The sequence below is a fragment of the Somniosus microcephalus genome, unplaced genomic scaffold (genome assembly GCF_052327205.1).
Source record: "Somniosus microcephalus isolate GS21.2 unplaced genomic scaffold, FLI_Smic_1.0 unresolved_chr4, whole genome shotgun sequence".
In the NCBI taxonomy this organism is placed as follows: Eukaryota; Metazoa; Chordata; class Chondrichthyes; order Squaliformes; family Somniosidae; genus Somniosus; species Somniosus microcephalus.
Window position 1 is genome coordinate 12,610,475 of NW_028225182.1, and position 72,089 is coordinate 12,682,563.

General features: G+C 41.6%; 13 non-coding genes across 13 annotated transcripts; 1 reads left to right on the forward strand and 12 right to left on the reverse strand.

The window, feature by feature from the left end:
• Positions 1-13,841: 13,841 nt before the first annotated feature.
• Positions 13,842-13,915, reverse strand: trnav-aac (transfer RNA valine (anticodon AAC)). The gene has a single exon. It is a non-coding gene; the product is annotated as a tRNA-Val (tRNA).
• A 4,028-nt stretch (positions 13,916-17,943) lies between these two features.
• Positions 17,944-18,016, reverse strand: trnav-aac (transfer RNA valine (anticodon AAC)). Its single transcript has one exon. It is a non-coding gene; the product is annotated as a tRNA-Val (tRNA).
• A 4,027-nt stretch (positions 18,017-22,043) lies between these two features.
• On the reverse strand, positions 22,044-22,116 carry trnav-aac (transfer RNA valine (anticodon AAC)). Its single transcript has one exon. It is a non-coding gene; the product is annotated as a tRNA-Val (tRNA).
• Positions 22,117-24,093: 1,977 nt separating this feature from the next.
• On the reverse strand, positions 24,094-24,166 carry trnav-aac (transfer RNA valine (anticodon AAC)). Its single transcript has one exon. It is a non-coding gene; the product is annotated as a tRNA-Val (tRNA).
• Positions 24,167-26,135: 1,969 nt separating this feature from the next.
• On the reverse strand, positions 26,136-26,208 carry trnav-aac (transfer RNA valine (anticodon AAC)). Its single transcript has one exon. It is a non-coding gene; the product is annotated as a tRNA-Val (tRNA).
• Positions 26,209-28,184: 1,976 nt separating this feature from the next.
• On the reverse strand, positions 28,185-28,257 carry trnav-gac (transfer RNA valine (anticodon GAC)). Its single transcript has one exon. It is a non-coding gene; the product is annotated as a tRNA-Val (tRNA).
• Positions 28,258-30,234: 1,977 nt separating this feature from the next.
• On the reverse strand, positions 30,235-30,307 carry trnav-aac (transfer RNA valine (anticodon AAC)). Its single transcript has one exon. It is a non-coding gene; the product is annotated as a tRNA-Val (tRNA).
• Positions 30,308-32,284: 1,977 nt separating this feature from the next.
• Positions 32,285-32,357, reverse strand: trnav-aac (transfer RNA valine (anticodon AAC)). Its single transcript has one exon. It is a non-coding gene; the product is annotated as a tRNA-Val (tRNA).
• A 1,977-nt stretch (positions 32,358-34,334) lies between these two features.
• Positions 34,335-34,407, reverse strand: trnav-aac (transfer RNA valine (anticodon AAC)). Its single transcript has one exon. It is a non-coding gene; the product is annotated as a tRNA-Val (tRNA).
• A 4,024-nt stretch (positions 34,408-38,431) lies between these two features.
• trnav-aac (transfer RNA valine (anticodon AAC)) lies at positions 38,432-38,504 on the reverse strand. The gene has a single exon. It is a non-coding gene; the product is annotated as a tRNA-Val (tRNA).
• A 1,975-nt stretch (positions 38,505-40,479) lies between these two features.
• On the reverse strand, positions 40,480-40,552 carry trnav-aac (transfer RNA valine (anticodon AAC)). Its single transcript has one exon. It is a non-coding gene; the product is annotated as a tRNA-Val (tRNA).
• Positions 40,553-42,530: 1,978 nt separating this feature from the next.
• On the reverse strand, positions 42,531-42,603 carry trnav-aac (transfer RNA valine (anticodon AAC)). The gene has a single exon. It is a non-coding gene; the product is annotated as a tRNA-Val (tRNA).
• A 7,668-nt stretch (positions 42,604-50,271) lies between these two features.
• trnak-cuu (transfer RNA lysine (anticodon CUU)) lies at positions 50,272-50,344 on the forward strand. Its single transcript has one exon. It is a non-coding gene; the product is annotated as a tRNA-Lys (tRNA).
• Positions 50,345-72,089: the final 21,745 nt, after the last annotated feature.

Genomic DNA, 72,089 nt, shown 5'->3' on the forward strand with positions numbered 1-72,089 from the left:
TTAGTTTGAAGTGCTGTATTAGTTTGAGGTGCTGTATTAGTTTAAGGTGCTGTATTAGTTTGAGACGCTGTATTAGTTGGAGGGGCTGTATTAGTTTGAGGTGCTGTATTATTTTGAGGTGCTGTATTAGATTGAGGTGATCTTTTAGTTTGAGGTGCTGTATTAGTTTGAGGGTATGTATTAGTTTGCATTGCTGTACTACTTTGAGGCACTGTATTAGTTTGAGGGTCTGTATTAGTTTGAGGTGCCATATTAGTTTGAGGCGCTGTATTAGTTTGAGGCACTGTATTAGTTTGAGGTGCTGTATTAGTTTGAGGGGCTGTATTAGTTTGAGGTGCTGTATTAGTTTGAGGTGCTGTATTAGTTTTACATGCTGTATTGATTTACCTGGGATGGCAGGAATGACGTATGAGGAGAGAATGGGTCGGTTGGGCTTATAGTCGCTGGAGTTTAGAAGAATGAGAGGGGATTTCATTGAAACTTAAAAAATTCTAACATGAATAGACAGGCTAGATGCAGTAAGGATGTTCCCGATGGTGGGAGACCCCAGAACCAGGGGTCACAGTCTAAGGATAAGGGGTAAGCCATTTAGGACTGAGATGCGGAGGAATTTCTTCACCCAGAGAGTGGTGAACCTGTGGAATTCTCTACCAGAGAAGGCAGTTGAGGCCAATTTGTTAAATATATTCAAGAAGGAGTTAGATATATTTCTTAAGGCTAAAGGGATCAAGGGATATGGGGAGAAGGCAGGGACAGGGTACTCAATTTGGATGATCAGCCATGATCTCATTGAATGAAGGAACAGGATCGAGGGGCCGAATGGCTTACTCCTGCTCCTATCCTCTATCTTACTATGACTTGAGGTGCTACATTAGTTTGATGCACTGTATTAGTTTAAGGGGCTGTGTTAGTTTCAGGTGCTGTATTAGTTTGAGCTGCTGTATTAGTTTGAGGTGTTGTATTAGTTTGAGCCGCTGTATTAATTTGAGGCGCTGTATTAGTTTGAGGTGTTGTATTAGTTTCAGGTGTTGTATTAGTTTGAGGTGCTGTATTACTTTGAGGCGCTGTATTAGTTTGAGGTGCTGTATTAGATTGAGGTGCTGTATTAGTTTGAGGTGCTCTATTAGTTTGAGATGCTCTATTAGTTTGAGGCGCTGTATTAGTTTGAGGTGCTGTATTAGTTTGAGGTTTTGTATTCGTTTGATGTAGTGTACTATTTTGAGGTGCTGTATTAGTTTGAGGTGCTTTATTAGTTTGAGGGGCTGTATTAGTTTGAGTTGCTGTATTCGTTTGAGGTTTTGTATTCGTTTGATGTAGTGTACTATTTTGAGGTGTATGATTTTGAGCTGTTGCATTAGTTTGAGCCGCGATATTATTTTGAGGGGCTGCATTATTTTGAGGTGTTGTATTATTTTGACACAGTGTATTAGCTTGAGGTGTTGTATTATTATGACACAGTGTATTAGTTTGAGAATTTGTATTAGTTGGAGGTAGTGTATTATTTTGAGGTGTGCTAGTTTGAGGTGGTGTAATAATTTGATGTGCCATATTAGTTTGACCTGTATTTGTTTGAGGTGCTCGATTAGTTTGAGGTGCTGCATTAGTTTGAGGAGCTGAATTGGTTTGAGTTGCTGTATTAGTTTGAGGTGCTATATTTTTTTGAGGTGTATTAATTTGAGATAATGTATCAGTTCGAGAATTTGTATTAGGTGAGGTGATGCATCCATTTGAACAGCTGTAATATTTTGAGGGGCCGCGAAGAAGAGGCGAGGAAAGGATGTAAAAGTGACGTTTGGAACAGATACTTTAGAATCCGATACAGGTTTGATTAGCTTGTATATCGAGATCGGAACTATAACGTATTTGAGTTCTCCGGTTAAAATTCGCAAGAATTTGTCTAAATGCTGTTGTTAATTATATGTCTAATTATTGCAGGATTAATAACTCTGACATTTAATGTTGCGAACACTTTGGCTGCACTGCGCGTTCTCCAGCTGTGCTCGGTGCGCCGTCCCCTTCAACCCATCGCTCACAGGGACTATTCCATTCAGCGTTTCTATTCTCTGGCCCTTGGTGAAATTTCATAGATTGAAAGCGACGTGTCTCACCCCCGAGCTCGTCACCGACTCGCTAACCGCTGCACAGCGACCACACTCTGCTCCCATAAGATGGAGGACCAGAAGCTGTTTCAAGCTCGACTGCAGTTACAGGCAGAACTCATTCAAAGAAAGTCCAAGTCATTGAGGAGCCTGAGTCTTTCCACCAAACTCCTTCCCATAGAGTTGAGATTCACGTGGGGGGAATTTGGGCACATCTTTCCCCACCTTACAACACTTCAAAAATACTGCAATGGTTGTAAAGCGCTTTGGGCTGTCCTGAGTTCGTGAAAAGCGCTGTGTCAATGGGAGACTTTCTTTGCAATAGTTTCAACTGCAAGTTCAAAATCCGTGGACAAAAGTAGTGCACGTCCAGGATTTCAACCCACAATATTTCGCAAGTTTCAAGCAGCGAGAATCATACCCCCTAGACCAAAGAGCCGACTGATTGGCGGTAATGCAGATAAGAGGTAACCATGCTAAAACCATTTTGTGTGTGTGGCTATTCTTGATGAGCAGAGCACTTGAGACCGACACAGTGTCTTTGCCTTTTCGCCCTGACTTCTGAAGCGCCGCCCGGTCCCACTCATACAGTTAATGAGCTGTTAGGATGTTAATGTATCCGGGCTGCAGGAGGCCACCCCAGGCGCAGCAGAGGAGTCTCTGCATTAGTTCTCCGTGGAAACAGTATTTTTCCCCTTCTCTCTTACTCTTCTCGATATCACTCTGTTTTTTTTTCTTATTTCTACCCCCGTCCCAGTTTCCTGAATCATAACACGGTGTGGGACATTTTTGGAGACGCGCTTTCTTTGTTAGTTATTGAAAGGACACCCAGGCAGACCGATTGAAACTGCACTTTGAATCCCGGCGCTCACCCTGTGTTTTCCTATTAATCTGTGTTGTTTTGCTTCCACATTCTGAACCTCTTTAATGTACCGACACGCGAGGGGGAGATTCCCTAAATCATGCCAATTTTCCCCAAACCCTGCTTACAGTACCGTAACCCAAACTGTGTCCTATATGGGACATATTATTGGGAATTACTTCACCCACTGTAACGCTGCCATTTGAAAGCTATAATTCGCCTGACAATGCGTGTTTTATTTGTACAAACATGTAAATTATTCCTGTTTTCATATTTAGTAATCTTGAATGGAGAAAAGACATTAAATTGCCTCTACCCACTTTCGAACCATTGAATTTTCGTGTGTTAGCGGAATGCGATAACTATTACACACCAGAAACCGTCCAGCATCGTGTACATTGCATTGCAGCGACTGCATAGGAACAGGAGGAGGCCATTCAGCCCCTCGAGCCTGTTCCGTCATTGAATTAGATCAGGGCTAGTCTGTATCTTCACTCCAGCTAGCCGCTTTGGTCCCTTAGCCCTTAATACCCTTACTGAACTAAAGTCTATCGACAGTACCGGCAATCTTGAGCCTGAAACCAGAACCGCTACCGGAACCAGAGAGAAAAGGCCTCTTACTGACGGCCACCCTGCAGATTAATGGATTATATTTCTGGATCAGTTTTCTCTCACTCAAAGTTATCTATTCATAGAAACAGAGAAACATAGAAGGTAGGAGCAGGAGTAGGCCATTCGGTCTGTCGAGCCTGCTCCGTCATTCAATGAGATCATGGCTGATCATCCAAATTCAGTTCCCTGTCCCTGCCTTCTCCCCATATTCCTTGATCCCTTTAGCCATAAGAAATATATCTAACTCAGTGAAGTGAAATAAAGAGCAATTAAAGAACAAGGTAGAAGCCGCTGTGGCCCTTTTGACAAGAGAATAAATTCGCCTCTGTTTGTTCGCCACAGCAAGGCTCTGTAGCAGCAGCAGAGGGGCACTGAGTCAGTTAACTCCCTCTGTGCTGATCGGCAATGTGCTGCCTCAATGTAAACAGCTTCTGTCCCACACTGAATGCTCTCAGTCCTTCTCCCCCGCTGCCCTTTACAAAAAATGTCACTGATTCCCCCCGCACACCCCTAACGTGAATCCTTCCACATCCTGACAGTGGGGCCGCTGAAGCTCCCACTGTCTCCCCGCGATCAGCGACCTCTCCCAGTTTGCAAAATTAAACGCGGAACAAATGTCACACAAAGAGCGTCTGTAACCGAAATCTGTAACAGAAAGTAATGGATTTATTAACCAAGATTAAAGCAATTATCACTCGTCTCACAGACTTGAATTATCTTTCTGTAATTTACTGTTCCCAAATCTTGTGTCAACATAAATTCCTTGATTGAGAATCGAAAGCAGGTGAGTGTCATTCGACCACCAGGAACCAGGTATGATACTTCTGTATATATGAACTTGAATACAGAACAAAAGCTACCTAGAGCTCCTGGCGCAACGTTAGCGAGTCTGACTTCAAATCAGAAGACTGCGTGTTCAAATCACGTCGGAGTCATTATTCTTTTACAGCTCATGTCAGTCTGGACAATTAATATCTTATTTGTTAACTCAAAACAATGAGTACTGGTATTAGATATATTTTTTATATTCGTTCCTGGAATGTAGGTCTCGCTGGCAAGGCCAGCATTTATTGCCCATCACCAAGATGGTGGTGAATCACTGTAGTCGCCTTTCACCACTTACAGGTAGATCTACATCATAGAGTCAGAGAATGGATACAGCACAGAAGGAGGCCATTCGGCCCGTCCAGCCCGTGCCGGCTCTCTGCAAGAGCCCTTCAGCTAGTCCCACTCCCCCTCCCTCTCCCCGTAGCCCTGCACATTTTATTTCCTTCAGGTACTTATCCAAGATTTCCATGCATCTGTGTTATTGATTTATTTATTTGGGGGAATCTGTCTCATTCAAAAAGCATGTTCTGGCTCTTTATGTCTGTCTTACCTTTAAATGCCACGCAAATACATTTATACAGAACACAGATACACACAAATACATTGAGAAATAACACACAGATACAATCACATTTATTCATCACCATCTCACTGATACACCTAAAATCCATTTAGAAGAATCTCACTTTCAAACACAGATATTTATATATTGATAACCTGATGGATATGATAAAAGTCAAGAAATTAAATGTACAACTGACACACAAGGGGAGACTGGATAGGCACTTGAGGGAAATAAATTTTCGGGGCTATGGGGATCGAGCAGGGGGAATGGGACTGACTGGATTGTTCCACAGAGAGCCGGCACGGACTCGAAGGGCCGAATGGCCTCCTTCTGTGCCGCTATGACTCTATGACTCAATGACATGCAAAGGATCGCATCAGAACACAAACACTCACTTGATATAGAAACATGCCACCCATATACACACATTCACACCTGATATTGTCACACGAAGCTGGTTCCATTTCTGTGAAAAGTCTACACGCCAAAAGTTTAATTGTTTTTCACAAACTGCCCGCCCTGTTGTGTATTTCGAGCAGTTTCCTACTTTCACAGTGGCGATTCTGCGGCTGGGTCCGTGTCATAAACACTCAACATTTTACACCAAGGCTCCTAAAATACAATGAGCTCGGGATAAAGGTTCATCACATGCTGAGGGCTAATTAAATGATTGAAGTTCCACAAAATAACTTTATGGATTAATAAATGATGTTTAAACCAATTATTCTTTTTTCCACATGAAAGTCATGTAATTCATTTAAATCAGGTCTCGAATTAAAAACTGTTACTCCCCTGACCTGGAATCAAATCCAAGAGAACGCTGAATCCTACCCATTAGGGAACGTTGCATTGCACCGTCACAATATTTATCAATGCATGTGAGTCTATTTGGAGTAAAGTATGCAATAGCGAAATACTGCAGAGGCTGGGAATCTGACATAAAAGCAGAAAATTCTAGAAATACTCAGCAAGTCAGGCAGCATCTGTGGAGAGAGAAACAAAGTTAACGTTTCAGGTCGATGACCTTTCGTCAGAACTGGGAGAAGTTAGAGATGAAACAGATTTTAGGCAAATGGGGAGGGGAGGAAACAGCAAGAGGCAATATTAGTGATAAGGTGGAAGGCAGGAGAGATTAAATGACAAAAGGGATGAAGGTGCGAGGCAAAAGGAGATGGCAATGGGACAAGTAAAGGAAGGAGAGATGGGACCAGAGGAGGTGTAAATGGGAATGGCAGAATCATCAACAGCTGCCATCTGAAAAAATAGGAGCAGAGGTTATGGTCTGAAATTGTTGAACTCGATGTTGAGTCCAGAATGCTATAAATATTTATACATGTATGTGTAATCTTTAGGTCGATGACCTTTCGTCATTAATTCTCTATGTACAGATATAGAACTGGAAGACGCCAGCGCACCGTGTGAGGTTACATTTGAGTTGTGGCTGTTGCACAGCCGGTATGAGGGAAACAGAAGAGGTTGGAGCATTTTACTGAGGTTTCGAATGAAGATAAATGCACCCCAATAAATCACAGAATCACAGAATCACAGAAACCCCACAGTGCAGATAGAGGCCATTTCGGCCCATCGAGCCTGCACCGACACATATCCCACCCGATCCCCGTAACCCCTACACCAACACATATCCCACCCTATCCCCGTAACCCCACGTATTTAATCCCCCTAACACTACGGGTCAATTTATCATAGCTTCAGGTACATGTAACTAGATTTGTAAGCCGCAGTGTCATGAAATGCTTTTTGATGTAAACAATCAAAACGAATTTGTATCCAATACGGATTGACCCATTCTATTTACAATTATCGCATCAGGCTTCCGTGTTCCCTGGTAGTCTAGTGGTTAGAATTCGGCGCTCTTATCGCCGCGACTGGGTTCGATTACTGGTCAGGGATAAAATTTTTGTAACAGTTTTTAATTAATTTAAACTAACTTGTTAAAATTACTTACATGTATCTAATGTGAACAAATGTTTTAATTACCATTAATTAACCGATAATCTTAATTTGCAGAATGAATTAAATGATAAAGATGCTTCAATAACGTGTATTGTGCTTTCTATGTGATGAACTGTTATGCATATCTGATTTTACACCATGGCCCGGATTTTACGGTGCTTCCGACAGCGAATGCACAGCGTAGGCTCTCGTACGCCTTCAGAACCCCCCGCAAGTTCCAGGTTTCCGCACGCCCGAAAGCCCAGAACTTGTGATCTGTCAAGTTTCGCTTGGACCGAGCCACCGCATCCGCTACAACATCACTTCTGCTGGTGCAGAGTTGGGCTAACTACTGCCCAGCGGATGCCCAGGAAACCCTTACACCTGGTAATAGAATCATAGAAATTTACGGCACAGAAAGAGGCCATTCGGCCCTTCGTGTCCACGTTGGTCGAAAGAGCTATCCAGCCTAATAGCAGGCGTAAGACCTTCTTTTGCCAGTGCACGGGTGAAAATAAATGTTAAATTTTTTTTTTAATGATATACACATACATACATTTTAAATTAGTTTAGGTAAACTCTGGCCCGTTTTAAAATGTTCAAATATATATTTCATAAAATTAAAAATTGTATTTTAAATGTTTAATTAATTTCATTAAGTTTGAACAAGTCATCATTTATTTTTATTTCCGTGGTGTGAAATGTTATTTATTTGGAGATGTCGACTATGTTATGGGGTTTCTGCACATAAATGGAATCCCCATTACCCTCATAGGAACCCCCCTTTTTGATTGGTTGGTCTGGCCCATGTGATCTCAGGGATGCTTGCGAACCGTGTGCGCCCCTGGGATCCGTGGGCCTTTATGCAGGCGGACGCCAGCAGGCCCAGGGCGGCAAGAGTCCGAAGCTCCGGAGACACCAGGTAATTCCGATTTGTTTTTCGATTCCGAGGCCTTAGCCGGTGGCGAGCCCCCGATCGCAATTTCCAGGCCAATGTATTTCAGGAGTCTGGTTTAAAATGTTCATTGCTTATGTCACCAGGAGTCTTGTGCAACTTTTGTTCAATTTAACAGGACCGGTTATTGCACAGAATAACATTTTCTGGAACATGAATACTGCAGTTGTGGCCGAACCAGTGTTTTATAAAGGTTCATCATAACTTCCTTGCTTTTGTGCTCTATGCCTCTATTTGTAAAGCCCCGGGTTCCATAAGCTTTTTAAACTGATTTCTCAACCTGTCCTGCCACCTTCAATGATTTGTGCACATATACCCCCAGGTCCCTCTGTTCCTGCACCCACTTTGGAAATGTATCCTTTAATTTATATTGCCTCTCCTCATTCTTCCAAACAAAATGTATCACTTCACAGTTTTCTGCATTTAACTTCATCTGCCACATGTCCGCCCATTCCACCAGCCTGTCCATGTCCACTTGGAGTCTATCACTACACTCCTCACTGCTCACTATACTTCCAAGTTTTGTATTATCAGCAAGTTTTGAAATTGTGCCCTGGACACCTAACTCCAAATAATTAATATATGTCAAGATGGGCCGTGGTCCTAGTACCGACCCCTGGGGAACACCTTCCTCCAGTCAGAGAAATAACCGTTCACCACTACTCTGTTTCCTGTCTCTTAGCCAATTTCACATCATTGCTGCCACTGTCCCTCTTATTCCATGGGCTTCAACTTTGCTGGCAAGTCTGTTATGCGGCACTTTATCAAGTGCCTTTTGGAAGTCCATGTTCACCACATCAACCGCATTTCCCTCATCAACCCTTTCTTTCACCTCATCAAATAATTTAACCAAGTTGGTAAAAGACGATTTGCCTTTAACAAATCCGTGCAGACTTTCCTTAATTCATCCATACTTGTCCAAGTGACCGATCATTTTGTCCAGGATTATCCTGTCTAAAAGCTTCCTGACTACCGACGTTAAGCTGACTGGCCTGTAGTTGCTGGGTTGAACCTTATACTCCTTTTTGAACAAGGGTGTAACATTTGCAATTCTCCAGACGTCTGGCGCCACCGCCGTATCCAATGAGTATTGGAAGATTGTGGCCAGTAACTTCACAATTTCCACCTGTGCTTCCCCGAGCATCCTAGGATGCATTTCATCTGGTCCTGGTGACTTATGGACATAAATACAGCCAGCTTTCCTGGTACCTCCTCTTTAACAATTGTTATCACATCCAATATCTGAACCACAGCTCAATAACTGTAGGTCTGGGACCGGACGGCGCTTCAGAAGACAGGTCCAAAAGGCAAAGTCACTGTCTCGGTCTCAAGTGCTCTGCTCATCAAGTAAAACCACACAGAAAAAATGGTTTTACAATGGTTAGCTCTTATTTCCAATAACATCTATCAGTTGGCTCGTTGCTTTAGTGGTATGATTCTCGCTTCGGGGTTATTGGTTGAAACTTGCGAGACGTTCCCGGTTCAAATCCCGGACGAGCCTTTATATTGCCAGCGAATTATGAACTTGCTGTTCGAACTTCTGCAAAAAAAAAAGCACTGGCATTGATACAGAGCTTTTCACGAACTCAGGACGTCCCCAAAGCGCTTTATAACCATTGAATGTACCTTTGAAGTGTTGCAATGTGGGGAAAGGCGTGCCCAAATCACCCCCACATGAATCTCAAAACGTTGGGAAGGTGCAAAGAATCAGGCGCCTCAATGACTTGGACTTTCTTTGAATGAGTTCTGCTTGAAACTGCACTCGAGCTTGAAACAGCTCCTCGGCCTCCATCTCACGGGAGCAGAGTGTGGTCGCTGTGCACCGGTGAGCGAGTCGGTGACGATCTCGGGGTTGAGACGCGTCCCTTTCAATCAATGAAATTTCACCAAGGTCCAGAGAGTAGAAACGCTGAATGGAACAGACCCTGTGAGCGATGGACTGAAGGGGACGGCGCTCCGAGCACAGCTGGGAAACGCGCAGAGCAGGAAAAGTGTTCGCAACAATAAATGTCAGATTTATTAATCTTGCAACAATTAGAAGTATAATTAACAACAGCTTTTAAACAAATCTTTGCGAATTTTAGCCGAGGAACTCCAGCACTATAAAGTTCCGAGTTCGATATACAAGTTGCTCAAACCTTTATCGAATTCTAAAGTATCTGTTCCAAACTTTTGATATCTTTTCCTTACCTCTACTATGTGACAATTTGCACGTTTAATAGTGTAACCTAACACAACTGGCCACCTTCTGATGGAAGGTTTTCGACCTGAAACGTTAACTCTGCTTCTCTCTCCACAGATGCTGCCTGACCTGCTGAGTGTTTCCAGCACTTTTATTTATATTACCCGACCTTGTTACCAAAGTATCACTTCACTTCTCTCCTTACCACACTCCTTCCTTGCATGTAGCCTTGTCCGACAAACAGGCTCCATTGGCACAACGGGATGTTCTGCTTCAGGCATTAATTGGAACTATAAGGGGAACCAGTGGAGGCAGCATATTTGGATTTCCAAAAGGCATTCGATAAGGCACCACGTAACAGGTTGTTACACAAGATAAGGGCTCATGGGACTGGAGGTAATGTATTAGCAAGAATAGAGCATTGGTTAACGGACAGAAAACAGAGATTAGGGATAAACGGGTCATTTTCAGATTGGCAGGCTGTAACTAGTCGGGTGCCGCAAGGATCAAGTGCGCATGCTTCAGCTATTTACAGTCTATATTACTGACTTAGATGAAGGGACAGAGAGTAATGTATCCAAGTTTTCTGATGATACAAAGCTAGGTGGGAAAGTAAGCTGTGAGGACACAAAGAGCCTACAATGGGATATAGACAGATTCAGTGATAAGCAATAAGGCGGCAGACGGAGTATAATGTAGGGAAATGTGAGGTTATTCACTGTGGTAGGGAGAATAGACAAACAGAATATTTTTTAAATGGTGCAAAGCTATTAATTCATTCATTCTGCAAAAGAAAGTTATCGGTTAATTAATGGTAATTAAAACAATTCTAAATTTTCCCATCAGCTGAATGTAGTCAATTTCATCAGATTTTGATTTTAAAACTGTGTTATAAAAGTTACTTTTCTTACCAGGAATCGATCCCGTGCTACGGAGGTGAAAGGACTGGTTTTCTGAATCATTTAAAGGTGATCGCTATGAATCACGCAGCATTGTTTTAAAATCACGGCAACAATTTGTTTCGGTGCAGAAGAAGGGGATTGAAAATGACGATAAAATCACTATGCAACGCCCGGGGTGAGAGAGGTTGGAGCTTACAATTAAGTTGGTGCTGCGAAGTAATCGCTGAGCTGATGCTGACGCCGGTCAATGAATGAGAAACCGTTCAATAAAAAGGATGAGTTCACAAACACCAGGCGCAGTGCAGTCTGGTCAATGTCAAGCCTCTCCTTTCTTATTCAGAGACATGAGCGGGAGTCAGACGCCACAAACTTTAACTAAAGGCACAGATGCGAGTAATACTTCCAAATCTTTTCACTGTAAAATTATTCAATTTATGTAATGGCTGACTGCATTGCATCTGAAAATGATCGCCATCAGATTTTATGCTCGATGCTGATTCGCTTTTCCGTGGACACTAACGCACCGGTTTCCATAGTGCAGCGACGATCATGTTCGCCTCCTACATGAACAGTTCCCAAATCGAGCCCGGGTGGATATGTTCGAGTGGAAGATTTTTATTCTGCGCAATAACCGACCCGGTTATATTGAACAAAATTTGCCCCAGATTCCTGATGTCGTAAGTAATAAACATTTTAAACCAGCCTCCTAAAATACGATGGGCCTTGAGATTGTGATCGGAGGTTTGGCGCCGGCTTTCGCCTCCGAACCGAGAAACAAATCCCAATTAACTGGTGTCTCCGGAGCTTCGCACTCTTGCGGTCTTGGGCCTGCTGGCGTACGCAAGCATAAAGGCCCACGGATACCATTGGCGCTCATGGTTCGGCAGCATCCATTGGCCAGGCCAACCAATCACGCAGGGGATTCCTATGATGCTTTATGTACGGAATCCCATAAGCATAATAGAAATCTCCAAATAAATAACATTTCACACCACGGAAGTAAGAATAAATGGTCACATGTTCAAAATAAATGAATTTAATTAAGCATTCAATGGTCTCATTCTGTGCCGTTATGACTCCTCTCTGCCCCACACAACAGTGAGAGGGAAATAGAGGGGAGCACGATTCCAACGAGGAACAGGTGCAGGAAGTTTTTGTACAGTTCTTCTTATGTCGGTAAATCTTTTAAAATTATTTCACTTGAACTTTTTCAGTTCAACTTTTCCAAGGAGCATTTCAAGGAACTGGGAAGAAATTAAAAAATTGGGGTTGTTAAAAAAAAACCTGCCATCGTGGAATTGAATCCCGGTCTCCCGCGTGACAGGCGGGGATACTCACCACTACACTAACGTGGAACTGAAACTTGCAGTGTTTGATCAGAACTAGAAGCTAACTGTGAACAGAGTGAGAAAGAGACAGACAGACAGATAGAGAGACAGGGACAAAGAGGGAGGCAGAGACAAAGAGAGTGACAGGGACAAAGAGAGAGGCAGAGACAAGGAGAGAGATAGGGACAAAGAGAGAGGCAGGGACAAAGAGATTGACAGAGAGAGACAAAAAAGAGAGACAAGCACAAAGAGCGAGTGGCCCCAGGGATGAGTTGACTTCAGTTATGTTGATCGACTGAGAAGCTGCAATTGTTTTTCCGCAGAAGATTAAGAGGAAATTTAATCGAGGTTTGTAAATTTACAAGATGTTTTGATAAGAGTAAATAAGGAGAATCTGTTTCCAGTGGCAGGAGGGTCGGTAACTGGAGGACATCGATTGAACCAAACCGGCAAAAGGTACCAGAGGGGAGATGAGGAGTTTTTTTTACCGCAGCCAGTTGTTGTGATCGGGAATGCGCTGCCTGAAAGGGCGGTGGAGCAGACACAATAGTAACTTTCAAAAGAGAATTGAATAAATCATTGTAAAGGAGAAATTTGCAGGTGTGCAGGTTAGGTTGATTGGCTATGATAAATTGACCCTTAGTGTTAGGGGGATTAAATACGTGGGGTTACGGGGATAGGGTGGGATATGTGTTCGTGTAGGGGTTACGGGAATCGGGTGGGACATGTGTCGGTGCAGGCTCGATGGGCCAAAATGGCCTCTATCTGCATTGTGGGGTTTCTGTGTGATTCTGTGTGAAACATCAGGGGAGTGGGATTATTTGAAGAGCTCTTTCAAAGTGCCAGCACAGACTCAATGGGCTTCATGGGCTCCTTCTGTGCCGTATCAATCTATGATTCTATGAATCTATGATTTAAAATTCAAATTGAATGCTTTGAAATATAAATGTAAAACTTAAAATTTTAAACCTTGTCAAAATTTACCTAAACGAATATTAAGTGTATGTTGATAGATTGTAGTTAACCAACGGTATTAAGGGATCATTGAAGTCTGTGAGACACTTCATAATTGTTTCTATTATCATTAATCAACCCACAACATTTTGTTGCACACTGCAGGAATTGCTAACATGTATACCGGATGACAGTCAAACTTCAATAACTTTTTATAGAATCATAGAAAATTGCCTGAACCCCTGTGGTTAATGAATGGAATTTTAATGGTTGAGTTCCCTATACACCTTGGAATTCTGGAAAACATGGTTTGTAGTTTGCAGAAACGGGGCTTAGATCTGCTGTTGTGAACCGAGGTAAAGCTGCAGGATCCTTGAATAATCTTTCACAATTCAACTGAAAGCAGCCGGAATGTGCAACTTTGAGAGGGGCTGTCTGCACGGTCAGGGCTGGAAACGGAAGTGAGCGAGCGAAACCGTAGTGTTCTGTGTGTGTGCACAAATGTACAGAATAACACAAATGTAACAGGACTTTGCAACATTGCATAACAAATGCGAATTGATCCATTTTTCTACGATTTAAATGAACATGATTTACAAAATGTTTCCGCCCGGTTTCGAACCGGGGACCATTTCGCGTGTTAGGCGAACGTGATAACCACTACACTACGAAAACGCTAGATCAAGCAGTCGCCTTTTGCTATAAATCTATGAATCTATTAAGAAAGTTTTTAAAGTTTGACTGCCACCCAGCAAACATGTTACAATTTCCTTCAGTGTGCAACACACATTTTTGTTGGTTTTAATACAATTATTAAGATTCTCACAGACTTCAATTGTCTTTGTCAGAACTCAAATCCCTGACTGGGAATCAAACCTGATTGTTTTCAATGATGATAGGATTGTCCTATGAGGAGAGATTGAGTGGATTGGGCATATAATCTCTGGAGTTCAGAAGTACGAGATGTGTTGTCATTGAAAGGTACAATTTTCTTGGAGGGCTTGAAACGGTTAGAAGATGAGAGGTTGTTTCCCCTGGCTGGAGAGTCTCGAACTAGGAGGCAGAGTCTCAGGATAAGGGGCCGGCCATTTGAGACTCAGATGAGGAGACATTTCTTCACTCAGAGGCTTGTGAATCTTTGCAATTCTCAACCTCAGAGGGCAGTGGATGCTCAGTCATTGAGTATATTCAAGAATATGGGAGTCCTTTTACACAGAACACAGAAATTAACGTTTGTGAGCTCATCCTTTACATTGAGCGGTTTCTCGTCCTTCAATCGGTGTCAGCTTTCGCCCAGCTATTACTTCACAGCACCAACTTCTTTGTAAGTTCGAACTCTGTCTCATCGCGGGCGCAGTCTGGGCTTTTTTCAATCCCCTTCAACACCGAAACACATTAAAGCAGTGATTTTAATTTAGCAGTGTGATATTTTTTGAGGCACCATCAAATGATTCAATAACGTATTCCTATCAGTATCGCGAGCTGGGTTCGATTCCCGGTTAGGGAAGAAATTTTGATATCACCGTTTCCTATTCATGAATGCGATGTAATTTTATTAAATTAATTACATGCATCTAATGTGAATAAATAAGAACTGCTTTAATCACCATTAATTAACCGGTAACTTTATTTTGCAGAATGAAAGACATGATAATATGGTTACTGAGGGACAGTCGAAACTTCATTCATTTATTTTGCTCTTTGCATCTCCTGAACTGATAACTCATATCTCATTTTACACATTGCATTTTAGGAGAATGGTTTAAAATGTTCATTGCTTGAGAGAGCAGCGATCTGGGGCAACATTTGTAAAATTTAACAGGACCGGCTACTTCACAGAAAAAACCTATTCTCTCACATGATGTTTTCAGACCACACACTGACCGATCTTTGCTCGGCCCCAAGTGGATGATCTGATACTTGCCCGCGTTGAACTCCATTAATCACTGGTCAGGGGAGATTTAATAGAGGTGATCAAAATTATGGGGGAAACAGTTTCCACTGGCAGGAGTGTCAGCAGGGCTATGGGGGAAGAGCAGCGGAGTGGGGCTGATTGGATAGCTCTTTCAAAGATGCATCATGAATTGCTCATTTTAACCTGCGAGTGATAGCTTTTAGTCAACCAACGGTATTAAGGAATCATTGAAGTCTGTGAGACACTTCATTATTGTTTCTATTATCATTAATCAACCCACAACATTTTGTTGCACACTGCAGGAATTGCTAACATGTATACCGGATGACAGTCAAACTTTAATAACTTGTTATAGAATCATGGAAAATTACCTGAACCCCTGAGGTTAATGAAGGGAATTTTAATGGTTGAGTTCCGTATACACCTTGGAATTCTGGAAAACATGGTTTGTTGTTTGCAGCAACGCGGCTTCGATCTGCTGTTGTGAACCGAAGTAAAGCTGCAGGATCCTTGAATAATCTTTCACAATTCAACTGAAAGCAGCCGGATTGTGTAGCTTTGAGAGGGGCTGTCTGCACGGTCAGGGCTGGAAACGGAAGTGAGCGAGCGACACCGTAGTGTTCTGTGTGTGTGCAGAACTGTACAGAATAACACAACTGTAACAGGACTTTGTTACTTTGCATAAGAAATGGGAATTGATCCATTTTTCTACGATTTAAATGAACATGATTTACAAAATGTTTCCTCCCGGCTTCGAACCGGGGACTTTTCGCGTGTTAGGCGAACGTGATAACCACTACACTACGTAAACGCCGGAGAAATCAGTCGCCTTTTGTTATAAATCTATGAATCTCTGACGAAAGTTATTAAAGTTTGACTGTCACCCAGCAAACATGTTACAATTTCCTTCAGTGTGCAACACACATTTTTGTTGGTTTTAATACAATTATTAAGATTCTCACAGACTTCAATGGTCTTTGTCAGAACTGAAATCCCTGACTGGGAATCAAACCTGATTGTTTTCAATGATGATTGGATTGTCCTATGAGGAGAGATTGAACAGATTGGGCCTATAATCTCTGGAGTTCAGAAGAACGAGAGGAGTTCTCATTGAAAGGTATAATTTTCTTGGAGGGCTTGAAAGGATAGAAGCTGAGAGGTTGTTTCCCCTGGCTGGAGAGTCTAGAACTGGGGGGCAGAGTCTGAGGATTAGGGGCCGTCTATTTGAGACTCAGATGAGGAGACATTTCTTCACTCAGAGGCTTGTGATCTTTGCAATTCTCAACCTCAGAGGGCAGTGGATGCTCAGTCATTGAGTATATTCAAGGATTTGAGAGTCCTTTTACATAGAATACAGAACGTTAACGTTTGTGAGCTCTTCCTTTATATTGAGCGCTGTCTCCTTCTTTAATCGTTGTCAGCTTTCGCTTGGCGGTTACTTCGCAGCACCAACTTCTTTGTAAGTTCGAACTCTGTCTCACCGCGGGCGCAGTCTGGGCTTTTTTCAATCCCCTTCAACACCGAAACACATTAAAGCAGTGATTTTAATTTAGTAGTGTGATATTTTTCGAGGCACCATTAAATGATTCAATAATTTATTCCTATCAGTGTTGCAGGCTGGGTTCGATTCACGGTTAGGGAAGAAATTTTGATATCACCGTTTCTTATTCATGAATGCGATGTAATTTTATTAAATTAATTACATGCATCTAATGTGAATAAATAAGAACTGCTTTAATCACCATTAATTAACCGGTAACTTTATTTTGCGGAATGAAAGACATAATAATATGGTTACTGAGGGACAGTCGAAACTTCATTCATTTATTTTGCTCTTTGCATCTCCTGAACTGTTAACCCATATCTCATTTTACACATTGCATTTCAGGAGAATGGTTTAAAATGTTCATTGCTTGAGAGAGCAGCGATCTGGGGCAACATTTGTAAAATTTAACGGGACCGGCTATTTCACAGAAAAAACCGATTCTCTCACATGATGTTTTCAGACCACACACTGACTGATCTTTGCTAGGCCCCAAGTGGATGATCTGACACTTGCCCGCGTTGAGCTCCATTATTCACTGGTCAGGGGAGATTTAATAGAGGTGATCAAAATTAAGGGGGAAACCGTTTCCACTGGCAGGAGTGTCAGCAGGGCTATGGGGGAAGAGCAGCGGAGTGGGACTGATTGGATAGCTCTTTCAAAGATGCAATATGAATTCCTCATTTTAACCTGCAATTGATAGATTTTAGTTAACCAACGGTATTAAGGGATCATTGAAGTCTGTGAGACACTTCATAACTGTTTCTATTATCATTAATCAACCCACAACATTTTGTTGCACACTGCAGGAATTGCTAACATGTATACCGGATGACAGTCAAACTTCAATAACTTTTTATAGAATCATAGAAAATTGCCTGAACCCCTGTGGTTCATGAAGGGAATTTTAATGGTTGAGTTCCGTATACACCTTGGAATTCTGGAAAACATGGTTTGTAGTTTGCAGAAACGGGGCTTAGATCTGCTGTTGTGAACCGAGGAAAAGCTGCAGGATCCTTGAATAATCTTTCACATTTCAACTGAAAGCAGCCGGAATGTGCAACTTTGAGAGGGGCTGTCTGCACGGTCAGGGCTGGAAACGGAAGTGAGCGAGCGAAACCGTAGTGTTCTGTGTGTGTGTACAACTGTACAGAATAACACAAATGTAACAGGACTTTGTTACATTGCATAACAAATGCGAATTGATCCATTTTTCTACGATTTGAATGAACATGATTTACAAAATGTTTCCGCCCGGTTTCGAACCGGGGACCTTTCGCGTGTTAGGCGAACGTGATAACCACTACACTACGGAAACGCCGAATAAAACAGTCGCCTTTGGCAATACATCTATGAATCTATGAAGAAAGTTATTTAAGTTTGACTGTCACCCAGCAAACATGTTACAATTTCCTTCAGTGTGCAACACACATTTTTGTTCGTTTTAATACAATTAATAAGATTTTCACAGGCTTCAATTGTTTTTGTCAGAACTGAAATCCCTGACTGGGAATCAAACCTGATTGTTTTCAATGATGATTGGATTGTCCTATGAGGAGAGATTGAGTAGATTGGGCCTATAATCTCTGGAGTTCAGAAGTACGAGATGTGTTGTCATTGAAAGGTACAATTTTCTTGGAGGGCATGAAACGGTAGAAGATGAGAGGTTGTTTCCCCTGGCTGGAGAGTCTCGAACTAGGAGGCAGAGTCTCAGGATAAGGGGCCGGCCATTTGAGACTCAGATGAGGAGACATTTCCTCACTCAGAGGCTTGTGAATCTTTGCAATTCTCAACCTCAGAGGGCAGTGGATGCTCAGTCATTGAGTATATTCAAGAATTTGGGAGTCCTTTTACACAGAATACAGAAATTAACGTTTGTGAGCTCATCCTTTATATTGAGCGGTTTCTCGTCCTTTAATCGGTGTCAGCTTTCGCTCAGCGGTTACTTCGCAGCACTAACTTCTTTGTAAGTTCGAACTCTGTCTCACCGCAGGCGCAGTCTGGGCTTTTTTCAATCCCCTTCAACACCGAAACACATTAAAGCAGTGATTTTAATTTCGCGGCGTGACATTTTTCGAGGCACCATTAAATGATTCAATAACGTATTCCTATCAGTGTTGCGAGCTGGGTTCGATTCCCGGTTAGAGAAGAAATTTTGATATCACCGTTTCTTATTCATGAATGCAATGTAATTTTATTAAATTAATTACATACATCTAATGTGAATCAATAAGAACTGCTATAATCACCATTAATTAACCGGTAACTTTATTTTGCAGAATGAAAGACATGATAATATCGTTACTGAGGGACAGTCGAAACTTCATTCATTCATTTTGCTCTTTGCTTCTCCTGAACCGTTAACCCATATCTCATTTTACACATTGCATTTTAGGAGAATAGTTTAACATCTTCATTGCTTGAGAGATCAGCGATCTGGGGCAAGATTTGTAAAATTTATCGGGACCGGCTATTTCACAGAAAAAACCTATTCTCTCACATGATGTTTTCAGACCACACACTGACCAATCTTTGCTGGGCCCCAAGTGGATGATCTGACACTTGAACGCGTTGAACTCCATTAATCACTGGTCAGGGGAGATTTAATAGAGGTGATCAAAATTATGGGGGAAAAAGTTTCCACTGGCAGGAGTGTCAGCAGGGCTATGGGGGACGACCTGCGGAGTGGGACTGATTGGATAGCTCGTTCAAAGATGCATCATGAATTGCTCATTGTAATCTGCGATTGATGGATTTTAGTTAACCAACGTAATTAAGGGATCATTGAAGTCTGTGAGACACTTCATAATTGTTTCTATTATCAATAATCCACCCACAACATTTTGTTGAACACTGCAGGAATTGCTAACATGTATAACGGATGACAGTCAAACTTTAATAACTTGTTATAGAATCATAGAAAATTACCTGAACCCCTGAGGTTAATGAAGGGAAGTTTAATGGTTGAGTTCCGTATACACCTTGGAATTCTGGAAAACATGGTTTGTAGTTTGCAGAAACGCGGCTTAGATCTGCTGTTGTGAACCGAGGTAAAGCTGCAGGATCCTTGAATAATCTTTCACAATTCAACTGAAAGCAGCCGGAATGTGCAGCTTTGAGAGGGGCTGTCTGCACGGTCAGGTCCGGAAACGGAAGTGAGCGAGCGACACCGTAGTGTTCTGTGTGTGTGCAGAACTGTACAGAATAACACAAATGTAACAGGACTTTGTTACATTGCATAACAAATGCGAATTGATCCATTTCTCTCCGACATAAATGAACATGATTTACAAAATGTTGCGGCCCGCTTTCGAACCGGGGACCTGCCGCGTGTTAGGCGAACGTGATAACCACTACACTACTGAAGCGCCGGATAAAACAGTCGCCTTTGGCTATAAATCTATGAATCTATGAAGAAAGTTATTTAAGTTTGACTGTCACCCAGCAAACATGTTACAATTTCCTTCAGTGTGCAACACACATTTTTGTTCGTTTTAATACAATTAATAAGATTCTCACAGACTTCAATTGTCTTTGTCAGAACTGAAATCCCTGACTGGGAATCAAACCTGATTGTTTTCAATGATGATTGGGCTGTCCTATGAGGAGAGATTGAGTAGATTGGGCCTATAATCTCTGGAGTTCAGAAGTACGAGATGTGTTGTCATTGAAAGGAACAATTTTCTTGGAGGGCTTGAAACGGTAGAAGATGAGAGGTTGTTTCCCCTGGCTGGAGAGTCTCGAACTAGGAGGCAGAGTCTCAGGATAAGGGGCCGGCCATTTGAGACTCAGATGAGGAGACATTTCTTCAATCAGAGGCTTGTGAATCTTTGCAATTCTCAACCTCAGAGGGCAGTGGATGCTCTGTCATTGAGTATATTCAAGAATTTGGGAGTCCTTTTACACAGAATACAGAAATTAACGTTTGTGAGCTCATCCTTTATATTGAGCGGTTTCTCGTCCTTCAATCGGTGTCAGCTTTCGCCCAGCTGTTACTTCACAGCACCAACTTCTTTGTAAGTTCGAACTCTGTCTCACCGCGGGCGCAGTCTGGGGTTTTTTCAATCCCCTTCAACACCGAAACACATTAAAGCAGTGATTTTAATTTAGCAGTGTGATATTTTTTGAGGCACCATTAAATGATTCAATAACGTATTCCTATCAGTATCGCGAGCTGGGTTCGATTCCCGGTTAGGGAAGAAATTTTGATATCACCGTTTCTTATTCATGAATGCGATGTAATTTTATTAAATTAATTACATGCATCTAATGTGAATAAATAAGAACTGCTTTAATCACCATTAATTAACCGGTAACTTTATTTTGCAGAATGAAAGACATGATAATATGGCTACTGAGGGACAGTCGAAACTTCATTCATTTATTTTGCTCTTTGCATCTCCTGAACTGATAACTCAGATCTCATTTTACACATTGCATTTTAGGAGAATGGTTTAAAATGTTCATTGCTTGAGAGAGCAGCGATCTGGGGCAACATTTGTAAAATTTAACGGGACCGGCTATTTCACAGAAAAAACCGATTCTCTCACATGATGTTTTCAGACCACACACTGACTGATCTTTGCTAGGCCCCAAGTGGATGATCTGACACTTGCCCGCGTTGAGCTCCATTATTCACTGGTCAGGGGAGATTTAATAGAGGTGATCAAAATTAAGGGGGAAACCGTTTCCACTGGCAGGAGTGTCAGCAGGGCTATGGGGGAAGAGCAGCGGAGTGGGACTGATTGGATAGCTCTTTCAAAGATGCAATATGAATTCCTCATTTTAACCTGCAATTGTTAGATTTTAGTTAACCAACGGTATTAAGGGATCATTGAAGTCTGTGAGACACTTCATAACTGTTTCTATTATCATTAATCAACCCACAACATTTTGTTGCACACTGCAGGAATTGCTAACATGTATACCGGATGACAGTCAAACTTCAATAACTTTTTATAGAATCATAGAAAATTGCCTGAACCCCTGTGGTTAATGAAGGGAATTTTAATGGTTGAGTTCCGTATACACCTTGGAATTCTGGAAAACATGGTTTGTAGTTTGCAGAAACGGGGCTTAGATCTGCTGTTGTGAACCGAGGTAAAGCTGCAGGATCCTTGAATAATCTTTCACAATTCAACTGAAAGCAGCCGGAATGTGCAACTTTGAGAGGGGCTGTCTGCAGGGTCAGGGCTGGAAACGGAAGTGAGCGAGCGAAACCGTAGTGTTCTGTGTGTGTGTACAACTGTACAGAATAACACAAATGTAACAGGACTTTGTTACATTGCATAACAAATGCGAATTGATCCATTTTTCTACGATTTAAATGAACATGATTTACAAAATGTTTCCGCCCGGTTTCGAACCGGTGACCTTTCGCGTGTTAGGCGAACATGATAACCACTAAACTACGGAAACGCCGGATAAAACAGTCGCCTTTGGCAATAAATCTATGAATCTATGAAGAAAGTTATTTAAGTTTGACTGTCACCCAGCAAACATGTTACAATTTCCTTCAGTGTGCAACACACATTTTTGTTCGTTTTAATACAATTAATAAGATTCTCACAGACTTCAATTGTCTTTGTCAGAACTGAAATCCCTGACTGGGAATCAAACCTGATTGTTTTCAATGATGATTGGATTGTCCTATGAGGAGAGGTTGAGTAGATTGGGCCTATAATCTCTGGAGTTCAGAAGTACGAGATGTGTTGTCATTGAAAGGTACAATTTTCTTGGAGGGCATGAAACGGTAGAAGATGAGAGGTTGTTTCCCCTGGCTGGAGAGTCTCGAACTAGGAGGCAGAGTCTCAGGATAAGGGGCCGGCTATTTGAGACTCAGATGAGGAGATATTTCTTCACTCAGAGGCTTGTGAATCTTTGCAATTCTCAACCTCAGAGGGCAGTGGATGCTCAGTCATTGAGTATATTCAAGAATTTGGGAGTCCTTTTACACAGAATACAGAAATTAACGTTTGTGAGCTCATCCTTTATATTGAGCGGTTTCTCGTCCTTCAATCGGTGTCAGCTTTCGCCCAGCTGTTACTTCACAGCACCAACTTCTTTGTAAGTTCGAACTCTGTCTCACCGCGGGCGCAGTCTGGGCTTTTTTCAATCCCCTTCAACACCGAAACACATTAAAGCAGTGATTTTAATTTAGTAGTGTGATATTTTTCGAGGCACCATTAAATGATTCAATAATTTATTCCTATCAGTGTTGCAGGCTGGGTTCGATTCACGGTTAGGGAAGAAATTTTGATATCACCGTTTCTTAGTCATGAATGCGATGTAATTTTATTAAATTAATTACATGCATCTAATGTGAATAAATAAGAACTGCTTTAATCACCATTAATTAACCGGTAACTTTATTTTGCGGAATGAAAGACATAATAATATGGTTACTGAGGGACAGTCGAAACTTCATTCATTTATTTTGCTCTTTGCATCTCCTGAACTGTTAACCCATATCTCATTTTACACATTGCATTTCAGGAGAATGGTTTAAAATGTTCATTGCTTGAGAGAGCAGCGATCTGGGGCAACATTTGTAAAATTTAACGGGACCGGCTATTTCACAGAAAAAACCGATTCTCTCACATGATGTTTTCAGACAACACACTGACTGATCTTTGCTAGGCCCCAAGTGGATGATCTGACACTTGCCCGCGTTGAGCTCCATTATTCACTGGTCAGGGGAGATTTAATAGAGGTGATCAAAATTAAGGGGGAAACCGTTTCCACTGGCAGGAGTGTCAGCAGGGCTATGGGGGAAGAGCAGCGGAGTGGGACTGATTGGATAGCTCTTTCAAAGTCGCAAAATGAATTCCTCATTTTAACCTGCAATTGATAGATTTTAGTTAACCAACGGTATTAAGGGATCATTGAAGTCTGTGAGACACTTCATAACTGTTTCTATTATCATTAATCAACCCACAACATTTTGTTGCACACTGCAGGAATTGCTAACACGTATACCGGATGACAGTCAAACTTCAATAACTTTTTATAGAATCATAGAAAGTTGCCTGAACCCCTGTGGTTAATGAAGGGAATTTTAATGGTTAAGTTCCGTATACACCTTGGAATTCTGGAAAACATGGTTTGTAGTTTGCAGAAACGGGGCTTAGATCTGCTGTTGTGAACCGAGGTAAAGCTGCAGGATCCTTGAATAATCTTTCACAATTCAACTGAAAGCAGCCGGAATGTGGAACTTTGAGAGGGGCTGTCTGCACGGTCAGGGCTGGAAACGGAAGTGAGCGAGCGAAACCGTAGTGTTCTGTGTGTGTGTACAACTGTACAGAATAACACAAATGTAACAGGACTTTGTTACATTGCATAACAAATGCGAATTGATCCATTTTTCTACGATTTAAATGAACATGATTTACAAAATGTTTCCGCCCGGTTTCGAACCGGGGACCTTTCGCGTGTTAGGCGAACGTGATAACCACTACACTACGGAAACGCTGGATAAAACAGTCGCCTTTGGCAATAAATCTATGAATCAAGTTATTTAAGTTTGACTGTCACCCAGCAAACATGTTACAATTTCCTTCAGTGTGCAACACACATTCTTGTTCGTTTTAATACAATTAATAAGATTCTCACAGACTTCAATTGTCTTTGTCAGAACTGAAATCCCTGACTGGGAATCAAACCTGATTGTTTTCAATGATGATTAGATTGTCCTATGAGGAGAGATTGAGTAGATTGGGCCTATAATCTCTGGAGTTCAGAAGTACGAGATGTGTTGTCATTGAAAGGTACTATTTTCTTGGAGGGCATGAAACGGTAGAAGATGAGAGGTTGTTTCCCCTGGCTGGAGAGTCTCGAACTAGGAGGCAGAGTCTCAGGATAAGGGGCCGGCCATTTGAGACTCAGATGAGGAGACATTTCTTCACTGAGAGGCTTGTGAATCTTTGCAATTCTCAACCTCAGAGGGCAGTGGATGCTCAGTCATTGAGTATATTCAAGAATTTGGGAGTCCTTTTACACAGAATACAGAAATTAACGTTTGTGAGCTCATCCTTTATATTGAGCGGTTTCTCGTCCTTCAATCGGTGTCAGCTTTCGCCCAGCTGTTACTTCACAGCACCAACTTCTTTGTAAGTTCGAACTCTGTCTCACCGCGGGCGCAGTCTGGGCTTTTTTCAATCCCCTTCAACACCGAAACACATTAAAGCAGTGATTTTAATTTAGTAGTGTGATATTTTTCGAGGCACCATTAAATGATTCAATAATTTATTCCTATCAGTGTTGTAGGCTGGGTTCGATTCACGGTTAGGGAAGAAATTTTGATATCACCGTTTCTTATTCATGAATGCGATGTAATTTTATTAAATTAATTACATGCATCTAATGAGAATAAATAAGAACTGCTTTAATCACCATTAATTAACCGGTAACTTTATTTTGCGGTATGAAAGACATAATAATATGGTTACTGAGGGACAGTCGAAACTTCATTTATTTATTTTGCTCTTTGCATCTCCTGAACTGTTAACCCATATCTCATTTTACACATTGCATTTCAGGAGAATGGTTTAAAATGTTCATTGCTTGAGAGAGCAGCGATCTGGGGCAACATTTGTAAAATTTAACGGGACCTGCTATTTCACAGAAAAAACCGATTCTCTCACATGATGTTTTCAGACCACACACTGACTGATCTTTGCTAGGCCCCAAGTGGATGATCTGACACTTGCCCGCGTTGAGCTCCATTATTCACTGGTCAGGGGAGATTTAATAGAGGTGATCAAAATTAAGTGGGAAACCGTTTCCACTGGCAGGAGTGTCAGCAGGGCTATGGGGGAAGAGCAGCGGAGTGGGACTGATTGGATAGCTCTTTCAATGATGCAATATGAATTCCTCATTTTAACCTGCATTTGATAGATTTTAGTTAACCAACGGTATTCAGGGATCATTGAAGTCTGTGAGACACTTCATAACTGTTTCTATTATCATTAATCAACCCACAACATTTTGTTGCACACTGCAGGAATTGCTAACATGTATACCGGATGACAGTCAAACTTCAATAACTTTTTATAGAATCATAGAAAATTGCCTGAACCCCTGTGGTTAATGAAGGGAATTTTAATGGTTGAGTTCCGTATACACCTTGGAATTCTGGAAAACATGGTTTGTAGTTTGCAGAAACGGGGCTTAGATCTGCTGTTGTGAACCGAGGTAAAGCTGCAGGATCCTTGAATAATCTTTCACAATTCAACTGAAAGCAGCCGGAATGTGCAACTTTGAGAGGGGCTGTCTGCACGGTCAGGGCTGGAAACGGAAGTGAGCGAGCGAAACCGTAGTGTTCTGTGTGTGTGCACAACTGTACAGAATAACACAAATGTAACAGGACTTTGTAACATTGCATAACAAATGCGAATTGATCCATTTTTCTACGATTTAAATGAACATGATTTACAAAATGTTTCCGCCCGGTTTCGAACCAGGGACCTTTTGCGTGTTAGGCGAACGTGATAACCACTACACTACGGAAACGCTGGATAAAACAGTCGCCTTTGGCAATAAATCTATGAATCTATGAAGAAAGTTATTTATGTTTGACTGTCACCCAGCAAACATTTTACAATTTCCTTCAGTGTGCAAATCACATTTTTGTTCGTTTTAATACAATTAATAAGATTCTCACAGACTTCAATTGTCTTTGTCAGAACTGAAATCCCTGACTGGGAATCAAACCTGATTGTTTTCAATGATTATTGGATTGTCCTATGAGGAGAGATTGAGTAGATTGGGCCTATAATCTCTGGAGTTCAGAAGTACGAGATGTGTTGTCATTGAAAGGTACAATTTTCTTGGAGGCATGAAACGGTAGAAGATGAGAGGTTATTTCCCCTGGCTGGAGAGTCTCGAACTAGGAGGCAGAGTCTCAGGATAAGGGGCCGGCCATTTGAGACTCAGAAGAGGAGACATTTCTTCACTCAGAGGCTTGTGAATCTTTGCAATTCTCAACCTCAGAGGGCAGTGGATGCTCAGTCATTGAGTATATTCAAGAATTTGGGAGTCCTTTTACACAGAATACAGAAATTAACGTTTGTGAGCTCATCCTTTATATTGAGCGGTTTCTCGTCCTTCAATCGGTGTCAGCTTTCGCCCAGCTGTTACTTCACAGCACCAACTTCTTTGTAAGTTCGAACTCTGTCTCACCGCGGGCGCAGTCTGGGCTTTTTTCAATCCCCTTCAACACCGAAACACATTAAAGCAGTGATTTTAATTTAGTAGTGTGATATTTTTCGAGGCACCATTAAATGATTCAATAATTTATTCCTATCAGTGTTGCAGGCTGGGTTCGATTCACGGTTAGGGAAGAAATTTTGATATCACCGTTTCTTATTCATGAATGCGATGTAATTTTATTAAATTAATTACATGCATCTAATGTGAATAAATAAGAACTGCTTTAATCACCATTAATTAACCGGTAACTTTATTTTGCGGAATGAAAGACATAATAATATGGTTACTGAGGGACAGTCGAAACTTCATACATTTATTTTGCTCTTTGCATCTCCTGAACTGTTAACCCATATCTCATTTTACACATTGCATTTCAGGAGAATGGTTTAAAATCTTCATTGCTTGAGAGAGCAGCGATCTGGGGCAACATTTGTAAAATTTAACGGGACCGGCTATTTCACAGAAAAAACCGATTCTCTCACATGATGTTTTCAGACAACACACTGACTGATCTTTGCTAGGCCCCAAGTGGATGATCTGACACTTGCCCGCGTTGAGCTCCATTATTCACTGGTCAGGGGAGATTTAATAGAGGTGATCAAAATTAAGGGGGAAACCGTTTCCACTGGCAGGAGTGTCAGCAGGGCTATGGGAGAAGAGCAGCGGAGTGGGACTGATTGGATAGCTCTTTCAAAGATGCAATATGAATTCCTCATTTTAACCTGCAATTGATAGATTTTAGTTAACCAACGGTATTAAGGGATCATTGAAGTCTGTGAGACACTTCATAACTGTTTCTATTATCATTAATCAACCCACAACATTTTGTTGCACACTGCAGGAATTGCTAACACGTATACCGGATGACAGTCAAACTTAAATAACTTTTTATAGAATCATAGAAAATTGCCTGAACCCCTGTGGTTAATGAAGGGAATTTTAATGGTTGAGTTCCGTATACACCTTGGAATTCTGGAAAACATGGGTTGTAGTTTGCAGAAACGGGGCTTAGATCTGCTGTTGTGAACCGAGGTAAAGCTGCAGGATCCTTGAATAATCTTTCACAATTCAACTGAAAGCAGCCGGAATGTGGAACTTTGAGAGGGGCTGTCTGCACGGTCAGGGCTGGAAACGGAAGTGAGCGAGCGAAACCGTAGTGTTCTGTGTGTGTGTACAACTGTACAGAATAACACAAATGTAACAGGACTTTGTTACATTGCATAACAAATGCGAATTGATCCATTTTTCTACGATTTAAATGAACATGATTTACAAAATGTTTCCGCCCGGTTTCGAACCGGTGACCTTTCGCGTGTCAGGCGAACGTGATAACCACTACACTACAGAAACGCCGGATAAAACAGTCGCCTTTGGCAATAAATCTATGAATCTATGAAGAAAGTTATTTAAGTTTGACTGTCACCCAGCAAACATGTTACACTTTCCTTCAGTGTGCAACACACATTTTTGTTCGTTTTAATACAATTAATAAGATTCTCACAGACTTCAATTGTCTTTGTCAGAACTGAAATCCCTGACTGGGAATCAAACCTGAATGTTTTCAATGATGATTGGATTGTCCTATGAGGAGAGATTGAGTAGATTGGGCCTATAATCTCTGGAGTTCAGAAGTACGAGATGTGTTGTCATTGAAAGGTACAATTTTCTTGGAGGGCATGAAACGGTAGAAGATGAGAGGTTGTTTCCCCTGGCTGGAGAGTCTCGAACTAGGAGGCAGAGTCTCAGGATAAGGGGCCGGCCATTTGAGACTCAGATGAGGAGACATTTCTTCACTCAGAGGCTTGTGAATCTTTGCAATTCTCAACCTCAGAGGGCAGTGGATGCTCAGTCATTGAGTATATTCAAGAATTTGGGATTCCTTTTACACAGAATACAGAAATTAACGTTTGTGAGCTCATCCTTTATATTGAGCGGTTTCTCGTCCTTCAATCGGTGTCAGCTTTCGCCCAGCTGTTACTTCACAGCACCAACTTCTTTGTAAGTTCGAACTCTGTCTCACCGCGGGCGCAGTCTGGGCTTTTTTCAATCCCCTTCAACACCGAAACACATTAAAGCAGTGATTTTAATTTAGTAGTGTGATATTTTTCGAGGCACCATTAAATGATTCAATAATTTATTCCTATCAGTGTTGCAGGCTGGGTTCGATTCACGGTTAGGGAAGAAATTTTGATATCACCGTTTCTTATTCATGAATGCGATGTAATTTTATTAAATTAATTACATGCATCTAATGTGAATAAATAAGAACTGCTTTAATCACCATTAATTAACCGGTAACTTTATTTTGCGGAATGAAAGACATAATAATATGGTTACTGAGGGACAGTCGAAACTTCATTCATTTATTTTGCTCTTTGCATCTCCTGAACTGTTAACCCATATCTCATTTTACACATTGCATTTCAGGAGAATGGTTTAAAATGTTCATTGCTTGAGAGAGCAGCGATCTGGGGCAACATTTGTAAAATTTAACGGGACCGGCTATTTCACAGAAAAAACCGATTCTCTCACATGATGTTTTCAGACCACACACTGACTGATCTTTGCTAGGCCCCAAGTGGATGATCTGACACTTGCCCGCGTTGAGCTCCATTATTCACTGGTCAGGGGAGATTTAATAGGGGTGATCAAAATTAAGGGGGAAACCGTTTCCACTGGCAGGAGTGTCAGCAGGGCTATGGGAGAAGAGCAGCGGAGTGGGACTGATTGGATAGCTCTTTCAAAGATGCAATATGAATTCCTCATTTTAACCTGCAATTGATAGATTTTAGTTAACCAACGGTATTAAGGGATCATTGAAGTCTGTGAGACACTTCATAACTGTTTCTATTATCATTAAACAACCCACAACATTTTGTTGCACACTGCAGGAATTGCTAACATGTATACCGGATGACAGTCAAACTTCAATAACTTTTTATAGAATCATAGAAAATTGCCTGAACCCCTGTGGTTAATGAAGGGAATTTTAATGGTTGAGTTCCGTATACACCTTGGAATTCTGGAAAACATGGTTTGTAGTTTGCAGAAACGGGGCTTAGATCTGCTGTTGTGAACCGAGGTAAAGCTGCAGGATCCTTGAATAATCTTTCACAATTCAACTGAAAGCAGCCGGAATGTGCAACTTTGAGAGGGGCTGTCTGCACGGTCAGGGCTGGAAACGGAAGTGAGCGAGCGAAACCGTAGTGTTCTGTGTGTGTGTACAACTGTACAGAATAACACAAATGTAACAGGACTTTGTTACATTGCATAACAAATGCGAATTGATCCAATTTTCTACGATTTAAATGAACATGATTTACAAAATGTTTCCGCCCGGTTTCGAACCGGGGACTTTTCGCATGTTAGGCGAACGTGATAACCACTACACTACGGAAACGCCGGATAAAACAGTCGCCTTTGGCAATAAATCTATGAATCTATGAAGAAAGTTATTTAAGTTTGACTGTCACCCAGCAAACATGTTACAATTTCCTTCAGTGTGCAACACACATTTTTGTTCGTTTTAATACAATTAATAAGATTCTCACAGACTTCAATTGTCTTTGTCAGAACTGAAATCCCTGACTGGGAATCAAACCTGATTGTTTTCAATGATGATTGGATTGTCCTATGAGGAGAGATTGAGTAGATTGGGCCTATAATCTCTGGAGTTCAGAAGTACGAGATGTGTTGTCATTGAAAGGTACTATTTTCTTGGAGGGCATGAAACGGTAGAAGATGAGAGGTTGTTTCCCCTGGCTGGAGAGTCTCGAACTAGGAGGCAGAGTCTCAGGATAAGGGGCCGGCCATTTGAGACTCAGATGAGGAGACATTTCTTCACTCAGAGGCTTGTGAATCTTTGCAATTCTCAACCTCAGAGGGCAGTGGATGCTCAGTCATTGAGTATATTCAAGAATTTGGGATTCCTTTTACACAGAATACAGAAATTAACGTTTGTGAGCTCATCCTTTATATTGAGCGGTTTCTCGTCCTTCAATCGGTGTCAGCTTTCGCCCAGCTGTTACTTCACAGCACCAACTTCTTTGTAAGTTCAAACTCTGTCTCACCGCGGGCGCAGTCTGGGCTTTTTTCAATCCCCTTCAACACCGAAACACATTAAAGCAGTGATTTTAATTTAGTAGTGTGATATTTTTCGAGGCACCATTAAATGATTCAATAATTTATTCCTATCAGTTTTGCAGGCTGGGTTCGATTCACGGTTAGGGAAGAAATTTTGATATCACCGTTTCTTATTCATGAATGCGGTGTAATTTTATTAAATTAATTACATGCATCTAATGTGAATAAATAAGAACTGCTTTAATCACCATTAATTAACCGGTAACTTTATTTTGCGGAATGAAAGACATAATAATATGGTTACTGAGGGACAGTCGAAACTTCATTCATTTATTTTGCTCTTTGCATCTCCTGAACTGTTAACCCATATCTCATTTTACACATTGCATTTCAGGGGAATGGATTAAAATGTTCATTGCTTGAGAGAGCAGCGATCTGGGGCAACATTTGTAAAATTTAACGGGACCGGCTATTTCACAGAAAAAACCGATTCTCTCACATGATGTTTTCAGACCACACACTGACTGATCTTTGCTAGGCCCCAAGTGGATGATCTGACACTTGCCCGCGTTGAGCTCCATTATTCACTGGTCAGGGGAGATTTAATAGAGGTGATCAAAATTAAGGGGGAAACCGTTTCCACTGACAGGAGTGTCAGCAGGGCTATGGGAGAAGAGCAGCGGAGTGGGACTGATTGGATAGCTCTTTCAAAGATGCAATATGAATTCCTCATTTTAACCTGCAATTGATAGATTTTAGTTAACCAACGGTATTAAGGGATCATTGAAGTCTGTGAGACACTTCATAACTGTTTCTATTATCATTAATCAACCCACAACATTTTGTTGCACACTGCAGGAATTGCTAACATGTATACCGGATGACAGTCAAACTTCAATAACTTTTTATAGAATCATAGAAAATTGCCTGAACCCCTGTGGTTAATGAAGGGAATTTTAATGGTTGAGTTCCGTTTACACCTTGGAATTCTGGAAAACATGGTTTGTAGTTTGCAGAAACAGGGCTTAGATCTGCTGTTGTGAACCGAGGTAAAGCTGCAGGATCCTTGAATAATCTTTCACAATTCAACTGAAAGCAGCCGGAATGTGCAACTTTGAGAGGGGCTGTCTGCACGGTCAGGGCTGGAAACGGAAGTGAGCGAGCGAAACCGTAGTGTTCTGTGTGTGTGTACAACTGTACAGAATAACACAAATGTAACAGGACTTTGTTACATTGCATAACAAATGCGAATTGATCCATTTTTCTACGATTTAAATGAACATGATTTACAAAATGTTTCCACCCGCTTTCGAACCGGGGACCTTTCGCATGTTAGGCGAACGTGATAACCACTACACTACGGAAACGCCGGATAAAACAGTCGCCTTTGGCAATAAATCTATGAATCTATGAAGAAAGTTATTTAAGTTTGACTGTCACCCAGCAAACATGTTACAATTTCCTTCAGTGTGCAACACACATTTTTGTTCGTTTTAATACAATTAATAAGATTCTCACAGACTTCAATTGTCTTTGTCAGAACTGAAATCCCTGACTGGGAATCAAACCTGATTGTTTTCAATGATTATTGGATTGTCCTATGAGGAGAGATTGAGTAGATTGGGCCTATAATCTCTGGAGTTCAGAAGTACGAGATGTGTTGTCATTGAAAGGTACAATTTTCTTGGAGGGCATGAAACGGTAGAAGATGAGAGGTTGTTTCCCCTGGCTGGAGAGTCTCGAACTAGGAGGCAGAGTCTCAGGATAAGGGGCCGGCCATTTGAGACTCAGATGAGGAGACATTTCTTCACTCAGAGGCTTGTGAATCTTTGCAATTCTCAACCTCAGAGGGCAGTGGATGCTCAGTCATTGAGTATATTCAAGAATTTGGGAGTCCTTTTACACAGAATACAGAAATTAACGTTTGTGAGCTCATCCTTTATATTGAGCGGTTTCTCGTCCTTCAATCGGTGTCAGCTTTCGCCCAGCTGTTACTTCACAGCACCAACTTCTTTGTAAGTTCGAACTCTGTCTCACCGCGGGCGCAGTCTGGGCTTTTTTCAATCCCCTTCAACACCGAAACACATTAAAGCAGTGATTTTAATTTAGTAGTCTGATATTTTTCGAGGCACCATTAAATGATTCAATAATTTATTCCTATCAGTGTTGCAGGCTGGGTTCGATTCACGGTTAGGGAAGAAATTTTGATATCACCGTTTCTTATTCATGAATGCGATGTAATTTTATTAAATTAATTACATGCATCTAATGTGAATAAATAAGAACTGCTTTAATCACCATTAATTAACCGGTAACTTTATTTTGCGGAATGAAAGACATAATAATATGGTTACTGAGGGACAGTCGAAACTTCATACATTTATTTTGCTCTTTGCATCTCCTGAACTGTTAACCCATATCTCATTTTACACATTGCATTTCAGGAGAATGGTTTAAAATGTTCATTGCTTGAGAGAGCAGCGATCTGGGGCAACATTTGTAAAATTTATCGGGACCGGCTATTTCACAGAAAAAACCAATTCTCTCACATGATGTTTTCAGACAACACACTGACTGATCTTTGCTAGGCCCCAAGTGGATGATCTGACACTTGCCCGCGTTGAGCTCCATTATTCACTGGTCAGGGGAGATTTAATAGAGGTGATCAAAATTAAGGGGGAAACCGTTTCCACTGGCAGGAGTGTCAGCAGGGCTATGGGAGAAGAGCAGCGGAGTGGGACTGATTGGATAGCTCTTTCAAAGATGCAATATGAATTCCTCATTTTAACCTGCAATTGATAGATTTTAGTTAACCAACGGTATTAAGGGATCATTGAAGTCTGTGAGACACTTCATAACTGTTTCTATTATCATTAATCAACCCACAACATTTTGTTGCACACTGCAGGAATTGCTAACATGTATACCGGATGACAGTCAAACTTCAATAACTTTTTATAGAATCATAGAAAATTGCCTGAACCCCTGTGGTTAATGAAGGGAATTTTAATGGTTGAGTTCCGTATACACCTTGGAATTCTGGAAAACATGGTTTGTAGTTTGCAGAAACGGGGCTTAGATCTGCTGTTGTGAACCGAGGTAAAGCTGCAGGATCCTTGAATAATCTTTCACAATTCAACTGAAAGCAGCCGGAATGTGCAACTTTGAGAGGGGCTGTCTGCACGGTCAGGGCTGGAAACGGAAGTGAGCGAGCGAAACCGTAGTGTTCTGTGTGTGTGTACAACTGTACAGAATAACACAAATGTAACAGGACTTTGTTACATTGCATAACAAATGCGAATTGATCCATTTTTCTACGATTTAAATGAACATGATTTACAAAATGTTGCCGGCCGGTTTCGAACCGGGGACCTTTCGCGTGTTAGGCGAACGTGATAACCACTACACTACGGAAACGCCGGATGAAACAGTCGCCTTTGGCAATAAATCTATGAATCTATGAAGAAAGTTATTTAAGTTTGACTGTCACCCAGCAAACATGTTACAATTTCCTTCAGTGTGCAACACACATTTTTGTTCGTTTTAATACAATTAATAAGATTCTCACAGACTTCAATTGTCTTTGTCAGAACTGAAATCCCTGACTGGGAATCAAACCTGATTGTTTTCAATGATGATTGGATTGTCCTATGAGGAGAGATTGAGTAGATTGGGCCTATAATCTCTGGAGTTCAGAAGTACGAGATGTGTTGTCATTGAAAGGTACAATTTTCTTTGAGGGCATGAAACGGTAGAAGATGAGAGGTTGTTTCCCCTGGCTGGAGAGTCTCGAACTAGGAGGCAGAGTCTCAGGATAAGGGGCCGGCTATTTGAGACTCAGATGAGGAGACATTTCTTCACTCAGAGGCTTGTGAATCTTTGCAATTCTCAACCTCAGAGGGCAGTGGATGCTCAGTCATTGAGTATATTCAAGAATTTGGGAGTCCTTTTACACAGAATACAGAAATTAACGTTTGTGTGCTCATCCTTTATATTGAGCGGTTTCTCGTCCTTCAATCGGTGTCAGCTTTCGCCCAGCTGTTACTTCACAGCACCAACTTCTTTGTAAGTTCGAACTCTGTCTCACCCTGGGCGCAGTCTGGGCTTTTTTCAATCCCCTTCAACACCGAAACACATTAAAGCAGTGATTTTAATTTAGTAGTGTGATATTTTTCGAGGCACCATTAAATGATTCAATAATTTATCCCTATCAGTGTTGCAGGCTGGGTTCGATTCACGGTTAGGGAAGAAATTTTGATATCACCGTTTCTTAGTCATGAATGCGATGTAATTTTATTAAATTAATTACATGCATCTAATGTGAATAAATAAGAACTGCTTTAATCACCATTAATTAACCTGTATCTTTATTTTGCAGAATGAAAGACATAATAATATGGTTACTGAGGGACAGTCGAAACTTCATTCATTTATTTTGCTCTTTGCATCTCCTGAACTGTTAACCCATATCTGATTTTACACATTGCATTTCAGGAGAATGGTTTAAAATGTTCATTGCTTGAGAGAGCAGCGATCTGGGGCAACTTTTGTAAAATTTAACGGGACCGGCTATTTCACAGAAAAAAACGATTCTCTCACATGATGTTTTCAGACAACACACTGAATGATCTTTGCTAGGCCCCAAGTGGATGATCTGACACTTGCCCGCGTTGAGCTCCATTATTCACTGGTCAGGGGAGATTTAATAGAGGTGATCAAAATTAAGGGGGAAACCGTTTCCACTGGCAGGAGTGTCAGCAGGGCTATGGGGGAAGAGCAGCGGAGTGGGACTGATTGGATAGCTCTTTCAAAGTTGCAAAATGAATTCCTCATTTTAACCTGCAATTGATAGATTTTAGTTAACCAACGGTATTAAGGGATCATTGAAGTCTGTGAGACACTTCATAACTGTTTCTATTATCATTAATCAACCCACAACATTTTGTTGCACACTGCAGGAATTGCTAACACGTATACCGGATGACAGTCAAACTTCAATAACTTTTTATAGAATCATAGAAAATTGCCTGAACCCCTGTGGTTAATGAAGGGAATTTTAATGGTTGAGTTCCGTATACACCTTGGAATTCTGGAAAACATGGTTTGTAGTTTGCAGAAACGGGGCTTAGATCTGCTGTTGTGAACCGAGGTAAAGCTGCAGGATCCTTGAATAATCTTTCACAATTCAACTGAAAGCAGCCGGAATGTGAAACTTTGAGAGGGGCTGTCTGCACGGTCAGGGCTGGAAACGGAAGTGAGCGAGCGAAACCGTAGTGTTCTGTGTGTGTGTACAACTGTACAGAATAACACAAATGTAACAGGACTTTGTTACATTGCATAACAAATGCGAATTGATCCATTTTTCTACGATTTAAATGAACATGATTTACAAAATGTTTCCACGCGCTTTCGAACCGGGGAACTTTCGCGTGTTAGGCGAACGTGATAACCACTACACTACGGAAACGCCGGATAAAACAGTCGCCTTTGGCAATAAATCTATGAATCTATGAAGAAAGTTATTTAAGTTTGACTGTCACCCAGCAAACATGTTACAATTTCCTTCAGTGTGCAACACACATTTTTGTTCGTTTTAATACAATTAATAAGATTCTCACAGACTTCAATTGTCTTTGTCAGAACTGAAATCCCTGACTGGGAATCAAACCTGATTGTTTTCAATGATTATTGGATTGTCCTATGAGGAGAGATTGAGTAGATTGGGCCTATAATCTCTGGAGTTCAGAAGTACGAGATGTGTTGTCATTGAAAGGTACAATTTTCTTGGAGGGCATGAAACGGTAGAAGATGAGAGGTTGTTTCCCCTGGCTGGAGAGTCTCGAACTAGGAGGCAGAGTCTCAGGATAAGGGGCCGGCCATTTGAGACTCAGATGAGGAGACATTTCTTCACTCAGAGGCTTGTGAATCTTTGCAATTCTCAACCTCAGAGGGCAGTGGATGCTCAGTCATTGAGTATATTCAAGAATTTGGGAGTCCTTTTACACAGAATACAGAAATTAACGTTTGTGAGCTCATCCTTTATATTGAGCGGTTTCTCGTCCTTCAATCGGTGTCAGCTTTCGCCCAGCTGTTACTTCACAGCACCAACTTCTTTGTAAGTTCGAACTCTGTCTCACCGCGGGCGCAGTCTGGGCTTTTTTCAATCCCCTTCAACACCGAAACACATTAAAGCAGTGATTTTAATTTAGTAGTGTGATATTTTTCGAGGCACCATTAAATGATTCAATAATTTATTCCTATCAGTGTTGCAGGCTGGGTTCGATTCACGGTTAGGGAAGACATTTTGATATCACCGTTTCTTATTCATGAATGCGATGTAATTTTATTAAATTAATTACATGCATCTAATGTGAATAAATAAGAACTGCCTTAATCACCATTAATTAACCGGTAACTTTATTTTGCGGAATGAAAGACATAATAATATGGTTACTGAGGGACAGTCGAAACTTCATTCATTTATTTTGCTCTTTGCATCTCCTGAACTGTTAACCCATATCTCATTTTACACATTGCATTTCAGGAGAATGGTTTAAAATGTTCATTGCTTGAGAGAGCAGCGATCTGGGGCAACATTTGTAAAATTTAACGGGACCGGCTATTTCACAGAAAAAACCGATTCTCTCACATGATGTTTTCAGAACACACTGACTGATCTTTGCTAGCCCCAAGTGGATGATCTGACACTTGCCCGCGTTGAGCTCCATTATTCACTGGTCAGGGGAGATTTAATAGAGGTGATCAAAATTAAGGGGGAAACCGTTTCCGCTGGCAGGAGTGTCAGCAGGGCTATGGGGGAAGAGCAGCGGAGTGGGACTGATTGGATAGCTCTTTCAAAGATGCAATATGAATTCCTCATTTTAACCTGCAATTGATAGATTTTAGTTAACCAACGGTATTAAGGGATCATTGAAGTCTGTGAGACACTTCATAACTGTTTCTATTAACATTAATCAACCCACAACATTTTGTTGCACACTGCAGGAATTGCTAACATGTATACCGGATGACAGTCAAACTTCAATAACTTTTTATAGAATCATAGAAAATTGCCTGAACCCCTGTGGTTAATGAAGGGAATTTTAATGGTTGAGTTCCGTATTCACCTTGGAATTCTGGAAAACATGGTTTGTAGTTTGCAGAAACGGGGCTCAGATCTGCTGTTGTGAACCGAGGTAAAGCTGCAGGATCCTTGAATAATATTTCACAATTCAACTGAAAGCAGCCGGAATGTGCAACTTTGAGAGGGGCTGTCTGCACGGTCAGGGCTGGAAACGGAAGTGAGCGAGCGAAACCGTAGTGTTTTGTGTGTGTGTGCAACTGTGCAGAATAACACAAATGTAACAGGACTTTGTTACTTTGCATAACAAATGCGAATTGATCCATTTTTCTACGATTTAAATGAACATGATTTACATAACGTTTCCACCCGGTTTCGAACCGGGGACTTTTCGCGTGTTAGGCGAACGTGATAACCTCTACACTACGGAAACGTTAGATAAAACAGTCGCCTTTGGCAATAAATCTATGAATCTATGAAGAAAGTTACTTAAGTTTGACTGTCACCCAGCAAACATGTTACAATTTCCTTCAGTGTGCAACACACATTTTTGTTCGTTTTAATACAATTAATAAGATTCTCACAGACTTCAATTGTCTTTGTCAGAACTGAAATCCCTGACTGGGAATCAAACCTGATTGCTTTCAATGATGATTGGATTGTCCTATGAGGAGAGATTGAGTAGATTGGGCCTATAATCTCTGGAGTTCAGAAGTACGAGATGTGTTGTCATTGAAAGGTACAATTTTCTTGGAGGGCATGAAACGGTAGAAGATGAGAGGTTGTTTCCCCTGGCTGGAGAGTCTCGAACTAGGAGGCAGAGTCTCAGGATAAGGGGCCGGCCATTTGAGACTCAGATGAGGAGACATTTCTTCACTCAGAGGCTTGTGAATCTTTGCAATTCTCAACCTCAGAGGGCAGTGGATGCTCAGTCATTGAGTAGATTCAAGAATTTGGGAGTCCTTTTACACAGAATACAGAAATTAACGTTTGTGAGCTCATCCTTTATATTGAGCGGTTTCTCGTCCTTCAATCGGTGTCAGCTTTCGCCCAGCTGTTACTTCACAGCACCAACTTCTTTGTAAGTTCGAACTCTGTCTCACCGCGGGCGCAGTCTGGGCTTTTTTCAATCCTCTTCAACACCGAAACACATTAAAGCAGTGATTTTAATTTAGCAGTGTGATATTTTTTGAGGCACCATTAAATGATTCAATAACGTATTCCTATCAGTATCGCGAGCTGGGTTCGATTCCCGGTTAGGGAAGAAATTTTGATATCACCGTTTCTTATTCATGAATGCGATGTAATTTTATTAAATTAATTACATGCATCTAATGTGAATAAATAAGAACTGCTTTAATCACCATTAATTAACCGGTAACTTTATTTTGCAGAATGAAAGACATGATAATATGGTTACTGAGGGACAGTCGAAACTTCATTCATTTATTTTGCTCTTTGCATCTCCTGAACTGATAACTCATATCTCATTTTACACATTGCATTTTAGGAGAATGGTTTAAAATGTTCATTGCTTGAGAGAGCAGCGATCTGGGGCAACATTTGTAAAATTTAACGGGACCGGCTACTTCACAGAAAAAACCTATTCTCTCACATGATGTTTTCAGACGACACACTGACCGATCTTTGCTCGGCCCCAAGTGGATGATCTGATACTTGCCCGCGTTGAACTCCATTAATCACTGGTCAGGGGAGATTTAATAGAGGTGATCAAAATTATGGGGGAAAGTTTCCACTGGCAGGAGTGTCAGCAGGTCTATGGGGGAAGAGCAGGGGAGTGGGACTGATTGGATAGCTCTTTCAAAGATGCATCATGAATTGCTCATTGTAACCTGCGATTGATAGCTTTTAGTCAACCAACGGTATTAAGGAATCATTGAAGTCTGTGAGACACTTCATAATTGTTTATATTATCATTAATCAACCCACAACATTTTGTTGCACACTGCAGGAATTGCTAACATGTATACCGGATGACAGTCAAACTTTAATAACTTGTTATAGAATCATAGAAAATTACCTGAACCCCTGAGGTTAATGAAGGGAATTTTAATGGTTGAGTTCCGTATACACCTTGGAATTCTGGAAAACATGGTTTGTTGTTTGCAGCAACGCGGCTTCGATCTGTTGTTGTGAACCGAAGTGAAGCTGCAGGATCCTTGAATAATCTTTCACAATTCAACTGAAAGCAGCCGGATTGTGCAGCTTTGAGAGGGGCTGTCTGCACGGTCAGGGCTGGAAACGGAAGTGAGCGAGCGACACCGTAGTGTTCTGTGTGTGTGCATAACTGTACAGAATAACACAAATGTAACAGGACTTTGTTACTTTGCATAACAAATGGGAATTGATCCATTTTTCTACGATTTACATGAACATGATTTACAAAATGTTTCCGCCCGGTTTCGAACCGGTGACTTTTCGCGTGTTAGGCGAACGTGATAACCACTACACTACGGAAACGCTGGATAAAGCCGTTGCCTTTTGTTATAAATCTATGAATCTCTGACGAAAGTTATTAAAGTTTGACTGTCACCCGGCAAACATGTTACAATTTCCTTCAGTGTGCAACACACATTTTTGTTGGTTTTAATACAATTTTTAAGATTCTCACAGACTTCAATGGTCTTTGTCAGAACTGAAATCCCTGACTGGGAATCAAACCTGATTGTTTTCAATGATGATAGGACTGTCCTATGAGGAGAGATTGAGCAGATTGGGCCTATAATCTTTGGAGTTCAGAAGTACGAGAGGTGTTCTCATTGAAAGGTATAATTTTCTTGGAGGGCTTGAAAGGGTAGAAGCTGAGAGGTTGTTTCCCCTGGCTGGAGAGTCTAGAACTGGGAGGACAGAGTCTGAGGGTTAGGGGCCGGCTATTTGAGACTCAGATGAGGAGACATTTCTTCACTCACAGGCTTGTGATCTTTGCAATTCTCAACCTCAGAGGGCAGTGGATGCTCAGTCATTGAGTATATTCAAGGATTTGAGAGTCCTCTTACATAGAATACCGAAAGTTAACGTTTGTGAGCTCTTCCTTTATATTGAGTGCTGTCTCCTTCTTTAATCGTTGTCAGCTTTCGCTTGGCGGTTACTTCGCAGCACCAACTTCTTTGTAAGTTCGAACTCTCTCTCACCGCGGGCGCAGTCTGGGCTTTTTTCAATCCCCTTCAACACCGAAACACATTATAGCAGTGGTTTTAATTTAGTAGTGTGATATTTTTCGAGGCACCATTAAATGATTCAATAATTTATTCCTATCAGTGTTGCAGGCTGGGTTCGATTCACGGTTAGGGAAGAAATTTTGATATCACCGTTTCTTATTCATGAATGCGATGTAATTTTATTAAATTAATTACATGCATCTAATGTGAATAAATAAGAACTGCTTTAATCACCATTAATTAACCGGTAACTTTATTTTGCGGAATGAAAGACATAATAATATGGTTACTGAGGGACAGTCGAAACTTCATTCATTTATTTTGCTCTTTGCATCTCCTGAACTGTTAACCCATATCTCATTTTACACATTGCATTTCAGGAGAATGGTTTAAAATGTTCATTGCTTGAGAGAGCAGCGATCTGGGGCAACATTTGTAAAATTTAACGGGACCGGCTATTTCACAGAAAAAACCGATTCTCTCACATGATGTTTTCAGACCACACACTGACTGATCTTTGCTAGGCCCCAAGTGGATGATCTGACACTTGCCCGCGTTGAGCTCCATTAATCACTGGTCAGGGGAGATTTAATAGAGGTGATCAAAATTAAGGGGGAAACCGTTTCCACTGGCAGGAGTGTCAGCAGGGCTATGGGGGAAGAGCAGCAGAGTGGGACTGATTGGATAGCTCTTTCAAAGATGCAATATGAATTCCTCATTTTAACCTGCAATTGATAGACTTTAGTTCACCAACGGTATTAAGGGATCATTGAAGTCTGTGAGACACTTCATAACTGTTTCTATTATCATTAATCAACCCACAACATTTTGTTGCACACTGCAGGAATTGCTAACATGTATACCGGATGACAGTCAAACTTCAATAACTTTTTATAGAATCATAGAAAATTGCCTGAACCCCTGTGGTTAATGAAGGCAATTTTAATGGTTGAGTTCCGTATACACCTTGGAATTCTGGAAAACATGGTTTGTAGTTTGCAGAAACGGGGCTTAGATCTGCTGTTGTGAACCGAGGTAAAGCTGCAGGATCCTTGAATAATCTTTCACAATTCAACTGAAAGCAGCCGGAATGTGCAACTTTGAGAGGGGCTGTCTGCACTGTCAGGGCTGGAAACGGAAGTGAGCGAGCGAAACCGCAGTGTTCTGTGTGTGTGCACAACTGTACAGAATAACACAAATGTAACAGGACTTTGTTACATTGCATAACAAATGCGAATTGATCCATTTTTCTACGATTTAAATGAACATAATTTTCAAAATGTTTCCGCCCGGTTTCGAACCGGGGACTTTTCGCGTGTTAGGCGAACGTGATAACCACTACAGTACGAAAACGCTGGATCAAGCCGTCGCCTTTTGCTAGACATCTATGAATCTATGAAGAAAGTTTTTAAAGTTTGACTGCCACCCAGCAAACATGTTACAATTTCCTTCAGTGTGCAACACACACTTTTGTTGGTTTTAATACAATTATTAAGATTCTCACAGATTCAATGATTTTTGTCAGAACTGAAATCCCTGACTGGGAATCAAACCTGATTGTTTTCAATGATGATAGGATTGTCCTATGAGGAGAGATTGAGTAGATTGGGCCTATAATCTCTGGAGTTCAGAAGAACGAGAGGAGTTCTCATTGAAAGGTTCAATTTTCATGGAGGGCTTGAAAGGGTAGAAGCTGAGAGGTTGTTTCCCCTTGCTGGAGAGTCTCGAACTAGGGGGCAGAGTCTCAGGGTAAGGGGTCGGCCATTTGAGAGTCAGATGAGGAGACATTTCTTCACTCAGAGGCTTGTGAATCTTTGCAATTCTCAACCTCAGAGGGCAGTGGATGCTCAGTCATTTAGTATATTCAAGGATTTGGGAGTCCTTTTACACAGAATACAGAAATTAACGTTTGTGAGCTCATCCTTTGTATTGAGCGGTTTCTAATCCTTTAATCGGTGTCAGCTTTCGCTCAGCGGTTGCTTCGCAGCACTAACTTCTTTGTAAGTTCGAACTCTGTCTCACCGCGGGCGCAGTCTGGGCTTTTTTCAATCCCCTTCAACACCGAAACACATTAAAGCAGTGATTTTAATTTAGCAGTGTGATATTTTTTGAGGCACCATTAAATGATTCAATAACGTATTCCTATCAGTATCGCGAGCTGTGTTCGATTACCGGTTAGAGAAGAAATTTTGATATCACCGTTTCTTATTCATGAATGCGATGTAATTTTATTAAATTAATTACATGCATCTAATGTGAATAAATAAGAACTGCTATAATCACCATTAATTAACCGGTAACTTTATTTTGCAGAATGAAAGACATGATAATATGGTTACTGAGGGACAGTCGAAACTTCATTCATTTATTTTGCTCTTTGCATCTCCTGAACTGTTAAACCATATCTCATTTTACACATTGCATTTTAGGAGAATAGTTTAAAATCTTCATTGCTTGAGAGATCAGCGACCTGGGGCAAGATTTGTAAAATTTATCGGGACCGGCTCTTTCACAGAAAAAACCTATTCTCTCACATGATGTTTTCAGACCACACACTGACCAATCTTTGCTCGGCCCCAAGTGGATGATCTGACACTTGCCCGCGTTGAACTCCATTAATCACTGGTCAGGGGAGATTTAATAGAGGTGATCAAAATTATGGGGGAAAAAGTTTCCACTGGCAGGAGTGTCAGCAGGGCTATGGGGGACGACCTGCGGAGTGGGACTGATTGGATAGCTCGTTCAAAGATGCATCATGAATTGCTCATTTTAACCTGCGATTGATAGATTTTAGTAAACCAACGGCATTAAGGGATCATTGAAGTCTGTGAGACACTTCATAATTGTTTCTATTATCAATAATCCACCCACAACATTTTGTTGCACACTGAAGGAAATTGTAACATGTTTGCTGGGTGACAGTCAAACTTTAATAACTTTCTTCATAGATTCATAGATTTATAGCCAAAGGCGACGCCTTTATGCAGCATTTCCGCAGTGTAGTGGTTATCACGTTCGCCTGACACGCGAAAAGTCGCCGGTTCGAAACCGGGCGGCAACATTTTGTAAATCATGTTCATTTATGTCGTAGAAAAATGGATCAATTCGCATTTGTTATGCAATGTAACAAAGTCCTGTTACATTTGTGTTATTCTGTACAGTTCTGCACACACACTGAACACTACGGTGTCGCTCGCTCACTTCCGTTTCCGGACCTGACCGTGCAGACAGCCCCTCTCAAAGCTGCACATTCCGGCTGCTTTCAGTTGAATTGTGAAAAAATATTCAAGGATCCTGCAGCTTTACCTCGGTTCACAACAGCAGATCTAAGCCACGTTTCTGCAATCTACAAACCATGTTTTCCAGAATTCCAAGGTGTATACGGAACTCAAACATTAAACTTCCCTTCATTAACCACAGGGGTTCAGGCAATATTAATAAGATTCTCACAGACTTCAATTGTCTTTGTCAGAACTGAAATCTATGACTGGGAATCAAACCTGATTGTTTTCAATGATGATTGGATTGTCCTATGAGGAGAGATTGAGTAGATTGGGCCTATAATCTCTGGAGTTCAGAAGTACGAGATGTGTTGTCATTGAAAGGTACAATTTTCTTGGAGGGCTTGAAACGGTAGAAGATGAGAGGTTGCTTCCCCTGGCTGGAGAGTCTCGAACTAGGAGGCAGAGTCTCAGGATAAGGGGCCGGCCATTTGAGACTCAGATGAGGAGACATTTCTTCACTCAGAGGCTTGTGAATCTTTGCAATTTTCAACCTCAGAGGGCAGTGGATGCTCAGTCATTGAGTATATTCAAGAATTTGGGAGTCCTTTTACACAGAATACAGAAATTAACGTTTGTGAGCTCATCCTTTATATTGAGCGGTTTCTCGTCCTTTAATCGGTGTCAGCTTTCGCCCAGCTGTTTCTTCACAGCACCAACTTCTTTGTAAGTTCGAACTCTGTCTCACCGCGGGCGCAGTCTGGGCTTTTTTCAATCCCCTTCAACAACGAAACACATTAAAGCAGTGATTTTAATTTAGCAGTGTGATATTCTTTGAGGCACCATTAAATGATTCAATAATGTATTCCTATCAGTATCGGTAGCTGGGTTCGATTCCCGGTTAGGGAAGAAATTTTGATATCACCGTTTCTAATTCATGAATGCGATGTAATTTTATTAAATTAATTACATGCATCTAATGTGAATAAATAAGAACTGCTTTAATCACCATTAATTAACTGGTAACTTTATTTTGCAGAATGAAAGGCATGATAATATGGCTACTGAGGGACAGTCGAAACTTCATTCATTTATTTTGCTCTTTGCATCTCCTGAACTGATAACTCATATCTCATTTTACACATTGCATTTTAGGAGAATGGTTTAAAATGTTCATTGCTTGAGAGAGCAGCGATCTGGGGCAACATTTGTAAAATTTAACGGGACCGGCTACTTCACAGAAAAAAACTATTCTCTCACATGATGTTTTCAGACCACACACTGACCGATCTTTGCTCGGCCCCAAGTGGATGATCTGATACTTGCCCGCGTTGAACTCCATTAATCACTGGTCAGGGGAGATTTAATAGAGGTGATCAAAATTATGGGGGAAACAGTTTCCACTGGCAGGAGTGTCAGCAGGGCTATGGGGGAAGAGCAGCGGAGTGGGACTGATTGGATAGCTCTTTCAAAGATGCATCATGAATTGCTCATTTTAACCTGCGATTGATAGCTTTTAGTCAACCAACGGTATTAAGGAATCATTGAAGTCTGTGAGACACTTCATAATTGTTTCTATTATCATTAATCAACCCACAACATTTTGTTGCACACTGCAGGAATTGCTAACATATATACCGGATGACAGTCAAACTTTAATAACTTATTATAGAATCATAGAAAATTACCTGAACCCCTGAGGTTAATGAAGGGAATTTTAATGGTTGAGTTCCGTCTACACCTTGGAATTCTGGAAAACATGGTTTGTTGTTTGCAGCAACGCGGCTTCGGTCTGCTGTTGTGAACCGAAGTAAAGCTGCAGGATCCTTGAATAATCTTTCACAATTCAACTGAAAGCAGCCGGATTGTATAGCTTTGAGAGGGGCTGTCTGCACGGTCAGGGCTGGAAACGGAAGTGAGCGAGCGACACCGTAGTGTTCTGTGTGTGTGCATAACTGTACAGAATAACACAAATGTAACAGGACTTTGTTACTTTGCATTACAAATGGGAATTGATCCATTTTTCGACGATTTAAATGAACATGATTTACAAAATGTTCCCGCCCAATTTCGAGCCGGGGACTTTTTGCGTGTTAGGCGAACGTGATAACCACTACACTACGGAAACGCTGGAGAAATCAGTCGCCTTTTGTTATAAATCTATGAATCTCTGACGAAAGTTATTAAAGTTTGACAGTCACCCGGCAAACATGTTACAATTTCCTTCAGTGTGCAACACACATTTTTGTTGGTTTTAATACAATTATTAAGATTCTCACAGACTTCAATGGTGTTTGTCAGAACTGAAATCCCTGACTGGGAATCAAACCTGATTGTTTTCAATGATGATAGGATTGTCCTATGAGGAGAGATTGAGCAGATTGGGCCTATAAACTTTGGAGTTCAGAAGAACGAGAGGTGTTCTCATTGAAAGGTATAATTTTCTTGGAGGGCTTGAAAGGGTAGAAGCTGAGAGGTTGTTTCCCCTGGCTGGAGAGTCTAGAACTGGGGGGCAGAGTCTGAGGATTAGGGGCCGGCTATTTGAGACACAGATGAGGAGACATTTCTTCACTCAGAGGCTTGTGATCTTTGCAATTCTCAACCTCAGAGGGCAGTGGATGCTCAGTCATTGAGTATATTCAAGGATTTGAGAGTCCTTTTACACAGAATACAGAAAGTTAACGTTTGTGAGCTCTTCCTTTATATTGAGCGGTGTCTCCTTCTTTAATCGGTGTCAGCTTTCGCTTGGCGGTTACTTCGCAGCACCAACTTCTTTGTAAGTTCGAATTCTGTCTCACCGCGGGCGCAGTCTGGGCTTTTTTCAATCCCCTTCAACACCGAAACACATTATAGCAGTGATTTTAATTTACTAGTGTGATATTTTTCGAGGCACCATTAAATGATTCAATAATTTATTCCTATCAGTGTTGCAGGCTGGGTTCGATTCACGGTTAGGGAAGAAATTTTGATACCACCGTTTGTTATTCATGAATGCGATGTAATTTTATTAAATTAATTACATGCATCTAATGTGAATAAATAAGAACTGCTTTAATCACCATTAATTAACCGGTAACTTTATTTTGCGGAATGAAAGTCATAATAATATGGTTACTGAGGGACAGTCGAAACTTCATTCATTTATTTTGCTCTTTGCATCTCCTGAACTGTTAACCCATATCTCATTTTACACATTGCATTTTAGGAGAATGGTTTAAAATGTTCATTGCTTGAGAGAGCAGCGATCTGGGGCAACATTTGTAAGATTTAACGGGACCAGCTACTTCACAGAAAAAAACTATTCTCTCACATGATGTTTTCAGACCACACACTGACCGATCTTTGCTCGGCCCCAATTGGATGATCTGATACTTGCCCGCGTTGAACTCCATTAATCACTGGTCAGGGGAGATTTAATAGAGGTGATCAAAATTATGGGGGAAACAGTTTCCGCTGGCAGGAGTGTCAGCAGGTCTATGGGGGAAGAGCAGCGGAGTGGGACTGATTGGATAGCTCTTTCAAAGATGCATCATGAATTGCTCATTTTAACCTGCGATTGATAGCTTTTAGACAACCAACGGTATTAAGGAATCATTGAAGTCTGTGAGACACTTCATATTTGTTTCTATTATCATTAATCAACCCACAACCACGGGCATTTTCACTTCTGTGTCGGGCTCAGCACCATACCTGAAGATTGAACTTGATTTGGCTCGTGATCAGTGCGGCTCAGTGAGACTTCGGCCCGTCTCTCCCTTCACAACCCATCAGTGTGGAGAAAAGAACAGGGAATTTTACACATGTGTTGTGCTCTGTAACTTTATTTGAACATGTCATTGCATTTCACGCTGTGTCCAACACAGTGAGGTCCCCCGTGCTGTGTCAGCATTGTATCTTTATCAACACTGCAGCTTTACATTAACACAACCTGAGCTCCGAGATCTGGTCCGGTCACATTGCCCGAAGTGAGGAATGAGCGAGAGGGGCAATTCCACCCGGGGATAGAAAAACCTCCAAAAGAACAACAGTATACTGCGTTTGATGTGAAGCCGAAATAGCTCAGTTGGGAGAGCGTTAGACTGAAGATCTAAAGGTCCCGGGTTTCGGTAGGTTTTAGTTACTTTCTGTCTCCTTCACTACAAGAGGAGTGAATGAGGAGAAATTTTACGCTCCTGATGCCGCGTTTCCCAAACGAATGGGAGTGAAACCACATCGGACATGCTGGATCCGGCTCCAACCGTCCGCTGCAGGTGCGAATCCAGTCGGGGTCCCGCCGTCTGCTCTTATACCGGAGCAGTGTTTGTGGGAGGGGCTGTGGTGCGATAATAAATTTTAGAATGAGGTTTGTTAGACCATAGAGCTGTCTTTCTGTTAGTTTCGATTTACACTCTGCCCAGTTGTATATACGAACAGTTAACAATGTTTAACCGATGTGGTGTGTTCAATTATTGAGCAGTAACTCGGTCACCCAGTGTGAGGCTGAAAGACAATCTCGCAGCCTGGGTGCGAGCCTGGCCAACAAGAGCATTGTGGCCGGTTAGCCCAGTTGGTGAAAGCCTGGTGTTAATAACGACAAGGTCGCGAGTTTGATCCCCGTACTGGCCATCAGGATGTTTTCATAATTTTACACTTTTCCCGCACATTTCAAATACAAACTTTATAAGGAAGCCAATGCACACAGACTCACGGGGGATTTATTTGGATTAACATCCATTGCACCTTTGCCACCGGGGCTGAGAGACACATCTTTCTGTTTATTTGTCTTTCTGGGTTTGCTGTTGAACGTTGAAAAGGCGGCCTGTTCCCGATAAGGTTAACAGGCAGGTAATAGACAGACAGAGCGGCTCTGACCCCGCGAGATGGGCAAAAGGCTTCAGTTCAGGACAAATGCATCAATGAAATGTTCGCCGGCACCGAAAGAGACAACATCCAGAGAAAACCACTGAAGGAAATCGATTTCAAGTGGATGCCTACCCGCACTTGGTGCCGTGCTTTCGCGAACACGTCTTTTGTGTTCTCATGTTAAAAATATCATTTTGTCCGAACAGTTTGCCTGGCGCGAAAGGATCTGAATTGCAAAGGAGCAGGCAGGAAACACTGCGTTGCTGTGCTTGCTGGCAGGAGACTTGCTGCAGTTTTTCTGGTAGTCTAGTGGTTAGGATTCCAGGCACTTTTACCGCCGCGGCCCGGGTTCGATTCCCGGTGAGGAAACAGTGCGTTTTGGGGCTGTTTGAATAGCCACCATACAACACTGAAATAGCTCAGTTGGGAGTTCGATTAGATTTGAACACACAGACTTTCTGATCTGGAGTCAGATGCGCTACCGTTGCACCATGAGGTCCACAACATAACCACGGATGTTTGTATATATACTCGTTCCACAAACACTGTTTCATTCCTCCTGCCTTCTCCTGATTCCTCAGTGTCATGCACAGAAGCGCCTGATGCCCTCATTTGTTTAAAGTAACAAGCAGACACAAACACAGGTAATTCGTTCAAAATCTACCCGCAGGTGGCCACAGACACAATAAACAGAGCCAGAGAGACAGACAGAATCGGGAATCTCCGGGAAATAGACAAGCGATATTGACAAGGACTAAAGCGATTTGTGATCAGAAATTTGCCTGAACCCCTGTGGTTAATGAAAGGGATTTTGCTGCTTGAGTTCCTTATACGCCACGGGCTTCTGGAGAACTTGTTTCGCAGTTTCCAGAAACGCGGCTCAGACATGCTGTTGTGACCGGCCGGAGCCACAAGGTTCCTGACTGCAATCAGCGACAAGGCAATGTTGCTGCAACAGGCCCGGCTAGCTCAGTCGGTAGAGCATGAGACTCTTAATCTCAGCGTCGTGGGTTCGACCCCCACGTTGGGTGGTAGTTATTTTGTTAAACTTTTATGTTGCTTTCAAAGCGTCATTAATTAAGCGATATCCTTGTTTTGCACAATGAAAGAAATGCGAACTGAGAAAATACTGCAGATGCTGGAAATATGAATTGAAACAGAAAATGCTGGAGATACTCAGCAGGTCAGGCAGCATCTGCGAAGAGAGAAACAGAGGTAACGTTTCAGGTCGATAACCTTTCGTCAGAACTATAAAAAAAAAGGTAATGGAACAGATTTTTAAGCAGTGCAGGGGATTCAATGAGATCATGGCTGATCTCCTGCCTCAATTCCACTCACCGGCCCTATCGCCATATCCCTTGATGCCCTTACCAGTCAGAAATCTACCCACTTCTGTTTTGAATATACCCAATAACTGAGCCTCCACAGCACTCTGGGGAAGAGAATTCCAAAGATTCACCACTTTCTGTGTGAAGAAATGTCTTCTCTCAGTCCTGAATGGCCTAACCTTTATCCTGAGGCTGTGTCCGCTGGTTCTAGACTCCCCAGCCAAGGGAATCATTCTCCCAGCATCCAACCGATCAAACCGTGTAATAATTTTGCATGCTTCATGAGATCCCCTCTCATTCTTCCGAATTCAAGAGATTACAGGACTAGTTTACTCAATCTCTTAACACAACCGCTTCCCCGAGGCGTGGCTAGTTCTGGAGCACACGCTTTGAGTGCTGCAGCCGGAGTGTTGTCGGAGCTCATTGCATTTGCTGTAACTAATCAGCTCAGCTGTTTCTTAATATCGCTTGGAATTAATCGAATTGAATGAAGTCTGGCTTCTCTCAGGATGGTTACAGACACTTCAGCTTTGTCTTTTGTATTCATCCATCTTTTCTGTTTATTTACTGTATCTAATCGTTTTCTTGATTTTAAAACCCTCTGTCAAATTTCCTCTTAGCCGTCTATGCTCTAAGGAGAACAGCTCCAGCTTCTCTGGTCTATCCACGTAACGGCAATCGTTTATTACTGGAACCAATGAAGTAAATCTCTTCTGTGCTCTCTTCAAATCCTTCATGTCCTTCTGAAAGTGCGGCGCCCAGAATAGGACTCAATACTCTAGCTGCAGCCCAACTAGTATATTATATTATGGTTATCCACAACTTCATGCCGTTTGGACTTCATGTTTCTTTTTATATAAACAAGGATCACACATGGTTTATTAACAGCGTTCTAAAGCTGTTCTGCCATCTTCAACGAATTGTTCACAAACTCCCCCAGTGATATCTGTCCGTTAACCCTTCTAAAATTATTCAATTTAGCTTGTAATCATATCAACTCACAATTTTCAGCATTGAATTTCATCTAAATGTGTCCGCCCATTACAACAGCCTGTCTATGTCATCATTTTTAAAAATTCTTTCATGGGCTGTGGGCGTCGCTGGAAAGACCAGCATTTATTTTCCATTCCTAATTACCTTTGGGAAGGTGGTGGCAAGCCACCTTCTTCAACCGCTGCAGTCCGTGATGTGAAGGTAGTCCCATTGTGCTGTTAGGGATGGAGTTCCAGGATATTAACACAGCGACGATGCAGGACGGTGTGTGACTTGTAGGGGAACTTGGAGGTGGTGCTGTTCCCATGCACCTGCTGCCCTTGTCCTTCTAGGTGGAAGAGGTCGCGGGTTTGGGAGGTGCTGCCGAAGAAGCCTTAGCGGTTGCTGCAAAGCATCTTATAGATGGTACACACTGCAGCCACCGTGCACTGGTAGCGGAGGGAGTGAATGTTTAAGATGGTGAATAGGGTGCCAATAAACGAGCTGCTTTGTCCTGGATGGTGTCGAGATTCTTGCGTGTTGTTTGTGCTGCTCTCATCCCGGCAAGTGGAGAGTATTCCATCACACTCCTTGTTTGTCCCTTGTAGATGGTGGAAAGTCTTTGGGGAGTCAGGAGGTGCGACACACGCCGCAGAATACCGACCCTCTGACCTGCTGTTGTTGCCACAGTATTTATGTGGCTGGTACAGTTAAGTTTCTGGTCAATGGTGACCCCCAGGATGCTGATGGTAGGAGATTCGGCGATGGTAATACTGGTAAATATCATGGGACGGTGGTTAGACTCTCGGTTGTTGGAGGTAGTAATTGCCTGGCACTTCTGTGGCACGAATGTTACCTGCCACATATCAGCCCAATCCTGAATGCCATCCAGGTCATGTTGCATGCGGGCTTGGACTGCTTTCTTCTTATCTGAGAAGTTGTGAATTGCGCTGAACACTGTGCAGTTATCATCAAACATCCCCATTTCTGACATTATCTTGAAGGGAGGGTCATTGATGAAGCAGCTGAAGATGGTTGGGCCTAGGGCACTACCATGAGGATATCCTGCAGCGATGTCCTGGGCTGTGATGATTGACCTTCAATCACCACGAATTGAAGTCTCTTACTATCTTCTTCACTCTTACATATTTCGTATCCTCTGCAATTTTCAAAATTGGGCCTATACCCCCATGTCCATGACGTTAATGTATGCCAAGCACAGCAGTGGCCCGAGTAGTTAACCCGAGGGAACACCAATTTTCACCTCTATACATTACGCAATAACAGCCATTCACCACAACTCGCTGCTTTCTATCCCTTCGCCGCCTTTATATACATGATGCTACTTCCCCTTTTATTGCATGGGCTTCAAATTGTCTCACATGCCTAATATATGGAGCTTTATCAAAAGATTTGTATTGTCCATATACACAATAGCAAATGCACTGCCCTCACCCACCCTCTCTGTTACCTCAGCAAAACACTCAATACAATATCTCATAAAGCTCTCTTCCACAAAAAACATTTGATGTGGGGTGAATTGTTAATTTAAAATCTGATATTATTAGATTTCAGTTACCCAAAGTTATCAAGGGATATGGGGCAAAGCCAGGTGAATGGAGTTAGGCAATAGATCAGCCGTGATCCCCTTGAATGGCTCGAGGGGCTGAATGGCTACTACTACTGTTGCTATGCTCCTGTGCTCCAAACAGGTTTATTCGGGATCGCCTGCTTATATTTCTGGGTTTATGACAGATTACTAGAATCGACAGACAATATATCTGTGATTATGAGGGCTCATTGAGAACAACTGCCTATATATATATATGGATTAATCGTAATTTACTGTAAACTCCAGCCAAGATATCTGGGTTTATCTGGGTTCACTTGGATTACCAGCTATATTATTGGGTTTGTCGGGATTTACTGGGATCAACAGCCTATATATTTTGCTTTCCAGGGTTTATTAGAATTGCCAGCTTACATGTCCAGTATTTATTGGTAAAATGTTCCTGTGTAACAGCCTCTGTCTGTAGCATAACACATTCTGATGAGTCTCCGAGATCACCAGCGGCTCTGCATAAGATTGATTTAGGTGCAACCTCCAGAATGATAAATGCTTATTGGGATCAGTGACTTCTGGATAAAGTATCTCTTAGAGAGCACGGTTCAGTGAACATAAGAACATAAGAACAAAAGAAATAGGAGCAGGAGTAGGCCAATCGGCCCCTCGAGCCTGCTCCGCCATTCAATAAGATCATGGCTGATCTGATCCTAACTGCCAATCTACAATCACAGAACCATCTCCTGAATCTAACAGAATTAGACACACGAAATAGGAGCAGGATCAGGCTACACGGCCCCTGGGCCCGCTCCGCTACCCACAGGGCCATGACCGATCCGAACCTAGACTCATGTCCAAATTCCTGCCTGCTCCCCGTAACCCTTAATTCCCTTTACTTCTAGGAAACTGTCTATTTCTGTTTTAAATTTATGTAATGATGTAGCTTCTACAGCTTTTTGGGGCAGCATATTCCATGGACCTACCACCCTCTGACTGAAGTAGTTCCTCCTCATCTCAGTTTTGAAAGAGCAACCCCTTATTCTAAGACTATGCCCCCTAGTTCTAGTTTCGCCCATCATCGGGAACATCCTCCCCGCATCCACCCGATCCAACCCCTTCACAAGCTTATATGTTTCAATAAGATCGCCTCTCATTCTTCTGAACTCCAATGTGTAGAGTCCCAATCTACTCAACCTCTCCTCATATGTCCATCCCCTCATCCCCGGGATTAAACGAGTGAACCTTATTTGTACTGACTCGAGAGCAAGTATGTCTTTTCTTAAGTATAGACACCAAAACCGTATGCAGTATTCCAGGTGCGGTCTCGCCAGTACCTTGTACAACTGAAGCAATACCTCCCTATTTTTATATTCTATCCCCCTAGCAATGAAAGCCAACATTACATCGGCCTTCTTAATCACTTGCTGCACCTGCATACTAACCTTTTGAGTTTCGTGCACCAGGACCCCCAGATCCCTTTGTACTTCAGTACTTTCCAGTTTCTTGCCATTAAGATAATAACTTGCTCTACGATTTTTCCTGCCAAAGTGCATAACCTCACACTTTCTAGTATTGTATTCCATCTGTAAAATCTCTGCCCACTTATTTAACCTGTCTATGTCCCCTTGCAGGTTTTTTATGTCCTCCTCACTCACTACTTTCCCTCCCATCTTAGTATCATCTGCAAACTTTGATATGTTACACTCAGTCCCCTCCTCCAAATCGTTAATATAGATTGTAAAGAGTTGGGGACCCAGCACTGACCTCTGCGGAACACCACTAGTTACTGATTGCCAGTCTGAGAATGAACCATTTATCCCAACTCTCTGCCTTCTCTTAGATAGCCAATCCTCTATCCATGCCAGAATATTACCCCCAATCCCGTGATTTTCTATCTTAAGCAATAATCTTATGTGTGGCACCTTGTCAAATGCCTTTTGGATGTCTAAATACATTATGTCCACTGGTTCCCCTTTATCCACCCTCTATGTTACTTCCTCAAAGAACTTCAGCAAATTTGTCAAACATGACTTCCCCCTCATAAAACCATGCTGACTTTGTCCTATTAAATTATGTTTATCCAAATGTCCTGTTACTGTCTCCTTAATAATGGACTCCAAAATTTTACCTACCACAGATGTTAGGCTAACTATTGTTTCCAGCCTTCTGTCTACTGCCCTTTTTAAATAAGGGTGTTACATTAGCAGTTTTCAAGTCTGCCGGGACCTTTGCTGAGTCCAGGGAGTTTTGGAAAATTATTACCAATGCATCCACAATCCCTACCGCCACTTCCCTCAAGACCCTAGAATGTAAGCCATCAGGTCCAGGTGATTTTTCCGCCTTGAGTCCCATTAATTTACTGAGTACCACTTCCTTAGTGATTTTGATCGTGTTTAGCTCCTCCCCCCCTATAGCCCCCTGTTTGTCCAGCGTTGGGATATTCTTAGTGTCCTCTACTGTAAAGACTGATACAAAATATTCATTCAGTGTTTTTGCCATCTCCATATTTCCCACAATTAATTTCCCGGTCTTATCCTCTAAGGGACCAACATTTACATTAGCCACCCTTTTTCTTTTTATATAACTATAAAAACTCTTACTATCTGTTTTTATATTGTTTGCTAATTTACTTTCATAATCTATCTTCCCTTTCTTAATCAATCTTTTTGTTATTTTTTGCTGTCTTTTAAAGTTTTCCCAATTCTCTATCCTCCCACTAGATTTGGCTACCTTATATGCCCTTGTTTTTAGTTGAATACTATCCTTAATTTCTTTACTTAGCCACGGATGGCTGTCTTTTCTTTTACACCCTTTTCTTCTCAGTGAAATATATATTTTTTGGAAGTTGTAAAATAACTCCTTAAATGTACACCACTGATCATGTATCGTCTTACCATTTAATCTATTTTCCCAATCCACTCTACTCAATTCCGCTCTCATACCTTCATAGTCTCCTTTATTCAAGCTTAGCATGCTTGTTTGAGATCCAATCTTCTCACCCTCTAATTGAATATGGAATTCAACCATGTTATGGTCACTCATTCCAAGGGGATCCTTTACTAGGACATTTTTAATTAATCCTGTCTCGTTACACAGGACCAGATCTAAGGTTGCTTGCCCCCTGGTCGGTTCAGTTACATACTGCTCAAGAAACCCATCCCTAATACACTCAATGAACTCATCCTCAAGGCAGCCCTGCCCAATTTGATTTCTCCAATTAATATGATAGTTAAAATCCCCCAAAATTATAGATGCTCCCTTATTACAAGCCTCAACTATTTGCTGATTGATACTCCGTCCAACAGAGTTGCCACAGTTCAGAGGCCTATAGACTACGCCCACTAGTGTTTTTTTTCCCTTATTATTCCTTACCTCCACCCAAACTGTTTCATTGTCCTGATCTTTTGACCCAATATCATTTCTCTGTATTACAGTGATTCCTTCCTTTATTAACATTGCCACCCCACCTCCCCTTCCTTCCTGCCTGTCCTTCCTGATCGTTAAATAACCTGGTATGTTTAATTCCCAGGCATTGTCACCCTGCAGCCATGTTTCTGTAATGGCCACAACATCATACCCATATGTAGTTATTTGTGCCATTAACTCGTCTATTTTGTTACGAATGCTACGTGCATTCAGATAGAGAACTTTCAAAGATGTTTTGTGACACTTAGTTCCTGCTTTTGCCCTTTTTATTACTTTACCTTTTACTCCATACCTTCTGCCCCTTCCTGACATGCTCTGGTTTTTAATTTCCCCACTGCTACCTAGGTCTATGACCTTCTCTGTTGTCATTTGTATTATTTGCTCTCTAGGAACCTCCCCCCCACTAGTTAGTTTAAAGCCTTCTCTACAGCCCTAGTTATATGATCCGCCAGGACTCTAGTCCCAGCACTGGCCAAGTGAAGCCCATCCCAACGGAACAGCTCCCTCCTGCCCCAGTACTGGTGCCAGTGTCCCAGGAATCAAAACCCATTTCTCCCACACCAGTCTTTGAGCCACGCATTTAACTCTCTAATTATATTTGTCCTAGCCAAATTCGCTCGTGGCTCAGGTAGTAATCCAGAGATTATTACCCTTGTTGTTCTGCTTTTTAATTTGGCCCCTAGCTGCTCAAACTCCCTCAGCAGAACCTCCTTCCTTGTCCTATCTATGTCGTTGGTACCAACATGGACCACGACAACTGGATCCTCCCCTTCCGACTCCAAGTTTCTCTCCAGTCCAGAGGAGATGTCCTTAACCCTGGCACTGGGCAGGCAACACAGCCTTCGGGACTCTCGCTCTCGGCTGCAGAGAACTCTATCTATCCCCCTAACGATACTATCCCCTACCACTACAACATTTCTTTTAACTCCCCCCACTTGAATGGTCCCCCGCTCCACGGTGCTGTGGCCAGGTTTCTCATCCTCCCCGCAGTCCCTGTTCCCATCCTCACAGGGAGTAAGAGCCTTGAACCTGTTGGACAAGTGCAAGGGCTGCGGCTCCTCCAACACTACCTCCTGGATCCCCGTACCTGCCTCACTTCTAGTCACACCATCCTGCCCCTGGCCACGGACTACATCTGAATTAATTAATCTAATTGGTGTGACTATCTCCTGATACACAGTTCCAGTTTTTTATATAATCTTACATCGTTACCTTAATACTTATCCCCCATATTTATGTTAGTTCTCCCGGGTTCCACTGCTCCTTCCTCTGAGCCCTGGCTTAGAAGCCATTGGCAGGAAGAACAGGGATGCTGAAAGGACCGGGACAGGTTCCACTTTTGAGCTCGATTATGGCATTCTGGGAAATTATTTTCTGAACAGTGAGTCTGTCTCATTTACTTTCCACAGTCTGCTATTTTAAAGCGGGTATCAACCCATTTAACGCACCTAGTATTAACCCATTTAACACACCTGGTAATAACCCATTTAACACATCGGGTATCAACCCATTTAACGCACCTAGTATTAACCCATTTAACACTCCTGGTAATAACCCATTTAACACACCGGGTATCAACCCATTTAACACACCTGGTATTAACCCATTTAACACTCCTGGTATTAACCCATTTCACACACCGGGTATCAACTCATTTAACACACCGGGTATTAACTCATTTAACACACCGGGTATCAACCCATTACACACACCTGGTATGAACCCATTTCACACACCTGGTATCAACCCATTTAACACTCCTGGTATTAACCCATTTAACACACCGGGTATCAACTCATTTAACACTCCTGGTATTAACCCATTTAACACACCGGGTATTAACCGATTTAACACAACCGACATTAACCCAGTTAACACACTGGACATTAACCCATTTAACACACCTGATATTAACCCATTTAACACGCCGGGTATTAACCCATTTAACACACTGGGTATTGACCCATTTAACACACTGGGTAATAACCATTTAACACACTGGGTAATAACCATTTAACACACTGGGTATTAACCCATTCAACACACCGGGTATGTAGCTATTCAGCATAGACAGGTATAATAACAGGCACAGTCGCAAGTCTTGCTGGACTATTGATGCCAACACCGATATTTGAGATTCGGCACAAATAACAACAGGGATGGTGGAATGAGTTTATTCTGGAGAGATTTTTTTAATGAAAATTTAAAAAGATTTCATGATAATGTGTTAACAGTAGTTTAATGAATACACAGACATTATATACATTTTACAGAGAGTATGACGCTTATCTAAATTTGCAAACTCTAGCCAACTCGGGTCTGCTGCAGGTGTCTACTGCTGTTCAGTTAAATTAGTCACTTCCTTAAGAAATCCGGTAACTTGCTTTTTCCGGATGAGAACTACAAGCAGTTTTCTATTGCTGCTGTAGCAGGAGCGGGAAATGTGCAGTAATGTGACCAGGGAATGTGCTGTAACGGTATCCGGGAGTGTGCAGCCTCGGAATCAGGGAGTATGCGGTATTGGGAATGGGGAAGTGCTGTAATGGTAACACTGAATGTGCAGTACGGGACACGGTAGTTTCCCATACTGGGACCAAGGAGTGTGCTGCACAGGAACCCAGTTGTTAAGCAATGTCGGCCCGTATTTTCCAATCAGAGGATTCCTGCATGCGCCCTTACCTGAGGGCTCCGAAGGTCCGGACAGTTCCACTCCTGAGCCTCTGCTCTACGAAATGCGTAGGGCCCAGGTCTCCCACGGGCACAGGCGGTTCGCAAGCGTCCCTGGGATCATGTGCGCCATGAGGAACCAATGAAAGAAGGGAATCCCCCTTCATATATTTGACAGGTCTCTCAGCTTAGACCTGTCAAAATTATGAATGGGCATCAATGAAAAAATATATCAGAACAATAAATATATATTTTTTTAAATCACGTTTTTAAAATTATTTAAAATTACATTAAATTAAATATTTTAAACAAAAATGTAATTATTTCAAAAAGATATATAAATTTTACGGGGTTAAAATAAACTTACCTTTTTGAAATGTATTTTAAATGATAAATGAGTGTAAAAAAATATTTTTACTTTTTTAAACTCTTTGCTGGTAAAAGCAGGCCTTACGCCTCCTTTTACCAGGCAAAACATTTTAAAGAGATTTCAGCGGGCGGAGATATTGCAGAAAGCGGAACGCTCTGCCCGCAGTGGCCCTTCTCTTCTGCAGGTGCATGATCAGCCGAGAGGATGCTTGACAGATCGGAAGGGCCGGTTTTCAGGGCATGAGCTTCACATGCGTGAATCCGGCACTTATGAGCTCCCGACAGGTGTGCACACAGCTCGTACACACCCGTAGGGATTGGAAAATGCGGGCCATTATTCCCAACTAATTTGGCAAGAACTCTATATGTGGACGAAATTATCACTGGGCAAAATGTCATTTATTTCAGGTCACATTCTGTTTCATTCAACAACAGGTAAAACATACATAACACTGAATGGGATGCAATATGTTCACTTTAATCAGAACGGCACCTGCCCGGAAATGTACAAAATGAAGAACAGGCTTAGACGAACGCACGGGGTTGACTGGAATTTAATATAGATTGATTCCTTTTCAATATCTTTCCCAGTGACGAGGCAGAGATTAATATATATCGCAACCATCCTGCTGCCTTAAATTTTTCTGATCTTTATTTTTAAAACAAGTCTTCCTTTACAGACTAGCACAGATCGGATAAAGCTGTCAACTCTGAGGATCTAAACCCGGTCTGAATGTCGGGAAATTTCACACGATTTGTCTATTTTTTGGAATCAGTCACAACAAGGACTCATTCCCAAAACACCCTTGTACTGCGACCTCAGCATGAGACTGAGTAAAGCAGCTACCCACTCCTGGGCGAGTACCTGCTAAAACCACAGCTGTAGATAGCTTGTGTCCAGGTCCTGTCCTTGCGCAAAAAGGCGAGAAGGTCCCGAACTATGATATTAACTTGCGTTTTAACACTGGACCAGATTGTGAAATGTTTCCGAAAATATAAAGGCCAAATGGAACCCAGTGAAATCTACACATGAAACAAAAATACAGGATATTGTTAGAAAGTGTTAGCCCTTCTCATCTATTTAATTTGTTCATCATTGCGAGGGGATACTTCACTCCTCTCCTCAATTGCTCTCTAAATTCCCTCTGGGTCACAGCATAAATAAAAGGGTTGGTGCAGCAACTCAGGAGCTGGAGCATGAAGCCGATTTCAGGTACAAATGTGGGCAGAGGGGCAGGATATCCCAAGTAATCCAACCGCCTCAGTATAGAACAGACCATAAACACCACCCATAACAGTATGAAATTCCCTGATGTAACGAACAGTACAATCGTGCATTTCCTTTGGCTCTCCATCTCTGGGTCACTGGGACTCTCGCCACTGCTCCGAGCCCGGATTCTTCTGCGGGCTCTGCTGGCCACTAAAACGTGCCTGACTGTTAAAGCATTGAACAGTAGAATCAAAAGAAACGGCTTGAATGGCGTTAAGATATAATTCATTAATTCAACCACGGCCCAGACCAGTGAACGTGATACAACAAGGGTAACGTGGCAAAACCAGGGAGTGTTAGAAAGCCAATACTGACTTGTATATAGAAAATTCCCGAAAATGTTCTTCAAACAGCTCAGCACAGTCACTGTGCCTAGAATCACAGACGCCATTTTCTCGGTGCAATAATTAGATTTCACCTTCTGACAACAAATGGCCACGAATCGATCAAAAGTGAAAGTGACTGTGAACCAGACAGAACAGTCTGTGGTGGCATAAAGCAGGACGGCGTGAATATTACACACTCTAGTTTCCCTCAAAAACAAAAATTCTTTCCGATAAACAATAGGAATCTGCCTCAGTATCAGATCGATGATCACGACCAGTAGATCTGCCGCTGCCATGGCCACCAGGTAGTGAGTGACACATTTGGAGAGTCCACACTTTCCCCGAGACAGGATCGCAATCGTCACCACGTTAACTGTGTGCAGCAATAAAATACGATAATCATTCACAAGACACGGGGCATTAACAGTAGTTTTTCGTGTTTGCATGGAAGTAACAGTCCGTTATATAACAGGGACATTAACGTTCTTCACAATTACCTGAAACGCTTCGAAAATGTGCAGCTTGGCTTTGCATCCAGTGATGGATCGTGATTATTCTACCTGTGATAGGGCATCCTGGAGACAGGGGTTGTACTCGGCGTGCCAGCGATGAATCGTCATTTAAGTGACACAACGTGATCAAATTACACAGGCTAGTAATGTATTCCCTGGAGTATATAATATTACGGGTGATCCATTTAAGATGATTATAGGATTTGATAGAGTATATAGGGGTAACCTAATATCTCTTTTGGCGGAGTCACTAAAATTAAAGCTAGGCCGTTCAAGGGTTCAAGGAAGCACTTCTTTACTCCAGGCTGAGATAGATTTTTGGATCCAAGGAGAATCAAGGAATATGGAGATCTGGAGGGAAAGTTGAGTCGAGGTCGATGATCAGCCATGATCATATAGAATGGCCGAGCAGGCTCGAGGGGCCGTATGGCCATCTCCTGCTCTTACTTCTTATTTTCTTATGTTCTTACAAGAAGGGAAGTATAAATCGGGACCTCTCTCCCCAAAAATGCTTTTCAGGTTGTGGCTCAAGTAAAATATCAAATTGAAAGTGATAGATTATTGATAGACAATGGTGTTTAGGCATATGGAACCAAGGCTGGTCGATGGAGCGAAGCTAAAACTCATCCAGTATCTATTTGAATGGCTCGAGAGGATGAAAAGTCTGCATCGCATTTGTTAAACAAACCAAGGTTAAAAACAGAAACTAGAGTTTAGTATATATACAAATGCATCCAATTGGGAATTGGGAGCCTCACTTGCAACAGTTGGGACATTTTGAAAGTTGCATTGCAGCGTGTGTGTGAGTTTGTTGTAGTGGTGTTATATTTGAACTAAATGTCCTGAGGTGGGGTGATGCGAAAAAGGGCATGGGAGTAAGAGGAGTAGGTGATTAGTAGGAGCACTCTGAATGGAACAGGTAGCTAGCGACACCCACTCTTTGCTCATGCACTTACTGTGGTCAATTTTGTTCAAACCATTGAGCGCTTGAGTATAATTTCAGAAATCAAACCTTCCCATTCAATGCTTGTAATGTATTTCTTCCACTTTTCTGCTACTGGCCTGACATATTAAATACAGTATCCCTGCTTGTTTTGGATGTGAGACGTGAGGCACAGTCAGATCCTCTGCTCCTGGATTACCAATGGTCAATCATTGGTTCAGACGAGTTACAGTCACACTACGCTCCATGCTCGGTAATTGTATATACAGAGTCACTAAATCTACAAAGGCAAAAAATTAACATTTAGTGTAGTTCATGGTAGGTTTTGGAATTGAATTACATGTAACATTTGTAACAATGCTCATTTCTTGTAAATTGAGGCATAATATGAATGATAATATAACACACCATCTTGAGATTTCAGCAAAGAGCTTAATTCTAGACAAATAATGTTAATCTTGTTCTCTCCCTCAGATGCTGTGAAATCAGTCGATTTGCAATTAATGAACAGAGCATGACACAATCATTGATCGAGTGGGTTCAATCGCAAAACATTCCCCTTTCAAACATTGTGGATACAAATGAGAGATACGATGAACAGTACCAAAATGGCAAGTGTCCTACACAGAGATATGAAGAACTTTACCACGGATGCATGGGATTAATTAATAATGCTAATTAATTACTCAAATTAAATCATTAAATGAGTTGAGTAATAATAAACAGTAAATCAATCTTACTATTCTATCGTAACATTTCAGAAACTGTGACACTGACATAGAGCAGGTAACGTTGGAAAGTGAGACAGCTGAATCATATTGGATCATCGATGCATTTCTGATTTATCTGTTAGGATTGATTTGTACAACAAAATAAATGAAAGTATCCTGCAGAATCCGAAGACTGTGTGAGGTCATAAAGCAATTTATCATCTGACATTCTGACTCAGTATTTACAGCAAGGAAAGAAAATAATCGCAGGACATGTCTCCTGCTGTAGACTGAAAGAACAATGGGGTCTTAAAGCGATTGGCTGAAATGTAACTATTGTGACAAGTTAGGACGCACCAGTCATTGCATTGAACCAGTGATTGCGAGTTCACATCAGTGGAGCCTGTGCCATTATAAAACACAAACACCAGAGAAAAATAGAAAGATGAAAATAAAGCAATAAAGAAGAAAGAGAGAAAGAGAGTAATAATGTATAAAGAAAGGGAAAAATAGAGGAAAAGTACCAAAAAACGAAGAAAGGAAGAAGGAAAAGAAAGAAAATAAGAGAGAAAGGAAGAAAGAGTGAAAGAGAAAGAGAGAAATGAAGAAAAAAATAAAAAGGAAGAAAGAAAGGAAGGAAAGAAGAAATAAATTAAGAAAGAGAGAAAGAAAGAAAGAAAGAAAGAACGAAATGAAGAAAGAAATGCAGGAAGGAAAGGAGAAAGAATGAAAGAAATTAAGAAAGAAGAGAGAGAAAGAGGGATAGAATGTAATAAAGGAAGGAATAAAGAATGAAAAGAAAGCAAGGCATAAGAAAGGATAGAAGAAATAAAAATAAATTAAATAAGAAGAAAGAGAAAGAACAAAAGAATGAAATAAAGAATGGAAGAAAGAAAGAAAGACAGAAAGAAAAAAGAAAGAAAGGTTAAAAGAAAGAAACAAATAAATTAAGTAAGGAGGAGAGAAAGAGTGAAAGAATTAAATAAAGAACGGAATAAGGTAAGAGTGAAAGACAGAAAGAATGAAAAAATGAAAGAACCAAACAAAAAAATGAAATTAAGTGAGATAAAAGGTAAAGAGCAAATGAATGAAATAAAGAACAGAATAAGGACAGAAAGAAAGAAAGAAAGAAAGAAAGAAAGAAAGAAAGAAAGAAGGAAGGAAATAGTTTGCGAGCATTGCTAAAGTTTCTTCACCACAATAAAAGGAACCTGGGTCAGCATTAAACACACAGCATCAACACAGCTGGAAATCTACAACAGAAGGAAAGATGGGAAAAAGTGAAGGAAAGGAAAGAAAGGAAGAAAGAGTGAATGAAATAAGAAAGAAAGAACACAAGAAAATAAGGAAGAAAGCAAAAAGGAAAGAGAGTTAGAAAGAAAGAAAGAAATAAGGAAGGAAGCAATGAAGGAAGGGAGGAATTAAGTATGAAAGAAAAAATAAAGAGAGAAAACAAAAAGAAAAGGAAGAAATAAAGAATGAAGGAAAAATTTGGTGAAAATTGCAAGATTTTCTTTGACAACAATAAAAGAAACGTGAGTCAACATTAAACACACAACATAAAGAAAGTTGGAAATCTATAAAAGGAAAGAATGGAAAAAGTAAAAGAAAGGAAGAGTGAAAGAAAGAAAGAAAGAAAGAAAGAAAGTTGGAAAGAAAGACAGAAAGAAGGAAAGAAAGAAAGAAAGAAAGAATGAATGAAAGTTGGAAAGAAAGAAGAGTTCTCATTTCTATCGGATCTTTCACAACCTCCGGACATCCAATAGTGCTATACTGCCTGAGCAGTAATTTGAAGTGTAGTTACTGCTGTCATATAAGGAAAGTAATAAAACAAAGAGCTGCCCACACAGAATAAGATGTCACATACTTTTATTCTCCAGTTCCTGAAGTACCTGACCCAGGTAGTAACTTACCTGGGACACCGACTGCAGCCAGGAAGGGGTAATAAATCATTTGTATCTCATTAATCACCCACAGAATCTTGAGCTTGATTAGAAAACCAAGAGACATTTTATCCCTTTCTGTTAGATTCGATGATTCGATGGTTGGTTGTGATGCTGGGAGCGATTCTCCAATTGACACGTTGAAAAAAAAGCCCCTTATTTATTGAAGAGAAATTCCATCCAGTCAGAAAGTCGGCTCCCCTGCTGATTGGGTTTAATTGCAGTCATTGAACAAACAGATGACGCCAGCAAATTTCAGAACAAGAATGTTAACAAGAAGAGCGGAATTCCCAATCCATTCAAACCCATAAGGTCAGGAGACAGGCTGCACATTCATATATTCATACAAGTCTTAGAATTCTAACAAGAACTTCCATAGATGCCTTTCCTTAGTAAAGCTACAAGGAAAGACCGGGATGTCCCAGTGTCAAACAAAAAAACACAATTGCGCCTTTTTAGAGGTAAAAACTAACAAAGAACATTAGCACAAAGCTAAACAAAGGAAACTTATGAACTTAAATAATAATGTTAATCCTAGTGTGCAGCACACCCTCCAGTCCCTGCGCTGCAGTTTCCACAGATGCTGCCTGACCTGTTGACTGTTTACTGCATGTTCTGCCCTTATTTCAGATTTCCAGCACTGCAGCATTCTCCTTCTGTTCTAAGAATTTATAAAACATAGCCTGAGCATTTATTCTGGGCCCCATCTAACATAAAATCCATTCACCGCAGAACATATCTATTCCAGTTGATGACATCCATCACAATGGCCCTGAAATTAGGATCGGGAGCTTGCCTCGCGTGCAAGCCCCCGATGTGCACTTACCCGGCGCGCTGACATTTCAATCCTGGCCCGCATTGCATTTCTTCTCACTGACCCGCTGTGCGTGTGTGACCCAGCGGCATACTTAGTGCAATGAGCCAGCTGGGATCACGTGAGCACAGGACAACCAATGGAGGTTGCAAAAGTTCATTCATGAGTTTGAAAGTAAGAGCTGTCAAACTCATGAAAACTCCTGGCCCCAAAACACTACTTAAACTTGAAAGAAAATTTAAAAAAAGCATTGCACTACTTAAATGAACCATAAATAACTGTAAAAAAACTATTTTAAACAATAATTTTAAAATTTGAAAAAAATTATTATATAAAAAATCGGGGCTAAAACTAAATTTACCTTACTGTAAATTCTTTAAAAATGTTAAACCTGTGGAAATTTTTTTAATAAATTGTATTAATAGACCACTTACCTGTAAAACTAAGTACTTACGTGTGGTTTTTCAATGTGTAAAAACCGGAGGTTTTACACTTGCGCAACTCTCTAAAAATAAAGGAAATCCAAGTCGCACGCGCTGCCTGTGTAGTCGCACGCGTTCAGCCTCTTAACCCCTTGGGTCAGAGGAGAGGAAATGCCGGTTTTCCCTGCATGCACTGTGCATGCTGAAAACTGGCAATTCCTCCGGGCACACACGTGAGGACCCCGTCCGTACTCACGCGTTGAGAGAGGAATTACTGGGCCAATATGTATGTTGTGCAGAAAGAAAGAAAAATAGTTATAAAGAAAGAAAAATAAATGTAAGAAAGCAAGAAAGAAAGACAGAAACTGTACTCACTGTTGTAATGTAGGCAACTTTGGAGCAAGCACTGACCAGATTTAAATACAGAAATGCTAGAGACCGTTTATTATTGATTGATATAAGATGTAATATTTTTGATTAATTAACAGGGAGAGGGATTTGAGACCAGCTGATCAAGCGTTTGTTCTCCACCATATTACCGCCACATTTTAGTGCTTTTTTGATATTGGACGGAGATTATCTGAACAAGCGTGCCACCCACACCTTCAGCAACTTCCGACCTGGTGATATGGTTTAGCTGCAAAAGCGGCACTCTGCCACTCACTCCGTCTACTCACTGATGCCCTGTGTTTTACCCATTTCTTACCATGAAAGACCAACAGTCGCCTTTCAGTTCTGCTCGTGCAATTGTCTCTTTGGCCTGTGGGGTATCAATTAGTTCACCAAATATATAACCACAACTTGACCCCTTCACTGAGCAGTGGGTTTTATAGTACAGTACAGGTCAATTCAATATACCTTCAGCATTCTGACGCGCCTAAGGCTAGTTCCTTTACTCGGTGTTCATGTCAATCATCTGCAGCTATTCACCCACTGAACCTAAAAGCACCTACTGTTCCAGTACATCTCCATCTCACTAACCAACATTGATTCACCTATAGACCCTCGGACTGCACTTCGCACTACTCCCTCGATTTCACTGACCAACATTTTTTTGCCTGTTGTGGCCAGTACTGCCCTTTACACTACCCCTCCATCTTAATGACCAGCATTAATTCACCTATTTAGCCCACCCTCGCTCTAACTCACTGACCAGCATTGACTCATTCACTGAGCCTCATACCTGCAGTTCCACTACCCGATCTATCTCAGTAACCTACACTGACTCGCCAATTGAGCCTGTAATATCGGTACCACTAACCCCATCTCACTGACCTGTAATGAGTCAATTGTTTAACCTTGTACCATTCAGCCCTCTATCCCCTCCTTCCCACTGACCAGCACTGAGTTGCCTGTTGAGCTCAGCACTACCCTTTTAACTGGCCATCTATCACATTGAAGCGCACCTGTTGATTCTAATTCAGCCCATGCACTTGCCACGCCATCTCACTGACCAGCACTGAATCACCACTACCATATAATATTAACCATTGCATTGTGGAACTGACTAATCTGTGCAAACGGCCATGATACGATATTCATTCTAGGAATTCATATTTCATCAGCAAAAATACCTTATTTTTTATATATCACATTTAATGGAGAAAACGCTCTCTCGATGCTTCCACCAGACAAGAGGGACACCTCATAGCAAAGAAGGAGGAAATAAGAGAACTGACCATATTCTCAGTCAAAGTGGGTGGTTTGTTAAGCAATGTATTAAACGGTCAGAGGGAGGTGCCAAGAGTACGTTTAAGCCCTAGGCTCCACAAATCGCTCCGTAAACCTTCGAATCTCTACCACTCTCTCCTCATAAAACGCCCCTTAAATTCTAACTTTTGACCAAGCTTTTAGTCTTGTGTCCTACTATCTCTTTATGTTACTGGGTGTCAAATTCTGTGTGATTCCGTTCCTGTGAAGCGCCTTGTGACATTGTTCCACGTTTATGGCGCTATGTAAATACAAGTTGTTGCTGCTGTTGTTGTTAATGAGAGAATTTCATACGTGAATCCCAGATAGCTGAAAGGAAAGGGAGTGGACAGCAGACGGGTAGTATAGAATGGGAAATTTATGGGGAAAGTTGCAGCACCTGAATAGTCTATAGGGCAATGATGGAGATAAATACAATAATATGAATTATAAATTTGAGACGTTTGCATACCAGAATACAGTTTAGCAATGACGGAGGTGCTAGGCAGTGTGCCTTGGTCTGTGCTATGATATGGGTTGCAGATATAAGAATGCTCTTAATTTCATGGATGGTAGATGATGGGGGGCCGCCTGGAAGATTATTGGAAGTCTTGAGATCGGAGATGAAAAGACACGGATGAGTTTTTCAGTGGTGGTTGGGATGTGGTCAAAATTAAGGCGGGAGATGTGCCAGTGGTAGATATGGAATTGTTTTCTGATTAAGCTGGTGGTACGACACCGAGTTGGAATGGGGTCAAAGAGCGGTAGGCAGATGAGAGAAATTTAAGAGAGGCCGATGTTCAGGGGTAGAGTGTAGATGCGGCAGTCTTGCATTGGTGGGTAATCACTGATAATGAGAAAAGGGATGCAGAACTGGCAGCTGAATGGATTGTCTTTAGCTCAATGACTTAGAAACCCGTGAGCTCCTCGCATTGCTTAAAAATATAACGATGTTCATTGAACGATGTGCACTTCACTGAACCGTGCTCTGTAAGAGCCACCTTATCTAGAAGTCACTGATCTCAATAAGCATTTATCATTCTGGAGGTTGCACCTAAATATATCTTATTGTGAGGCCCTGGTTATCTCGGAGACTCGGCAGAATGTGTTATGCTACAGACAGAGGCTGTTACACAGGAACACTTTCCCAATAAATACTGAACATGTAAGCTGGCAATTCTAATAAACTATGGACAGCAAAATATATAGGCTGTTGATCCCAGTAAATCCCGAAAAACTCAATAATATAGCTGGTAATCCAAGTGAACCCTGATAACCCCAGATATAACGGCTGTAGCTTGCAGTAAATTACGATAAACCCATATATATATAGGCAGTTGGTCACAATAAACCCTCCTAATCACAGATATATTGGCTGTCGACCCAGTAATCCGTCATAACCTCAGAAATATAAGCTGGCGATCCCCAATAAACCTGTTAGGAACACAGGAGCATAGCAACATAGGAACAGTAGTAGTAGCCATTCAGCCCCTCGTGCCATTCAAGGGGATCACGGCTGATCTATTACCTAACTCCATTTACCGGGCTTTGCCCCATGTCCCTTGATTACTTTGGGTAACATAAATCTATCAATATCAGATTTAAAATTAACAATTGACCCAGCGTCAAATGATTTTTGCGCAAGAGAGTTATGTGGGATACATGATTGAGTTTTTTGCTGAGATAACAGAGAGGGTGGGTGAGGGCAGTGATTGTGTTATTGTGAATATTGACTTTAAAATGTCGTTTGATAATGCTCCATATATTAGGCATCTGAGCAAATTTGAAACCCATGCAACAAAAGGGGGAGTAGCAGCATGGATATAAAGGGGGGCAAAGGGATAGAAAACAGCGATTTGTGGTGAATGGCTGTTATTGCAGAATGTATAGAGGTGTAAATTGGTGTTCCCTAGGGTTCACTACTCGGACCACTGCTGTGCTTGGCATACATTAACGACATGGATTTGGGGGTATAGACAAAATTTTGAAATTTGCAGAGGATACGAAACATGTAACAGTGAGGAAGAGAGTAAGAGACTTCAATTCGTGGTGGTTGAAGTTCAATCATCACAGCCCAGGACATCGCTGCAGGATTTCCTCATGGTAGTGTCCTAGGCCCATACATATTCAGCTGCTTCATCAATGACCCTACCTTCAAGATAAGGTCAGAAATGGGGATGTTCGATGATAACTGCACAGTGTTCAGCGCAATTCACAACTTCTCAGATAAAGAAGCAGTCCAAGCCCGCATGCAACATGACCAGGGCGGCATTCAGGATTGGGCTGATATGTGACAGGTAACATTTGCGCCGCAGAAGTGCGAGGCAATTACTATCTCCAACAACCGAGAGTCTAACCACCGTTCCATGACAATTAACGGTATTACCATCGGCGAATTCCCCAGCATATGTATCCTGGGGGTCACCATTGAACATAAACTTAACTGTACCAGCCACATAAATAGTGTATCAAGAAGAGAAGGTCAGAGGGTTGGTATTCTGCGGCGAGTGTCTCACCTCCCTACTCCCCAAACACTTTCCACCATCTACAAGGGACAGACAAGATGTGTGATGGAATAATCTCCACTTGCCTGGATGAGTGCAGCTCCAACAATACGCAAGAATCTAGACACCATCCAGGACAAAGCAGCTTGCTTCATTGGCACCCCATTCACCACCTTAAACATTCACTCCCTCCACCACCGGTGCACCATGGCTGCAGTGAGTACCATCTACAAGATGCACTGCAGCAACTCGCCAAGACTTTTTCGGCAGCACCTCCCAAACCCGTGAATTCTTCCACCTAGAAGGACAAGGGCAGCAGGTGCATGGGAACAGCACCACCTCCAAGTTCCCCTCCAAGTCACACACCATCCTTCATAGTCGCTGGGTTAAAATCCTGGAACTCCATCCCTAACAGCACAATGGGACTACCTTCACAACACGGACTGCAGCGGTTGAAGAAGACGGCTCGCCACCACCTTCCCAAAGGCAATTAGGAATGGAAAACAAATGCTGGCCTTTCCAGCGACGCCCACATCCCATGAACGAATTTTAAAATAGGAGGACATAGACAGGCTGTTGTAATGGGCGGACACATTTAGATGAAATTCAACACTGAAAATTGTGAGTTGATATGATTTGGTAGGAAGAATAAGACGAGATTACAAGCTAAATTGAATAATTTTAAAAGGGTTAACGGACAGACATAACTGGGGGTGTTTGTGAACAATTCGTTGAAGATGGCAGAACAGCTTTTGAACGCTGTTAATAAACCATGTATGATCCTTGTCTATATAAATAGAAGCATAATGTCCAAATGGCATGAAGTTGTGGATAACCAATATAAAATACTAGTTTGGCAGCAGGTGGAGTATTGAGTCCTATTCTGGGCGCCGCACTTTCAGAAGGGCATGAAGGATTTGAAGAGAGCACAGAAGAGATTTACTTCATTGGTTCCAGTGATGAACGATTGCCGTTACGCGGATAGACCAGAGAAGCTGGAGCTGTTCTCCTTAGAGCATAGACGACTAAGAGGAAATTTGACAGAGGGTTTTAAAATCAAGAAAATGATTAGATGGAGTAAATAAACAGAAAAGATGAATGAATGCAAAAGACAAAGCTGAAGTGTCTGTAACCATCCTGAGAGAAGCCAGTCATCATTCAATTCGATTAATTCCAAGCGATATTAAGAAACAGTTGAGCTCATTAGTTACAGCAAATGCAATGTGCTCCGACAACACTCCGTCTGCAGCACCATAAGCTTGTGCTCCAGAAATAGCCACGCCTCGGGGAAGCTGTTCTAGTACAGCTAAAACACTG